The sequence below is a fragment of the Lygodium microphyllum genome, chromosome 3 (genome assembly GCF_053477565.2).
Source record: "Lygodium microphyllum isolate KBCC chromosome 3, Lygodium_microphyllum_v1.1.10, whole genome shotgun sequence".
Classification (NCBI taxonomy): domain Eukaryota; kingdom Viridiplantae; phylum Streptophyta; class Polypodiopsida; order Schizaeales; family Lygodiaceae; genus Lygodium; species Lygodium microphyllum.
The window spans coordinates 50,202,812-50,274,900 of NC_141137.1; the positions used below are offsets into that span (position 1 = coordinate 50,202,812).

A 72,089-nucleotide genomic window follows, 5' to 3' on the forward strand; every position below is an offset into this window, starting at 1 on the left:
TGGGTGGGGAAGGGACCCCATTAGGAAGGACCAAGACTTGCTATTCTCAAATTGTCCGATAGGAATGCTTCCAAAAGGGTATGCACAACAAATGTGTAGGGACGCATCCCCACACTTAGGACCTTAATAAATCAGATTATCAATGCAACATGGGCCTAGAATGAGATCATAACCCATACATGTATGTCCCCACACTTAAAACATGACTAACTCTTGAAATCAAAAAGGGTAGGGTTAGAGAAACTTGGCCCGATTTGTAGATAATCGAGAGAAACCGTCAATGTCGCATGGAGTGTAGTCGTCCGATAGGAGAGGTACCAGAGCTTGCCACAACACAATCATCTAGAATGATAGGGACCATGCAGCAGCACCCAGGGAGGTAGTTTTGTTGTGGAAATATTGGTTAGATTGTCAATGGTGGCAAGGTATACAACACTCAATCTCGACAATCACTTATGTGAAAACAATAGAGCAGTCGCTCACCCCATGATACACATCACTCAAAAAATAATGATTGAAACCCATAGCTCACATCGATTTTAGAAAGTGACAAAGGGAATGGTTCAAAGGGAGTATGCCAATGTGCACAATTGATGGTGCATCAATGTGTCCCAACCCATTTGGCATAGGTGTAAAAAGGAAGGCCATGGAGCCTTATTGTGCAATGCACCAAAGAGAATGAGGTGTAAAGTGATGGCAAGGAGATGTATCCCGTGTGTGCATATGGAAACGAGAATGTACATGTCTCCAAGTGTTGGAACGTCCCTCAATCCTCACCTCTCAGTTGATGAAACAGAAATCAATCACACTCAGTCCCCTCTCTGTCTCACGATCTGTTGATGATAACAAGAGGGCAACTAATTTTCACACATCCCGTTGATTGAATCCTCATGGAAACTTGTGCACAGGTTGTATGTCTTGTGTGTACAATTGATGGTGCAAAAGTGCAACCCACCCTGTGCCAACATACGTGCAAGAAGGAAGGCCAAGGAGTCTTATAGTGCCGTGCACAAGAATAATTATGTGCTTTGTGCTTTAAGAGGCCCATCCTGTGCATGTAACACTCCTTTCACTCATCTCACCTCTCTCTTGGATATAAAGAGAAAAGACTGGCCACTCATCCCACCCATTGTCTCACACTCTGTTGATGATTACAAAGGACAGCCCATACTCACATCCCCATCCGGTTAGGATGAAAGCTCACATCACTCAAGGTTTGTTAATAAAGATCAGCTTCGTCTGGTTGATAATGTCAACATGGATTGGTTGATGAAGAGGCATACCCAGGGAAGTAGCCAACAAGTCTAGTGATTGGATTGCATAGGAGAAACCTTGTTTGTTGGAGGAGTAAGACGAACTTATGAAGTTGCAAAGATAGTACACCAAGGGAGGTAGCTTTGAATTGCTTTTGGAAAAGATCTACTGGTGATTCAGTTATCCTAAACTGTGGGGTGTTACCACCTTTTCCACAATCAGCTTCATGCCCAAGGGTGTGTGCCACCTTTTCTTGAAGCAAGCCTACTATGACAAGGAATGTCTTCCTTTTCTCCCATAGCAATTTGTTTTTTTGTTTTTTATTTCTCCTACTCTCAAGGATGTTGCCACCTTTTCTCAAAGAATAGGTTGGCATGACAAGGACCTAAGTCCTTTTCTCCCATGACCAATATATATTTATTTTCTTTTTTTTTTCATAAGGAAAGGAATGGCATAATTACCATGTATCAAAACCATTCTCACCACAACTATTGATTGAAAATAGAGGGTGAGAGAACAAGGACAGAATGTGGAGTTGAGGGGACAAAGAATTGCATCGGCCTCATCATTAGTAGCCAAAGAATAGCTATTAGAAGTAGCATCAGAAGAATTATAGTGCAACACCAAAGGGGGAGAGGGTCGGTCGCCTGTGATTGTCAGGATCCCCAAGGAGGAAAGTAATTCTTCAGGATAGCTATTGATCAGGAAGGAATCATCCGAAGCATCAAGTGTCTAGACTTGGATAGAGCTATTAGGGTTGACGGCGAGTACCTTATAGGGTTCCATCCAACATTGTTGAAGCTTGCCTGAAAACTTACCAAATCACGAATCATAGGCTAGGACTAAGTCACCTTCTTTGAACTCCTTCTACTTGATGAAGCTCTCATGATAGGCCTTTCTGTGAGCTTGCGTGGCTTCCATGCACTGTAGGGCCATCTTGTGAGTCTCATCTAGACATTTCAGGTGCAAGAGATGGCATTGTGGGGACTCGTCATCTCCCAAGTGTTCTTTGATGGCCATGCCCAGAGAGGATAGCTCTAGTTCAATAAGAAAGACAACTTCTATTCCATACACCAACTAGAAAGGGGTCTATCATGTAACAACCTTATGGGAGGTTCTATACGCCCATAGGGCCTCTCTAAGTCAATCGTCCCAATCACGACAATGTGCAGCAATCGTTCTTATCAAGATTGAGCAAAGGATGCGATTGGTAACTTCCACTTGGTCGTTGGGTCTAGGGTAATAGGGTATGGACTTACGATGGCAAATATTGTACAACTTTGTCAATTATTCCATAATCTTGTTAAGAAAGTGAGTACCTCTATCAGTGGACGAGCTCTAGGGGACTGCCAAAATGGATGATGATGTTCTCATATAGGAACAAGGCCATGCTATTGCTATCATCCCGCTTCAAAGCTTTGGCTTCACACCACTTTGTCATGTAGTCTGTACAGACCAAGATGTATCTATTTTGTTTCCTTCTAGTTGGTGAATCAATGGGACCAACAAAGTTGATTTCCCACTTCTCAAACGGCTTTAGGAAAATAATGGATTGCAATGGCATGGCGATGGATTTGGTAGGCTTTCCCATTCTCTAACAAGCATCACAACGTTTGCAATAGTCATAGGCATCCTTGTGGAGGGTCGACCACCAATATCTTGCGAGCAAGGCCTTTCTGGCTGTCGCTTCTCCTCTGAAATGCCTGCCACATGGCTTTTCATGGCATTCTTTTAGCACAATTCCAATGTCTTCTCCTATAACACATCTTCATAATACTTTGTATTTACCTTTCTTGTATAGAGCACCCCCTAACTAGGTGTAGGGGGCTGATTCTATCAGAAGCTTCTTCTTCTCACGACTTGAGATACCAGGGGATACTGTTGGGTTGCCATGAGGTTGGCTATATCTGCATACCATGGGGTAACAATTTCACCTAGAAATAGGGAAGCATCAAGAAGGTCTGGATCATCCTGCTATTCTTCATCGCTCTGAGGGATTCGTGATGGATGATCAGCCAGAACATGAGAGGGATCGGGTTTGGTAACCACTTCAAAGTCAAAATCTTGAAACAAAAGAAGCCATCTCATTATTCTTCCTTTCACATCTGCCTTGTTCATCAAGAAGGATAGGGTTTCATGGTCCACATACAATTTGAAATACATCAATAATAGGTAGTATCAGAACTTCTCTAAGGCAAACACCATTGCTAGGCACTCAAGCTCCATCACTGTGTAGTGTCGTTCTCTGTCGGTTACTTTCGAACTTGCATAACAGATAGGTTGATCTAACTCCAAGGGGCCCTTTTGGCATAAGACTGCACCTAAGCCTTTGATTGATGCATCAGTGTGCACATGGAACTCCTTCATCCAATTAGGAGGTTGCAAGATGGGTGCCTCAGTCAACACTGTTTTAGGGTTTTGAATGTCTCGTCACAATCAATGTTCCATGTGAACTCTACATCTTTTCTAAGGATTTTATGCAACTTTGTTGCAAAGTGTGCAATAAATCTTCTATAATAGTCTACATGGCCAAGGAATCCCCTCAATTGTTTAAGGTTGGTTGGCACTGTTAAGGTAGTAATCTTCTCAATCTTGGTAGGATCTGTTGCTATCCCCTATGCAGAGACAATGTGGCCTAGAAGAACTCCTGACAAGACACCAAAGATGCATTTGTCGGGAGGACTGAGAGAAACCCCATACTCTTGACATATGTCAAAACACTGCTCTAGGTATCCCCAATGCTCATGGGATAGGCTATAAACACAAAAGTCATCTAGGTACACCTCAATGAAGTCATGAAAATAGTTTTGGAATGCGACCATCATCACTCGTTGGAATGTAGCAGGGGCGTTAGATAGAGCCCAAATGGCATCATTATGTAAGCATAGGTTCCCCATTCTATTGTGAAGGTTGTTTTGGATTGATATTCTTCTGCGATTTGGACTTGGTTATATCCGATGAATCCATCCAAGAGGGAATAGAGCTCATTGCCTACCACTGTGTTCAACAGTTGGTCTATGAAAGGGATAGGGAAATGATCCTTCTTGGTCTTGGAGTTCAACTTTGAGAAGTCCACACATATTCATAGCTTTCCATTCTTCTTGGGTACTACCACAATGGGCAAAACCCATTCACTATTACCCACTGGATAGATAAACTCAGCTTCTAGGAGCTTCAACAATTCGGCCTTCACTAGAGCAGAGTAATTTGGATTAATACGCCTCTATCTTTGCCTCACATGTTTGGAATCAGGCTCTAGGTCAATGTGGTGTTGACACATCGTGGGATCAATCCCCTTTGGATCTTTGTACAACCATGCAAACACATCCAAGTTCTCCTTCAATAGGTCTCACAAAAATAGTTCTTCTTTTGGAAGATTTATACCCACCTTCAAGTGATGTTCAGTACTTTCTGCATCCACAAACCTTAATTGCTTTTCTCCTTCCACTTAGTGGATGAATGTTCCACTGATGGCTTTTGATGGGTACAAATCTAACTCCTTCAAGGGAGAAGTCTCCTCTTCTGATGATTCTTGGGAACCAAGTTTCTCTTCCATTGCAGGCTTAGCTTGCTCCTTGGGATGCTGAAAGGGTATTAGAGTGGTTTTGAATTTAGTTTGAGGATAAGTTACTTCTTGGCTTGAGGACTCGTCTTCTGAGGATGCATCCAAGAATGTCACATAACAGGAACCTTCTACATTCTGTTTGAGCTGCCGAACTGGGGGTTGTTGGCAAGGTGCATTGACATCATCTTCTCGTGAGAAGGGTGGATTAGGGCAGCAAGAACCACTGCCAAAGGAAGGATTATTCTTCTTAATTCATTTCTTTGCCTTCTATTGGGAGGATAGACTTGTTTAGCTCACTTTCATAGTCTTCTTCTACATTGTTATTTTCCTCCTCTTCAGATTCTATTTTTGCCTCGGTGGGGGCTCTGTAAGAGAAAAACAGGCTGTCTGTTATATCCTCTGCTTCTGCTTCTTAGTCTGTCTCTACTTTTGCTCATGTCTCTTCTTCTAGCTCTGCTATGGCTATGTAACAGGGAGAAAAGTACATCCATGCTTCTATCTCACTATCAAAGGTAATTTCAGAAATAAATTTAGGTTTAGGGAAGAGGTATTCACCAATTGACAAAGACTTTGCTTCCTTCGGAAGTTGGCTTACAATGCCCACTGTCATGACTATGCCTTTGTTTTCTTAAGAAAGATTTGTTTGATAGCTTCTTCATCTCTTGATATACCATCTATTACTCCATTGGAAGAGTTTGTTAAGACTTCAATGGAGGTAGATCCATTGCCTTTTTGTGATCCATACAACTTCAGCACCACCTTGTTGGGTCCTCTGCCTGTCTCTCCATTCAAGTATGGATCTTCATGCTCGAATGGCTCTACCTCCCCTCTTATTCGAACGTAGTTGTGCAAAACATAACACATAGCAACCACCTTCAAAGCGAATGGTAGTGACACATTCAACTGCCTGAGAATCCTCCAATGATTTTTCAAATTATAAAAAGTATTTTCAACCTTTGCTCTACTTCTAGCAATTTGCTTGTCAAACTTGTTTTTTCGTTTGAGGTTGTGGCCTACTTTCAACTTAAATACCTTCAACAAAAAAGTGGTGGGCTTATATGCAGAGTCTCCCACAAGGTATGGTTTGATTTCATGGTTTTGCACTTGTATGATTGATTCACTAAGGACCTCACAAGACTCCATTTTTTGTTGAAACACTTTTGAGCCCTTGAAGTTGGTGGAGTCTTATGTCATGCCAAGGGCACCACACACAACATTCCAAAACAACTTTCTAGAACATACCACTCCTTGCAATAATAATGAGTGAAACCCATGCATACAAACTTATTTTGTTTTGAAGTATTTTTGCTTAGGTGTTTTTTTGTAGGTGAATGTGGGTGCCATCAATGGCTCCACACATGTTTGGAAGACAAGTGAGCTCCTCAAACTGCTTGATTATAGTCCTCAAGCGTTCGTTGGTTGGTATGGTTATCAGGTTCCTAACAAACATAGATGGGGTGCACAATATGTTGACTATTGGCTCTACATACTTCCTAATTGTTGATTCGCCTATCATGGTTATCAGGTTCCTAACAAACATAGATGGGGTGCACAATATGTTGACTATTGGCTCTACATACTTCCTAATTGTTGATTCGCCTATCCCAAATAGTTCTGCCATGATTTTCGTGGTTGATCCATGTGCTCTTGCCATAACACACATGCTAAAGCTAGATCCACTTCTATAGGGTCTCTAACATGGGTCTTTTGGTTTGAACATGGCAAATGTGGCTAAATCCAAATTTTCAACTCATGGAATGCTTTGTACGACATGCAATAGTGTGTCACCTACTGATGTTGATTCTCTAACAGTGCATTGGACCATATTTGAGAATGGATGTTGTTCTAAAAGGAAACCTACCTTGAAAGCACCACCGTAGGTACAAGGAGTACTTTATGACACCATCCTCCACCAATGCAAACAATGACGCCCAATGATAAATAAAGCACATATCAATAAGATCTCATCATCTACTTTGTCTACACTAGCCTCCCAACTCATTCTTCTATGTAGGCCTCAATTTCATGCATAAAGCATGGAGCCTAAGAGTGACAGTGTTGTAACATTATTCATCCTATGTACAAAAAACAACACATAACTTACTAATATAATTCATTCCTCTCTCTCTCTCTCTCTCTCTCTCTCTCTCTCTCTCTCTCTCTCTCTCTCTCTCTCTCATTTTTGCGAATACAATGCATTACAATGTCACCTTTTGTTTGGCAAAAAGCTTTGTGAGTTCCAACTGCATCTTCATATACATCTCCATGGGCCTTGTCTCTTCATCAAATTGCATTCGGTGCACCCTTTCATCATGTTATTCACATCGCTCTTTCACTTTTCCTTCATGTGCCACCCAAGCCTCAGCTATGCTATGCATAGTTGCATGCATCTATTCCATTCCCTTGCCCAATGCCTTCAAGATCGAGGTGAAGAAACCCTTCTTATTTTCTTTTACTTTTTGCCCCTTCACACCCTCACTTAGTTGGAACATATCCTTCTCTTTGTCTGCATGTGTTCCTTTGTCTTTTATCTTCTTGGGTGTTGGGGGATTATCTGTGATCTCCTGTGCAACAATACTAATGTTGTCAACACCCCCTAGGAATTTGATGCAGTGAGGGGTGTGCGACCATCGGCTATCTAGTACATCAAAGTACTGCCACATGTAGAGGGAACACCATCTAATGCGGAGGACTTGTTCTTCTCCTTCCTATACTTTTTTCATAGGGTGTTCATCCTATGCTTGACCTGGTCAACCGTGAGAGTGGCACCTATCTCACCATTGACATTGTCAAGCATAGCATCCCAATCCTTTGGTCTAAAGTTTCCTTTATAAATGTGTGCCCAACGCTCCTCATAATGCTTCAATAGTACTGATGTCTCTGTATCTCCCGAAAGTTGGCATTTTTTCTTGTTAACGTCATCGTCATCAATAGATGAAGAGGAAGGCATATCGACATGTTGCAATGGAGTTGACAAGGGTAGTGGATTTGTGTCAACATCTATGGTTGGAGCTAGCAAACGTGGCCGCTTTTTGCTCTTAAAAATGCCACATGCGTGCAATGCTAAGGTAGAGAGGTCATATGTAAGCTTTATGAGGCCTGTTGTGCCCAACATGCCAATGGTTGGATATGTGCTATGGTCATAACAAGGGATGTTGTTAGACACGTGTGAAGCAGATGTGGAGGGTGGGGTGATAGGCATTTTGTCAAAAAGCCCATGGAGCATGAAGCATGGATGTGAAGGACATGTTAGGTGGCATTACATTATATTGGGTAGAGGGGACATAGTCCATTGTCAATGTCTTGGCCCACACTCCCAAATGATGGTGGTGCACTAAGAACAAAAGGGGGCAAGGTATTGTTAAACTCATCCATCTTTGCAAATACAACAAGTGCTGACAACAACTTCAATGTGAAACCCATGTTTATATTGTGGAGGGTACAATAGTTAGTAAATGTAACATAGTGGTGGCCAAAGCACATATTGCAATAGTATCACATTGGCCCATAAAGGAGCTTTATCAATTAAAGTGCACAAGGAACCCTCATCAATTACTTGTTGCAAGACTAACAAGCCACCATAATTCTCACAAACAACCACTAAGAAGATTACAACTGTATGCTTGCACATGCAAAAACAATCCTAATGCAAGGTAGTACAAGTTAACCACCCTCACATGCAACAATAACCCTAATCCACCCTAGATATAAATGAACTCATAAAGCACCAAGTATAAACAAACTCACAAAGCACCAAATAGCAAATAAATAAGACTCAAAAAAATCCATGATTAACCACAAAGAACCATAAAACTAGACTCCCAAACATGCATAAACAATTAAAGTTCATGTGCAACAAATAGCATTATTATTGACCATAAAGTACACAAGGAACCCTCTTCAATAATATAATGCTAGAGTAACAAACAATGATAAAGTCTCACAAACAACCACTAAGAAGATTACAACAATATGCATATACACACAAACAATCCAAATGCAAGGGCAGTACAAACCAATGACCCTCATGCACAATAGTAACCCTACTCCATCCTCGATATAAACGAACTCACGAAGCACCAAATACCACACGAATAATACTTTTTTAAAAATCCTCAATTAGCCACAAAGAACCTCAAAATAGGACTCCCAAACATGCACAAACAAGTGAAGTGCAAGGGCAATAAAAACAAACCCCTTCCAACAATATTCACCAATCAGCTATTAATTTCAAAATAACAAAATTTTGAACCCTAAACTATATTGGCAATTATTTTTTTCCAAGAATCATTTATTGCAATACGAAAACCCTTGTGAAACCACACATAACACAAGATCTCCCACAAATTCCAATAGTACTTCACATCCCTTATATGTTTGAGGGTATATTATCTTATGTGTATTAGGGATCCTCGATATACTTTCAATACATCCAATTTGAAATCTCCTTAGATTTTGTTAATATATAAACATGTGGTCTTTCTGTACAGTTATCCCTTCATTGGGGATCCCCCAACATCTGGAACACCCACTTTCTTACTCATTTTATTTGGTCAAATTATGAATGCTTGCATCTCTTCAATGCATAAGACATCCCCCGCAGAGAAGCCAATGAAAAAGAAAAATGAGCTTAGCATTGTAATTATGACTACTTGCACCTCTCCAACGCATAAAACAATGTCCACAATTAAAAAATAGTGCGTAAGCAAAATAAACTAATTATTCATCACTGCATTGAGCACATACATCACGCTCATTAGTCATAACAAAATTATAAACTATTATATATCATTGATCAGTGCAACAAAGCAAATAAGCACACAAAGACAAATTACCACATGGTTGTAGCATGCCAACACAATACCTCAACAAACTGCTCATTTGAACATCTACAACAACATGTCCAAGGTTGCAAGCAACACTTGCACAACAAAATAGTTGAACAAAGCGTGAAAGAGTATGTCATCTATACCAAGACTTCATAGGAAAAAAAATTAGATGATGCATGGAACAATTGAAGGTGGTGTTGATTATTAAAATCAAGAAATAACTAGAATAATCCCTTGTGGTGCAATGAACAAAAATCCGATGCTACATCACACCCACATTCCAATCACCAGCAGCATCCAAAAGCCCGTGAAGTAGGCAGAGATTAGAATATCATTTATCAATATTAACAATGCATGACTAAATGCAAATGCCAATACAAATCATGCATGCACCAAGCAAAAGGGATAAGAAAGTCCAATGACATAATGATGCATGCTACTAAAGTCAATCATTAGTCAAAAGGAAAAGCTTTTCTAGATTTCAATTGTGAGACACTTTATGAAGATCCCTCAGACATAAGCAAGGTGTCAACTTTGTAGGAAGATCGGGTGAAGAAGTGGACAAGAGCAGCAATTGCAATTGTGGCATGTTGTGGATGATATAACCTATGACTACTACTACACCAAACAAGTGCATGTTTCATGTAGGTGCAATCATGTTGTATGGTACCATGACATCCAGAGTAGGAGCTGAAGAATATCTCTTTCACAGTGGCAATGATTGCCTTTGTGGTACTTGCAAGAGGATGATTATAGTTACCTCAAGAATTTAGTATCATAGCAATTCCATACAAAGGAATGCATGCTACATGCATGGAGGGAAAATTCCAATAAGACACTAAATATATTGTGGCAACAAGAGTAATTGCATACAAACGAATGCATGCTGCTACCTTTCCCAAACTAAAAGCACACAAGCCATGGAGAAATAGGTGAGCAAACATGAAGGGAAATACTTGTAGGTCTCTAGATAGCACATGTAGGTGTTCGTAGGGTTTCAGAATAGGTTTGAGACAACATGATGCCGTGTCCACAGTGAAATAAGTGGCATCCACAGGAAAAAAGTGGAGATTTACCTACCAAGAGGTGCCTTTTTAGCCTACACAAGTCTTTGAAAGGCCGATCTAGAATTCCTCCATTGCCCCCAAATTTGGGGGAAGAAAGATCAACCCTATTGATCACCTAAACTAGAGGGCAGATTCCAAGTGAGAATCTAGGTGCAGAGTGCCTAGACTTTTCTATATATTATTTAAATGTTTGGTTTGATGATCATGAATCGAAGATCCCTACCACTAAAGCTCCATTTTAAAGCCCCTGAACCTAATTGGATGCTCATAAAATTTAGGCACTTATTTCAATGTTTTTTCAACTTTCAAAAAATAAGATGAGCGATCTTCAAAAAACTTGAGAGCATTCCAAACAAAGAAAATGTATTCTCTTCTTCTTCTTCTTCTTCTCTCTTGCACCACATAAGCAGGGTTTTGTTCACTTTCTTTCATCTTCTTCTCTCTTTGTCCCACCATAGAGGTGGGCCTTCCCATGATTTGTAAAAGGAGCTAAGGCGAAACAACACAAAAAATAAAATATATTCTTCACCCCTCCCCTCCCACCTCTCTCTAGTGTGTGTGTGCGCATGCGCATGCGCGTGCATGTGTGTGTGCGTGTGAGTGTGCGTGTGCGTGCGTGTGTGCGTGCATGCGTGCATGCATGCGTGTGTGTGTGTGTGTGTGTGTGTGTGTGTGCGCGCGCGCGCGTGCGTGTGTGTGTGTGCGTGTGCGTGTGCATGCGCGTGCATGTGCATGCGTGTGCGTGTGCGTGTGCGTGTGCGTGCATGCGTGCATGCGTGCCATGTCACAACTCCCTACCTATAGGCAACAAGCATGGAATAGGGACAAGACCATATTTGCAGACTGGACTAAGCACATGTAGGCAACATGTGGAAAGGGGTGGGGCTGCATTTGCATATCAGAATGAGCACATGGATGCACATGAAGGATATCTACTATGGTGAAGCCTTTCTCTAGGACGCTTGCACAAGAGCCCATCAACACTTTTGCATGTACGGAGTAGCCTATACATCTAGCTATGGCAAGGCACGCATGTGCTCACGCGCGCGCGCACACACACACACACACTCTCTCTCTCTCTATTAGCACATATATTTTTCTCATAAGTAAAGTGATGAGATACATGCCAATGTTTGCACATTCACATGTGTAGGGCAACAACATCATCATTGTCATCATCATCATCAAGTCTCACCTCCTTCTCCTCACAGCAAAGAGATACATGACAAGGTCCAAATGGTGGAGCTAATTGAGAGTGATAATATTGTGCTAGATAGTGCATTGTTGAGCATGTTCCTTGCAATCTCTAGAGCATAATCAAGTGTTTTATGAACTCTTAGTACCAAATGTAGTCTCTTAGATCCCTCAAATCACTCAATATATAGAGATATAATGATGTCCCTTTGAAATGCTTTTGTGGTATGCATGAAATGGACCTCTCCCATATATGTAACCACCTTAAATTATAATTTGAAAACTTGCTAGAGAATAAGAGCAATTGAGAATGCCTTAGAGAAGCATGTTAAGGCCTTGATGCTTGGGCTAATGGAAAAGAAGGACCATGTTTGACAAGTTGTACAATGGGATGTAGTCTCTTAAAATGGCACTCTAATCATTGGATATGCTAAGCACAAAAAGATACGTCATGTCCAATTTGCAAGTGGAGCTTACCTAAATATTGTGCTCATAACTGTATTGGTGAGAATGTATGCTAAAAGTGGGAGCACACGAGCAAAAGAGAACATAGGGACAAAAGTTGACGGCTATGTAGGGCTAGGACAAATGGCTCATGGGAAAGCCACAAAATTACACCTAACTAGCATGTAGCAATTGGGCCATGACATAAAGGAGAGCAAGCTAGATCAAGATATTATGAGTGTCGATTATGAAAACTATTTAGAGTACTTTGGGTTCCAAATGCTCTTGAGACTTTTTAACTTGTTTAAGTTTATTGATGACATAAACTATATACATCTCAATGTAGATGTGATCAACTTATCAAGCAGTTTGTTTATCACCTAAAATGGAAATTTCTTCTTCCCCTAGAAACCCCAATAACATTTAAAAAGGTTTTATAGATTACATTTTCCTCTTCTTGAAATGCATACTCTTTCATATTTTGGGGGGGGGGGGGGGGGGAGGGAGAGGTGTGTGCGTGGGTAAAATAATGCCCTATTAGTAAGACAAGGATGTTATTTGCAAGCTTTTAAATCAAAGGTACTTCCTAAGTTACTCTTTCATGTGATTCTAAATAAAGATTGCCACAAATAAATGTTCTCAAAATTAATAGATGTCTTGGACTTGCCAATTTAAAGCCTACCCAAATCATCAATTTTAGAGAGTGTATCAGAGAAAGTGTTTGGAAAACATTCATATATGTGTTTTGGACAATGGAAGGTTACCATTATTCTTAGAACCCTCATGTGAGTATGCTCAAAAGCACAACAACACCTAAACATACTCCATATGCACCATCCAACAAACAAATCAAGACATGATGTTGAAATGTGGACCTTAGGTGAGTATGCATACAAGCACAACAATACCTACACATACACCATATACGCATGCTTGCGCCCCCCAAACCGCCCCCCCCCCCCCCCCCCCCCAACACACACACACACACATCACATCACAAACCAAGTTTGTAAACTATCTTTGGACCTCTTTGCCATGTCCACATAGAATCAATCTTTGTGTGTGAGTGAGTGAGTGAGTGTGTGTCAAAACCAAGTTTGTAAACTATCTTTGGACCTCTTTGCCATGTCCACATGTAATCAATCTTTGTGTGTGTGTGTGTGTGTGTGCGTGTGTAGAGGAAGACAAAATGCCATGGTTTATTTATTGAGCATGTTGCAATAAATAAATCATTTAAAGCCTAAATTAATGATATTAGAATGTCAACAAGTTCAGTTTAAAGATGCGGTTATGGCTTAATAAATATGTACTTAGAAGGGTGAGACAGGGCTTACAAGTGTCCTAAAGTATCTTCTATAGCCTCATAGCATTGAAAGGAACCAATAATACTATGTACATGTAAAGAGATGTATTGTTCTTAAACTTTGAGTCTTGGAGAACTAATGCTTTATTATATAGTATATACAAAGGGTGACAAAAATGTTGTGCTTAATTGCATACATATTATTGTGAGGTATCAAAACTAGAAGAAGGAGCACTAGGGAAACAATTAAGCTTTTAAATTAAGCCATGATCTATTTAAAATGGCAATGCCAATCAAGGTGCACCACCTACATCTTTGCTATCTATTATATAAAGATATTGGGTGGATTGTACATGGCCCTAGCAAAAAACCCCATCAATTTGAGAGAGAAATAATGTAACATTCATTATATTAATATAAGCAATAGCTATTCCTAAAATTAATAACTAATATACATCTCCTTCATCTTTTATATTTTTGTCATGGAGCTTTCAAGGGTTTCCAGATCCCTTTAATGAGGTAGTAGGTCCCTCTTGGCCAATCCCCCCTACTAAGATGTGCTAGGAACTATTATGGCTTATTGCCACCCCACCATCTCTACTCCACCTACATCAACATCCTCCATCATTAACACTAGCATTCAAGATGCGCAATATCAATGGCCATCCGAAGCACAAACTATGTGTGCTTAGGCGTGTAGAGAGAGAGAGAGAGAGAGAGAGAGAGAGAGAGAGAGAGAGAGAGAGAGAGAGACTTATGAGACCATATAACTCAAAATATATGTATTAAACACACACAACACATATTGTATGTATGCATGTATGTATGGAAGAAATGGATAGGGTTTCCTTCAACTGGCAAGAGGTCTTGATTCCAAGGAAAATGGAAGCTTTGGATCCAAGTTTGATGTGCGGCCAAAAAGAAGTAAATCGGTGTTTTTAACCTTAGCATAGAGTCTTTTTGTGTTTTAAAATAATAAAACATTTAACAATGCATGCAAGAGAAATAACACCAAAGCCACTATAAGAATAGGTAGCAACAAGCAAGGCAAATCAATAGAGATGAGATCAAAGAGGTCTAGATTCTCATGGGTTTCATGTTGAGGGTAAGTTGAGGTTTTCTATTGTCGGTAGGTCTAAGTCAATTGTTTATGTTTCCAAGGGTTAGAACTTATTGGGTAGTATATCACTTTTATCTCCCTCGCCTATAGAGCTCTTGGATGGTGTTTTGCCAAGAAATGGAGTGTACCAAAAACTATATTCTTTTGTGTTAACTTGTGCTGTAGGACACCAACAAGAAGGTACAAATCTTACTACTATATCATTTTGGTTGTAGGTTTAGGAAGCCCTGAAACTCTAAAGGGCTTCCCGAACCTACCCCATTTTCCAAACCTCCATTTTTTAAAATTAAAACTCCCTCCTCTCTCTCTCATGTGTTATCACACCTTTTCTCTTCCCCCTCCCCTTTTTAATTAAATCTCCCTCGCTCTCTCACACATGTAGGGCCTCTCTCTCTCTCTCACCCACACACACACACACACACACACACACACAATTAGATTAAAATTTTAAATACAAACTGTCCTTTTAATTAAACAAATTTAATTTTTTTAATTTAAAGTTTTTTTGATAATTTTTTAGAGAGGGAGAGAGAAGAGAGAAGAGAGAGAGAGGAGAAGAAAAGGGGGGAGAGACAGAATAAGAAAAGAAAGAGAATCATAGAGAGGAATGATAAATTTTAAAAGAGAAGGAAAAAAAGAAAGAGAGAGAGAGAGAGAGAGAGAGAGAGAGAGAGAGAGAGAGAAGAAGAAAAAGATCGAGGAGAGAAGAAAAGGAGAGAGAGGGAAAAGAGAAGAAGAAGAAGAAGAAAGAGGAAAAGAGGGAGAGAGTGGAAAAAGAGGAAAGAGAACAATCTTTTTTAAATTAAACCTCTTTTGACATAGTTTTTGACTTAGAGAGAGAGTGAAATATATAATTTGAGAGAGAGAAAATAGGGAGAGAGAAAGGGAAAAAGAGGAAAGAAAAAAATAGAGAGAGAGAAAATAAAAAATATATGGGAAGAAAAGAAAGCGAGAAAAAAACTTGAACGAGAAAGAGAGGAAAAGAAAAATGAGAAGAGAGAGTGTGACAGAGAACGAGTAAAAAAGGAGAGAGAGAGAGAGAGAGAGAGAGAGAGAGAGAGAGAGAGAGAGAGAGAGAGAGAGAGAGAGAGAGAGAGAGAGAGAGGAGGAGAAGACATAATATAAACACAAAGAGAGAATTATAGAGGAAAAATAAAATTTAAGAGAGAGAGAGAAAAAAATTAAAGAGAAAATGGAGAGAGAGAGAGAGAAGAAGAAGAGAAAAAGGGGGAGAGAGAGGGGGGAAGAGGAAAGATAATAGTATTTTAAAAATTAAACCTTTTTTGAGAGAGAGAGAGAGAGAGGGGGGGGGATAGAAAAAATATATAGAGAGAAAAGAGAGCAAGAGAAAATAACTTGAAACAGAGACAAAGAAAAATGAGAGAGAGAGAGAGAGAGAGAGAGAGAGAGAGAGAGAGATTTTAAAGTCTCTAAAAGGCTAGAGTGGCCTATGAGACCATAACCAATACAACTAGTATTAGCATCTCTCATGAGAGAGAGAGAGAGAGAGAGAGAGAGAGAGAGAGAGAGAGAGAGTAAAAAACCAAGATAAAGATACAAAGGGAGGAAAAACGAAAGAAGAGGAGAGAGGGGGGAACAAAGAGAAAGAGAATTATAGAGAGAAAATAAAATATGAGAGAGAGAGAGAGAGAGAGAGAGAGAGAGAGAGAGAGAGAGAAATTAAAAAAAATGAGAGAAAATACAAAAATAAATAGAGAATGAAAAGAGAGAGAGAGAGAGAGAAGAAGAAGAAAAAAAGAGGAGAGGGAGAGATAAGGAAAAGAGAGGAGAGAGAGAAAGAGGAAAAGAGGGAGAGAGATGGGAAAAAAGAGAAAAGAGAAATATATTTTTTAGATTTAAATATTTTTTGAGAGAGGAAGAAAAGAGAGAGAAGAAAAAGAGAGAGAATATGAACATAAAGAGAGGGAATTATAGATTAAGGAAATATAAAATTTATATACTTTGAGAGAGAGAGAGAGAGAAAGAGAGGGAATATTGAGAAAATATAAAATTTAAAAGAGAGAGAAAAGAAGAAGAAAATATGAACGGAGAGAGAATAAGAATAATAGAGAGAGGAAAGATAAAATTTAAAAGAGTGATAGAGAAAATAAAAAAATTTAAAGAGAAAATAAAGCGATAGAGAGAAAAAGGAAAAAAAAGAAAAAAGAAAAGAGGGAGAGGGAAGTTAAAGAGAGGAGGGAGGGGGAGAGAAAGAGAGAGATATATAAGAAAATTTGAGAGAGAGAAAAAAAAACTAGGAGAGAAGAGAAAATAAATTAAAATAGAAAGCAGAGAGAAAATTAGATATAGGGAATTGTGAGAGAGAGAAAGAGATGATAAAAAATTAGAAAGAGAGAGAGAGAAAAGAGGAGAGAAAAAGAAAAAACATGGATTGTTGAGGGCAACTTGGCTTGTCTCCAATCAACATATGGAAGTTTTCAAGAAACTTTATTAGGTTTAATCTTAAAAAATTGTTGAAAAAGTCATATTGACTTTTACTTTGTTCGCTTGTGTTTAATCTAAAAAAAATGTTGAAAAAGTCATATTGACTTTTTAGCTTTGTTCGCTCGTCTTATAAAGTTATCCCGTATATGGTCCGATAATAGCAACAACCAAAATACATATTCCTTGTTGACAACCGTGCCTGCAACCCTGTGGCCAGTCGTCTTCTGCTTCTTCTTCATCATCGTCGTCTTCTTCTGCATGGTCACTCATAACTAGCCATGGTGACCACCAGAGAAGCAGCTCACGCTGTCCGCCTCAACGCGGACTGGCAGGCCAAGTACAGGGTCCGAGCTCAGGAGCTCCTCTCCTCCTTGCCCCCTTATACTCAGACCAGTTCCAGTAGTACCTTCTCCGTTTGCGTGGTTGGAAGATCAGGCGTTGGCAAGGCCTCTCTCATCAATCATCTTCTCCTGCAGCGTGCGGCCCCTATCTCGCATTCTGCCGGCTCAGGCGCCATCTCCGACGAGCAGCAATTCGAATTCCGAGGCCTGCAGCTCCGGGAAATCCCCAGCTATGATGGCCGGCATGCTGTTCCAACTGTGCCTAAGAAGAGGCATTTCCATCGATCCAGCCATGGCAGGTAGTCACTCAGACGTACTTGGGTTTTGTATACTCTGACAGGCAATTTCTTTTTGCTAGGGAAGTATATCTCCTTGTGTATGTAAAGCATGTGTGTGATGTGTATTCAACCAGGAAATGGTAATATGATGGTGTAAAATGACAGGAAAACAGACCTTGGCTCAAATGGAACTGATGTGGGTAGCAATTGAGAGGAGCTTACTTTTTTCTTTTTTTGTGCGCTTGATCTGCCAGTACATGCTTCTTTATTGGCTGAACAGGTTTTGAGACTTGGCTGGCTGCTGATCACATTAAGACTCTATTCCACGATTGGGCAATGCATTATTTTCATGGTAATCAAATTCTTCAGACAGCAAGGCATCACTGTAACGAGATTCTTCACTACTTGAAGACATAATTGCTGAATTTTGACAGTTCAGAATAATTTCAGCAAATTGCTTGTAATTGTGGCTTGCTCAGGTGCCTCAGGCGAACCTACTTAAGGGAGTTGAGCAGTGGAACCATGAAACCAGCATTCCTTGCAAAAACTTGATTTACAAGTAACTGCATTAAATTTCAGCATTCTACCAAACAAATGGGATAATCCAACAATGATGAATGGGCTGAAACCCTAGCACCCCTTGTGGTATTTCTTTTATTCCTAAAGTCTGTGGATTACGATTGGGAGAGGCTGAAGCTCTAAGAAACTGAGGACTGGTCCGAGAACTCGAAATCCCAACAAGTTCCTCCAACTGGAATTTCCCCAAATCCCAAAAATTAAGGCACAATCCCTGAAAATTTTGGATCCTATGCTGTCTGCAGGAATCGGCAGCATTAATCCTCAAATTGCCCCTTGATTTTGAATGCACGGGGAGCCAAATTTAGTAATCATCTGATGCATCAATCAACCCTTGCTGTAGACGAACATTTTTTTCAAATCTGTTGTTAATTCTATTATTTACAACGTCAATCCTACATGCATGTCTGAATTTCATATGCATGCATTCCAAGACAGCGATACAGATGAAGCTATCACATATTAACAAGATTACTTGCAGCTCACGCCCGTCACGTCACAAGCTGTGGCCCCACCCCCCCCCCCCCCCCCCAACAGATTGGTCCCACCATCACCAGCGCCCGCTATGACAATTTTCCCCCCATCGGCTCGTGATAGCCCGCCCCGACGGCTCGTGACAGCCCGCCCCACCTATCCATCCTTCTCCCCACACCCAACGGACTCAGCCGCCCAGTCTTCGCCCACGACCGGCCATTCCACCGCTCCAACAGACTCGGCCACCCAGTCTTCGTTTGCGACCCGCCGTTCCAAAACACTCCCCCCCCCCCCCCCCCGCCCCCCCCCCCCCCCCCGCCCCCCCCCCCCAATTGCTCTCTCTCCTGCAGCAACTCTTCCCCCTCAGGTAGCACTGCGACGCGATTGGTAGTTTTCTCAGAAGGGTTGCGCAATGGAAACCTTTGGTCAGACGCCGGCGCACTCAGAGAGTGTCCCCCAGTCAAACACCTTGCGTATTCTCTCTGAGGAGCAGCTCTTAGCCGTCCGAGCTAAGGAGCTGGAGCTAAAGGAAACAACGATTTGTGGTCAGGTAGTAGGACATTCCCAGTAAGGGCCCAGCTTCGGGACTGGCTTCACTCCACGCTGCGCATCGGCACAACGCAGATCGTGGAGGTAGTCCGAATGGGCCAAGGGATTTTCATGGTCAGGTTCAGTTCGGCAGACGCAACTTGCGAGTTGCTTGCCAGTTCACCATATGCATCCACGAAGGGGGTCATATACATGGTCCCTTGGTACAATAGCTTTACTGTGGAGGCATTTGCACTCCACAACAGGTTTCTTCGGCACCCGGTCACCCTTCTTTTCCTCGGCCTAGCGATAGAGTATCGCTAGTTGGTGGAAGACTTTGGACGGCTCTTCGGCACTATCCTTCCCGCATCCTTCGCGGATGTAGTGACAGGAGTCCCAAAGGTACGGGTGGCAGTGAAAGAGATCAAGAATATCCCATAGTTCCTAGAGATTGAGGCGGGTGGGCACTCCTTTAGGCAGCAGGTCATTGTGATGGGGTAGCCAGGGCAGTGTTTGCACTACCACGACTTTGGGCATTAGGCAGCAGTTTGCACGCGTTTTGGAGCCAAGGTGGCTCCGCCGACAGGCCCGCAGGTGGACGCTGATGGCTTCACGCGGGTCTAGAGACGGCAGAGAGAGAGACGACAGGGGGGGCACAGCCAGTGTCTCAGACCCAGCCTCGGCAGCAGGGAGTAGGTAGGCGAGTGACACCCCCTCAACAGAGCACTCCATAGTCCCCCCGTGCCCACCCCACTCGGTAGGACCGTAGCCCCCCACATCCATCACCCGCGCCACAGACTACCTCTCCTGAGTTCCCACAGCCCCCCACACCCACCTCTCACGGCCCCCCATTTCCAGGGCCACCAGTCCCCCCCACATCCGCCATTTACTTCCGTCCATCCCACCATCCCTCGATCATCCTCCCCCCACCACCCCCCCTACCGAGCACCCCCCTGATCCGCACCTGGTTCAGGAGATCCCCCCCAGACCCACCCCCCCTCCTCCCACAGGAGGTGATGAGCCACACATGCCTACATCCTCCTCGCACCAGCAGTCTTCTCCCTCCCATACAGCCACCAGCTCATTCACCCCTGTCGCCTGTTACGCTTTTTCGAGACAGGCACACCTGTTACCACAAGAGTTCTTCCGCAGTGGCCCATGGTCCTACTTAAGAGTTGCGGAGCGCCGAGAGTTCCCACTACCTCTAGAGGTGGGGATCTTCGTGGTTCTTAAGTCAAGGAGGGGCAAGGTCCATCTACTAGCGCCACCAGATGGACCAAACCACACCTTTTTTCTTCAGTCCTCTCACTCAGAGGAGTGGACGACAACATAGATAGAGGAAGAGTTGAAGAGTTAGGTGGCAGACCACACCTGCTAGTGGATGAGAGAAGGACTAGCATTGTTTGCACAGCAGTGGCCTGGTTGCATGATGGATATTAACTGGTGGGGTGGTGCCGAGGTTCCTCACTTGAGCATTATCTTTCGAGCCCCTCCATAGTGGAGAGCTTCGAGGGTAGGGCCAACATGGGGGATTGGAGTTCGCCGTCCAGACCGGCGGCAAAGCGTCCTTGCATGCCTCATAGCTTCTCCTCTTCATCAGCAGCCTCCACACCGAACAGATGCCTGTTCGGTCAGTCACAGGTTTCCCCATGAGCTTGAATAGCCTCCACTACAGTGGGGCACGTGGTTCCAAGAAGTTGATTGTTCGGCAGAAGCTGTAACCTACCCTTGTCGGACGGATCGACATCTTACTTCTACAGGAGCACAAGCTCACCCCCACCCAGGCCCAACGGGTAGGGAAGGTACTAGGCAGCTCGCACACTTATTGGGAGCATGCCATAGGTGCCCACGGCAGGAATGGAGGCGTATGCACCTCTATTGGTCCGAATCTTACGCTTGTGTACAAGACCACGTGACGATAGCGGTAGGGAGGGTTTCATGGATCGGATTGGATATTGGGGACTCGTGCCTTGGAGTCCTTAATGTCTATGCCCCTACGGAGGTTAGGGCACGTAGCAGGTTCTGGGTAGAGATCGCGGATGGACTCCTAGAGGTGGACTCCTGGATTATTGGAGGAGACTTCAACAATGTGGAGGCTTTGGAGGACCAGCAGAGGGTAGAGGGAGAAACTACCGGGTCATGGCCGGGGAGGAGCAGGAGGCATGGGAGGTCTTTCTACTGGCAGTAGGAGCACGCGATGCCTGGAGAGACCCTGCCTTTCATAGGAGGGAGAGGTCGCTGGACTTCTCTTGGGGATACAGGCGGCTAGGTGGAGTCCTACTGGAGCGGTTGGACAGGTTTTATGTGGGAGAGTGGGGAGGCTCTCGGGGAGGCCAGATTGGGTAGTTGGCGGGCACCACGTTATCCGATCATTGCGCGGTTCTCCTGACACTAGATCCCCCAGCATCTGCCTTAGATACATGATCTTGTCGGATCCCTGACTCGATCTATAGGAGGGAGGAGGTGACAAGATAGATAGAGTAGATTTGGACCAGAGAATGGGATAGGAGGGACCAGATCGCAGAGGAGGTTGCAGAGATCCTAGCTGAGTCGAGTAGAATCTGCCAAGAGGCAGCCATACAGGCCAGGCAGCAGGGCTAGGAGGAGAAGAGAGCACTTCGGCGGGACCTTGCAGCCATGCAAAGATTATTACAGGAGGCACCAGGGGATCCCACTCTCCACGCATAGGAGGTGCGTGCGCGAGTAGCCATTGCTGGCCTAGAGGACAGGCGCTTAGAGTTCTCTTTCCGCACCTCAACAGCTTTCTGGGCGCAGAAGGGGGACACGATGTGCAGGGAGTTTTTCCAGGTGCACCAGCCTCGCACCTGAGGAGAGCAGATACGCAGCCTCCGAGATCAGTATGGGAGGACCCGTTGTAGCCCAGACAAGGTGATGGAGATTGCCACCGACTACTACAGACGCCTCTTTCAGCAGGAGAGAGGCTCAGCTCGAGGACAGCGATGTAGACAGCAGGTCTGGGATAACATCCCGTCCCTCGTCACAGAGGAGATGGGACGCTCCCTCCTAGCCCTCTTCACAGAGAAGGAACTAGAGGAGGCTTTCCATACACAGGACGGGCAGAAATGCCCGGGAGAGGATGGCCTCTCTAAGGCTTTCTTCACTACCTTCTGGGAAGTGGTGAAAGACCCCCCTACTGATGGCCTTTCATGAGATTTTCACTTCAGGACAAATGCCAGGGAATCTTTCGGCAGGCCTTATCATTCTTCTCTCCAAAGGGGGAGACCGGTTGGAGCTTTTCGAGTAGAGACTGATCACCTTATCGTCAGTGGCCTATAAGGCGCTGGCAAAGATGATCGGTAGGCGACTACGCCCCATGCTTCCAGACATCATCCATGACACACAAACAGGCTTTGTCCAGGATAGGAGCATCCTAGACAATGTATTCACCTTCTTTGAGGTGACAGTGTGGGCCCAATACAGTGGGCAAAGACTGGCCGTATTACTCTTGGATTTTGAGAAAGCTTATGACAGGGTGGACAGGGATTTCCTAGAGGGCACCATGGTGAGGTTGGGTTTCTCCCAGGCTTGGATTTGCGGGGTCTCCGCACTTTACAGATCAGCCACCAGCAGGGTTCTCATAGGTGGTAGGCGAGGGGAGGAGTTTCGGCTGGAGAGATTGGTCCGACAGGGCTGCCCCCTGGCCTCGTACCTGTTCCTTCTCTTTGCAGAGGCGATGTCTCACTTCCTCAGGTCACATGTGAGCGGATTACGTGGCCTGTGACTTCTAGTGAGAGAGGAGATTGAGTTGTTAGACTCAGAGTATGTAGATGATATAACACTCTACATAGAGGACGACGAGTTGATGCTGGAGAGAGTGAGGTTGGCTCTTGAGGTGTTTTGTTTTGCAGCGAGAGTAAAAATTAATTGGCGAAAGTCGATTGGTTTCCTCACAGACCCGGACTCTAGCACGGAGTGGGGCGTCCACTTGGGATTTAGATGGGTGAGCAGAGGGCAGACCGTCCGGTACCTAGGGTTCCAGGTGGGACTCGACATCACTCCCGCCCAATAGTTTCTTCTAGTCCTCGATTCTATTCGGAGGAAGCTGACCTACTGGAGCATAGCTCGCCTCTCACTAGCTGGCCGAGCCTTGGTGGTTAACTAGGTCCTCCTAGCGACGGACTGGTACATCGCCTCGTGTTGGTGCTTCTCCTCATCCTACGTAATGCAGCTTCGTCGCCTAGTGCAGAATTTCCTTTGGTCCAGGTCAGACGGCTCCAGGGATTCCAGGGCCAAGGTGGCGTGGGTGACCATTATACGACATTGGTCAGAGGGAGGGCTTGGGATCATAGACCCAGAGTATCAGAGTATGGCCCTCTTGGGCAAGCTAGTTGTTTGCGGCCTTACATCGGGAGGGTAGACCTGGAAGGTCCTATTGCAGGAGGGCCTTAAGGACTGTAGACCGAGGCTTGGCGGTGAGTGGAGGCCGTCCTTGAGTTGGATCTTCACATCAGCCTAGATCACCCCCCCTAGATCACCCTTCCTACGCAGCTTGCTCCGCATGTGGCAGGGCCTCCGTAAGGCCCTAATCCAGAGCCCCCCAGGCTGTCAGGAGGAGATAGAGCGTCAGCCGGTGATCTGGAACCCCCAGGTCAGGGACCGGAAAGGGGCACAGATTGGCGAGCGCCCCCACATCCAGTGGGTTGGTTGGCAGGCTGGCATGGCTCCTACCATCAGGACATGGCGGGAGGTGTACAGGATGGTGGACAAGGAGATGCTGCAACAAGTATCAGGCTGCCAACGAGGAGTGGAGATGAGGAGAAGGGAGATAGACGCAGCAATACCTCAAGAATGACTTGTTCCTTCGATACGAGAGCCGATAGAGCCCGGGGAGGTATGGGCCGCAAGGTTTTCACCAGCAGGCATCACCCTACAGGTGGCAGGAAGAGTGGGTGGTGCTCCACCTGGGACCTTTTTCACCGTGCAGAAGGGGGGACGTCTAGCTCTCGACAGAGGGCAGTAGGATGAGGGGATAGCTATCCTTTCATGGAAGAGGATCCGGGTGATTGGCCTTCAGGGGAAGACATGGCGGCTGGACCCTTTGGTCTTTTGGCAGGAGCTCAGGGAGTGGCACCTTTGGATCTGGGAAGGAAGGCCACTTGATGAGTTGGAGTGGGATCCGAGAGAGTGGCTTTGGCCGGCCACTGTGGTCACCAAGAAGCCACCGAGGTTCATGGAGTACACTGCCAGGATTGGTAGACACGTATTGATGCAGGAGGATATGGATTGGGCGCCGTCATGTAGCAGGCACTGGGCGGAGCACGGCATCACGGAGCCGTTCCGATGGACCTTCTGGCGCCGCCTATGGGACAGCTGGAGGCCGAGGAGGGTATCGTATTTTTTATGGCTGGTGGCACATGGAGGCTTGGCGGTGGGAAGCTGGCTTGCCCAGATGCAGAAGGAGGGAGTTTGTAAGTGCTGCACACAACAGTCTGTGGAGACCCCAAAGCACTGCCTTTGGTCGTGTGAGGCGGCATAGCTCGTGTGGAGAGGAGTATGCCGCATCCTTCACCGCATAGCACAGCCTTGGATGTATCTCTTGGGGTGCTTTTTGTTGGCAAGCGGTCAGCCAGGCCCGTCACCTTCTGTATAAGGCCAGGATGTAGGATACGATATTCATTATTGAGGTAGGGTCGTGTGTAGTGCTCGGTTTAGAGGCTTTACCCATCCGCCAGGTACTGGAGCCCACAGCAGACCGCTGTGAGGTATGGGAGATCATAGGGAGTCTTACTGGTTGGCATATCTGGAAGGCGCGATGTCAGGTGGCTCGGCAGAGAGAGACTTTCAGTACAGGCGACCTTAGCAGAGCTCTGGACCTCCATCATCCACTCCCTTCGAGGCCGATGGGATCAGGTGCAAGGCGAGTCCAGGGCTTGTCAGGAGCTCCGATGTTATTTCATGCGCACTTGGGGCGGCCAAGACCTGTTCTTCATGATGCAGGCAGGCAGCCCCAGATGGCGACACCCCGCCTCCATGGCTTTTTCCCATAGAAACAGGGAACGGCCGTTCCGGCCTATAGGAATGGTTTAACGCGTTCCAGATCCTTGGAGGAGGTGAAACGGCCAGGGAACGTTCCCTGCCGTTCCCTGGGCCGTTCCCTACCGTTCCCTGCCGTTCCCCCTGCTTTTCCCTGTTTGGAACAGCCATTCCAGGCCTGTTGACCAAAAATTTACATTTTTCCACGTTTTTTCTTTTTGCTTATATCACACTCCTTCTACTACATGTTCACCTATCTCCATTGCCTAATGTGCACACACTAATCTCTCTCTCTCTCTCTCTCTCTCTCTCTCTCTCTCTCTCTCTCTTTTGAATATTCAAAGTGTCAAGACAACCCACAAGCCAATTAGGAGTCCATGCAAAGCTCAAATTTGATGCATTATGAACTCTTGCAAATCACAATCAAATTTCAGCCTATTCTCAATTCCAAGGTAATTATTCATTTATATTGTCTAATTTCAAGGGAAACTAGAATAATTGGGGCAATTCATGAGCAATTTGGAGCTGTGGGGGTAATCGAGTCAATTTTGGGACATTTGGGTCAATTTGGAGCATTGAGGGGTATTGGGGCAATTAGAGGGACGTTCTTTGGGGCAACTTGATCATGCAGGGCATATTTGGGGCACTTAAGATATGTGCCGTTCCCCCCCCGTTCCCGTTCCCCCACCTTAGACGTTCCCCCTGTTCCAGGGGGTCCCGCTCCCGTTCCCGTTCCCCGTTCCAGGTAACTATGCTTTTTCCCCCCATCCCTCCCAGACCGCCTTGAGAGGCTTGTATATATGATGTATTTGTGACTTTAATCAGCTCCAGCTTGTCTGTTGAGCATGCATACTCGGTTGTAATCAGTTATTTTGAGTAATATAATCAGCCACATTTTACTTGCAAAAAAAAAGACAGCCATACAGACCCTAATTCTTACTGTTTGTAAGTGCGTAATTAGCAGCTTCACTGCAGAAACACTTCAGAGCCATAGTACGTGCTTCAGCTGGCATGGAAGAGAGAGAAAAGTAATAGTAGAGAGAGAATTCAGCTACTGCAGCTGGAGAATAGAGAGTAATAGTTGTTGTCTACCCAAAAAGAGGCCAAAAGATAGGGGGCTTGCTCCATAATGTGCTCCTAATTAGATTGCCTGCTGCCTAGGCTGTCCAAACCCTCAGAACTATTGTCGCATGCAACAAACTGCCCCAGAATGTCTTCCTCTAGCCTTGCATGGCATTTGTTGTAGCTAAATCCCAAGTGGCAAATCTATTATATCATTGGACATCTAGATGGGCGCTATTAGCATCGGTCATGATTGTCATGAAGAGATTTAGTGCGAATGCACTAAGGGCACTTTGGAGTTAACGCAATTGAGTCCTATTTATGGGATTCAAAGCCCTATTGTGATTATTATTGTGCGACCTATTTGGTTGGTGCATCCAAACAATGAGAGGTGTGGGTTGGTGGTATAGAATGCTAACCCTTGGGATGTGGGTGTGACTTGAAGTGCTAGCTCCCTTGCTAGGGGGTGAGCTCGTTTGACTCTTATGGCTGGGAGGTCAATGTGATGTCTAGTCCCTTATATTTGTGGATATGGCTTGTGTCATGTCTAGTGTGCAGGTTGGATCATATGGGAGCGTTTCACGTATCAGAGTGTCAACATGCAATCTGGTGTGAGGTGCAATGACATGCACGAAACCACTTTTGTTCATGGTTCCTTAATGGTGTATGCTTGACATGTATGCTTCAATCTTGTTTAGGGTGGTGTGGGGCACTACTAGTGGGAGGGGCGTGCTCAGGGGGCCCGTATTGCCGGTGGCTTTTACGGCAATGTATGTTTCTTGGTTGATACTCATGCTTGGTTTTTTGTGTTGAGGTGATGCTTGTGCGCAAGGGTTTCGGCAGTTCTAGTGATTGGAGTTTGGGGAGTTGTTACTCCAACGCTATGCCAGACCATCATTGGTAGCCGAACTCTTGTGGCATGTGTAGGCATCAATAATTTTGTTGTCGTAGTGGCATTTAATTTTAACGTGATAATTAAATTTAATGTCAATTTCACATTTAATGTTAGTCGTTAGATTAACATTTCACATTGATGATTGTATTAAATGTTATTGTTAATTAACATTACCTTTGTTATTAATTTTTAGTTATTTGATACACAAAGCAGTAATAGAGAGAGAGACTATAATTGTGGAGGGAGATTGCAGTAAAGCAGTTGTGGAAAGAGAGAGAAGTGGGTGTTTCAGAAGATGGAAGCGTGAGAGATTGCGCATGGGCAGTGGCTGGTCTGTGGAGCCGAGCCTGTCCAGGCTGTGCATAGAGTTACCACAGCCTGGATAGGCTCAGCTCCTCAGACCAGGTTAGGGCCCTTGATTGTTTTGGCGGGGGGTATTTGTCTTTGTCCCTATTTAAACATGATGGCACAGAAAGGGTCATGGCAAGATTCAATTGATCCTTGTGTGGCACATGCAAGCAGGTAGTTGATGTGTTTGATGCTCGTATGGCACATGTGGTGCTCATGAATAGCTTGGGGGAGATGCCAAATCTTCAATGGCTGGATAATTTATCTTTGATCCACAATTTTAAAGTTTTTAGACGTCTTTGGTAAATTAATGTGAAGTTGGCCTGTCAAGCTGCCTCCTGTTTCTGGCCCAAAAAAAAAGGGAGGTGCAGTATGCAATAAATGCAGATTATCTCTGCAGTGCTTTCTTCTTCCGACACTTAATGACTATATCTCTTCTCTCTCATACTCTTTCATGTTTGAACTCTCACATCTCTCTCTCTCTCTCTAAACCTTCTCTCTCTCTATGCTCCTTTCTCCTATTGGCACCGTGAGTTTTCACGGCGTGTCTCCTTTTGATACATCCGCTGCTGTCGAACCTCAACACATGGAGGATGCTTATTGGGCATCTTTGGAACCCGAACACATGCACGAGCGGCGTTCCAAAGGTTCTTCCATGAAATCTAATGGAGATCCATTGCTAGCGGTGATTCTCCAAGCTCAAACTAAAGACATGCAATAGCAAGTCGAGATGTGCACTCCCCATTTTCCATGTGCCCGTTACCGTGAGGATGTTACCTCTTCAATTCCAACCTAATCCCTTTAAAGGGGAGAAGAAGGAATGTGATGAGACTAAAATTGATTCATGGTTGTCCAAGTGGATGGCTTATTTTGATTTGTATCAGCTCGATGACGCTCAACATATCAGATGGATACATATTATATTACAAGGGAAGGTATATGCTTGGTGGATGGGGCTGGCCCAAGCCAGAAACATGGTAGATTTTGAACCCATTTTTCTGAAGTGGTTTGTAATTGATGATTCGATTGCAAATTTTCGTAAATTGTTTGAGCTTGACATGGGAAAAAAGACCTGAGATGTGTATGCATGGGAATTTAAAGGTCTTCTTCACAAAACAAAGGCTTTGGATGATTATTAGGTGTTACTCTACATGTGTTATCCTTTTGGGATGCCACTAGACTTCGAGAATGAGGTGCTCCACAATCCAAGCAGTGCTGATTTAGGGGGCATTTTCTTGCTTAGCAATAGTGGGGAAAACGGTGGTGAGGAGAAAGCAACTATCATGGAGGGGGCCTGCAATGCTTATTAACGGTGGTAAGTCTAACTTGAAGGGATGTGACCTCTAAGCAAGATGGTGTCATATGATTTTATGCCCATGCTATGAAGGTAGATGAGAACCTGTAACTTCATGCATTCAGAGGTCTGCACATATGACGTGACAGGATAGGTTGTAGGAGATGTTGACACACTAGAGTCTTGATTCAGTGGTTTAGTCACAGTTAATGAGGTTGGACTCAAGAGGAGAAGGGAAAGTTAAGTAAATTAGTGATCAAGAGTTTGAATGCATGTGACCTTGTGTAGGGGAATAAGTGGGGACTTACGGGACTTTATGGAAAAGGAGAAAGTGGGGAGAATAGGGGCAGCAAGAAAGCGTGAACAGGTAGGTGCAAATTGTCCTAGAAGGACTGCAAAAAATGTGGAGAAGAAGAGGGACAGAGACTCATGCAAGTGGAAGCTTTTGGGGAGAGGGGGGCTGAATACTCCACGACCTTCAAGGTATTGGTTTGGGCATTCAAGAAGGGGTCTTGTGGCTCTCATGAGCTGCAAGAAACAGGGTAAAATAAGGTACTCAGACTGACTATTTCTGTCTTGAATTTTCAGCATGAATCTTTGATCTCAGGGTTCAACACTTGATGCATATGCTTGTCTACAATAAGTGGATGCTTCAAGTATATGAAGAGCCCACACTAGGGTAGTTTTCGGACAGCATAGAGGTTATTCTTTGCTGCTGTAAATAATAGTAAAACAGGCTGACCTCATGTATTAAGGCCCGTATAGGGATTTCATAGGTTTCTTCGCTTATATAGGCTTTTTTGGTTTGGATATGAGATTTAAAGCTTATGTGATTGTATAAATCCTATGTACAATAGAGATTTGTCCTATTGCAGGGTTATCTCTGAGTTTTTTTCTTAGAGGTTTTGGGAAATAGTCCCAACATGAGGTATTGTGCTTGTACATTGAGTGCATTTATTGGACTTGTGTGCAATATATGAATCAAGGGGCTTTGTGATAGCTTCAATCAGAGTTTTTTATTCTCAAATTTGTTCAAATTTCTCTTTTCTTATTCTTTTGTGATCCCACTCTTTGCATGCTTTTATCTTAAACCCTCATGGTTAAGGCCTTTGACTTAATATCCCGTGACATTTGGTGAATCCGGTGTTAAGGCTGTCGGAAGGGTACAAGATGGGTTTAACCCCCATGGTTAAGGCCTTTGACTCAATATCCCCAGACATTTGGTGAACTCGACGTTAAGGCCGTCGGAAGGGTACAAGATGGGTTTAACCCGCGCGGTTAAGGCCTTTGACTTAATATCCCTTGACATTGGGTGAACCCAATGTTAAGGTTGCCAGAAGGGTATAAGATAGGTGATGCATCAGGTTTAGGTTCTTTTGGAGGAATAGGTGGGTGAGATGAAGCAGTTGATTTAGACTTTTAATATGTACTTACAATCACAGTAGCAACAACTATAATAGCAATGATGGATGTAAGCTTTTGCAAAATTGGAATTTGTAGTGGTTAAGGCTTTGTAGATGGTGGAAAATGAGTTGAAACTATTTAATGATCGTAATGTTTCGGCTTACTTTCATCTATGTATAGTGAAAATGGAATTCTTTGGGATTACACAACTTGCATGGAGCTTACTTTGTTCGGCGCAATGTATATGAGTTAAAAGCAGGCATTACTGAATTGTATGTGAAGAATCCAGATTGGGTTTTCTTTACGAAGGCTATAAGTGAAGAGTTGAAAGAGGAATCATAGATAAGTTAGTAAAGGGGATGCGTGATCTACATTTGAAGGTTGCGAAGTTGGACGAAAAGAGGTGGGCTATAGTTTCTAAGCCTCCTTGGGAAGGATATGTTTGTCGTTGTATATTGTGTGATAACCCTTAGTATGATAGGTTTGATTGTGATATGTATCATGTATACAACTTGAGAAGAAGCTTGAGAGAGTGCAACTCAAAGTGTATTGAAAGGTTTAAATAGAGAAGATTTACACGACTAAATATGCCCTATATTTGGATAGGCACAGGTACAAGGTTGAGGAAAAAGGTGGCTGACAGATGATTCAGAAGATGACGACGAAAACAGAAGAAAGATAGTCCTAATCTGTGAGCACGAGTGATTCGTTTCTCCTCCTAACCTCGCCTAGATAAGTGCTGGCACCTCTCTCCCCGTTTCCTCTGCCAGCCGTCCACTTTAGGTGAGTCCTACTATTCTTGGACTCTCTTACTCTCTAGGCTCCCCTGAACCTTGTTCGGGCGCCCAAGAGCCCGGACGGTCATCCTCGTGCGTGTTCCCCTAGATTTACCTTAATGTCACATTAAATGTCACTTTAATGTCACATTCAATATTTGTGACCTTAACGTTACATGAAATATCACTTTTAATGTCACATTCATGTCACATTTCCTTCCCCTTAAGAATCGGTTTCGTCCTCGAAAACGATACTTGGAAGGTCTAACTGTAAATCGGGAAACCTTTTCTTTAAAGTACTTACTCGCTCCCATGTTGAGCTTTCTTCTAAACAATCTTTCCACTTAACCAAACATTCTTGATAAATAGTATTCCTCGTTCGTCTATTACGAACATTTAATATTCTTTCTGGTTCATGTGGATTAGATTGGTCATTGAATAGCTCCTCAATGTCATCATTTAAGATTAAATTATCCAAATCACCCAGCTTCTTCCTTAATTTACTTACATGAAAAACTGGATGTATTTTACTACCAGCAGGTAGTTGGAGCTTGTAAGCCAATTCTCCCACCTTTTTAAGTATTATGAAAGGACCACAATACCTTGGTGAAAGCTTTGGATATTGTCCCTTTTTCATAGCTTTAGTTTGTTCAGGCACCTTAAGATAGACCACTTCTCCTTCTTCAAAGGAGATGTTTGGATCTGCATATGCTCTAGCTCGATTTTGAGCCTTTTTAATATTTTCTTGAGCAAATTTTAACATACTATTCATATCCTCCAAAAAGTCTTTAGCTGCCTGAACCTTTTCTTTATGCAGTCCTATTGCAAAAGGAGCTCTGGGCTGAAACCCATACATTAACATAAATGGACTATATCCAGTGGAAGAATGCTTGGCACTGTTATATGCAAACTCTGCTATCGGTAAATATTCTTCCCAATTAGTTTGCCTTTTACTTACATATGCTCTAAGCATATCTTCAAGAATTTGGTTAACCCTTTCAGTTTACCCATCAGTTTGCGGATGATCCGCCGTACTCATGCTAAGTTTAGTATCCAATTTCCTAAATACCGCACGCCAAAATTGGCTATCAAATTTTCTATCCCGATTAGAAACTATATTTGCCAGAAGGCCATATAATCGGTATATGTTCTCTACGAACAATCTAGCCAATTCTGGTGTTTTAACATCAGTTAAAGTTGGAATGAACCTAGCCATTTTGGTTAACCTATCCACAATCACCCACACAGAGTCGTGCCCCCTCTGTGTTCTAGGTAAAGCAACAATAAAGTCCATGGAGATACTCTCCCATTTTCCCGAAGGAATTTCTAGTGGATGGAGAAGTCCTCCCATTTTTAATCTTTCAGCTTTATTAACCTGGCATTTATTACATTTGACCACATAGTCAAGGACGTCCTTATTCATTCCAGGCCAATAGAACTGCCTTTTAATAAGACTATAAGTCTTATTAACTCCTGGATGTCCCGCGCTAGGGGTATCATGACACTCAAAGAGTATCTGACGCCTTATTTCTGTATCTTTCGGGACACATACCCTACCCTTGTAGAGTAAATAACCATTATCAATGGTAAAATTCTTCCACTTGAATCGAGTTTGAGCAACCCCTGATGCTCCATTTCCTTGTTGAACATCCTCAGATATTCCTTCCTTAGTAGAAGCACTTTCATTTGGATCACCATTTTTTATTGCTTCCCATATATTGGAATATGCCGGATCAACCTGGCATTTCCCTTTTAAAGATTCAAGCAAGTTGGAAGTGAACTGAGTAAAACTCAATTAATTAATGATGGGCATTCTGCTGAGTGCATCAGCTACTATGTTATACTTTCTTTTTCTATATCTTATCTCATAGTCGAACTCTTGAAGGAGTTCGGCCCATCTGGCTTTACGCCCGTATAAATCCGGTTGATCATTAAGCTACTTAATGCTTTCATGATCTGATAAAATCAAAAGTTTGGCACCATATAGATAGTGCCTCCATTTCTTCATTGCATGTACTATTGCATACAGCTCCCTCTCATAAACATAATAATTCTGTTTTGCACGGTCTAATTTCTTGCTTTCAAAAGCAACTAGTCGACCTTCTTGTAATAAGACCGCGCCTATTGCCTTATCACTGGCATCAGCTTCAACCACAAATGGTTTATTGGGATCCACTATTAATAATACTGGAGCTGTAGCGATAGCTACCTTAAGTTTTTGAAAACTTTCATTTTGGTCTGTTCCCCAATTAAAACTTTTTCCTTTCCCTTTAAGTTGGTCAGTCATTGGAACAGCTATTTTGGCATAATCTCGAATGAATCTACGATAAAATCCAGATAAACCTAGGAAGATCTGCAGCTCTTCCAGGTTCCTTGGAGGTGGCCATTCAATAATTGCCCTTACTTTTTCTGGATCCATGTTGATTCCCTCTTTCGAGATAATATGCCCCAGATATTTGACCTCTTGTGCAAAGAATTCACATTTAGTTTTCTTCGCATAAAGGGAATGTGTTCTTAACAGTTGGAATACTAATTGTAAGTGTTCCAAATGTTCTTCTCTTGATTTACTAAAGGTCAAGATATCATCCAAAAAGACTACTACAAAATGTCCTAGATAGGGCCGTAAAACACTATTCATCAGCTTCATAAAGGTAGCTGGTGCATTAGTGAGGCCAAAAGGCATCACCAAAAAATCATAATGCCCGTATCTAGTACGAAATGCTGTCTTAGGAACATCTTGTGCCTTAATTCTTACTTGGTGATAACCTGATCTTAAATCTATCTTTGTGAAGAATTTTGCCCCTTGCAATTGATCAAAAAGATCTTCCATTCTGGGCATAGGAAATTTATTCTTCACCGTTATTTTATTAAGTGCTCTATAGTCAACATAAAGTTGCATAGAACCATCTTTTTTCTTTACCAATAAAATTGGTGAAGCCCAAGGTGAATTACTGGGTTGAATAAACCCTTTATCAAGGTAATCCTTAATTTGTCTTTCTACTTCTTGGTGCTGTGTTTCACTTAACCTATACGGTGGTTTAGAAATAGGGTGTGTATCCCTATTTATGTCAATTGGGTAATTTATATCACCCCTATCTGGTGGAAAGCCACTTGGTAAATCTGAAGGAAACACATCTCTAACAAACTACTTAATTCATTATTAACATTCAACTCACAAACATAAGAAAATTGTTGCTTTATATTACAGAAAGTAAAAGTGTTCTGTACAGAAAGAGACCATAACATATATACCTCACAAACTTCCTTCTTTATCAGCTTCTGAACTTCAGTAGAACACAGCAAAGGATTATCAGATATTTCATGTTCACCTTGAATGACAAAAGTCTTACCATCCCTTTCAAATTCCAGTGTATTATGGTGATAACTACGTTTTAAGGATGGTTCCAATCCCCATAGCCACTCCCTCCCTAGAGCAATATCAGCTCTTTCCATGTTCATAATTTGGAAATCAAGTTTATCTTTATATCCTTGAATCTCAATTTCCAAATTGGATACCATTGTATCCCATATTTTATTGTCTTGGCCTTGCATCATACGAACAACATATTGATGGCCACTCTTTTGTTGGGGAAGTTTCAATTTTTTGACAAGTGCATAATTTATAAAATTATGTGTGGCAGAGTCATCAATCATGACTCTAACCCTCTTTCCAGCTATCAATCCATGTACTCTAAGTAAATCATGTGGCCCAAAAGTAGGCTGCCACATAGAAGTTGACATACAACACTCATGTTGTACATCCATGTGCAAGAGCTCTAAAGATTTGTACTTTTCATGCCCCTTTAATTCTAAGATCTGCACTACATGGATTTGTTTTTCTTTTCCCTTGCCCTTGTCCTTATCCTTTCCTTTATCTTCCCCCTTTTTCTTTTGAGGGCAATTCCAAGCAGCATGGTTAGGGCATAGGCAATTGAAACACAACTTTTCTTTTTTGGCCTTATCAAAGTCATCAGGACTTAACTTTGGCCTCACATATGGTTTCTTTTCAAAAGGTTGTTTTTTACCCTTAAAGAATGGCATTTTCCTTTTAAATTTGCCCACAAATTTTGAGGTTTCCAATTCCTTAGACTTGGGCTCCGTATCAGTGAGACTAGTGAGTGTACCTGGACGCATACTATCTTCATGAATTGATGCAAATTTAATTGCCTCTTCCAGCGTCTTAGGTGAACTCATTTTTACTTCCTTTTTATAGGCTTTGTCTAGTCCCCTAATGAATCCTCTTGTTTTTTGGAATTCATCTATTCCTTCCAATTTGAGGATTATCTCATGATATTCCTCCAGATATGTCAGCAGGGGTCTTCCCTTTTGTCTGACATAATCCCAATCTTTCCAATTTCTTTCCATTTCATTTTCAGGAAGGAATTCTTTCAAAAAGACGGATTCAAATTGAGCCCAAGTTTCAGGTATTTTATTTGCCTCCTTTAAAGTTCGCCGCCACTTATATGCTTTGGGTCCCAAAGTTAAACTAGCCTCTAGTGCTTGGAGATGTGGTGGGGTATTTTTAAGTTTATGTAAATCTTCCCATTTTTGGAGGAAATTAAAGATTGTATCTTTATTCCTATCTTTTTCCTCCCCTTGAAATTCAGGTGGTTTCATATCCTTCAGAACTGGATTATCCCTCAATTTATGGTGGGGTTCCTTAGGATCTCGCATAGTCACATCTAAATCTTTCGATGAAGATGGGACATCCGAGGTTTCTATCTTATTTTTATCTCTTTCTAACAATAAAGTTAATTGAGATTTTATTTCAGTGAGTGTTTGGGTTAAAAATTCCATCTGAACCCCCTGAGCTTGCACACGAGCAGTAAGATCATCAAATTGCTCTCGTGTAGCAAAAAATTCTTCCCATTGTTCTTCTTGCATGTCTGGTTCCTGGGGATCTACCATAGGGTGGTCCCCAGAACTAGAACCTTCCATTACTCTCTCTTTCCCTTTTTCTGCCATTAATACACTGGAATTGGAAAGCAAAGATAAGAAATTTGCATACAAAATAAAGTACTTCCCTGGTTTTAATGGCAAGGCAGCTGCTGCTGGATTTATTAGTAAGCCCGAAGAGTGAGGAACAATCCTTATTTTCCCGGACTAGACCAGTCACTTGGACCACCAATATGTCTTTTATATATGTGACAAATCTGGCTGATTTCAGTTCGTCGGTGGCGATTCAAATGCTGGTACTTATCCTCACGACTACAACAGTCGTCTTTATGTTTCGCCGCACAGCTTCTTCATATTTCGCCTCACAGCTGACGCCTTGGACATTGCACCTTTCGTTGACCAGAAACGGAGTCCTTTTCGTCTCACGCTGGGTCGTTCTGCAGGCGTTGACCAGAGACGAATCCCCTTTTCGCCTCACGCTAGTCGTTTCACAAAATGTCACTTACGTGACGTGGCACACCACATGTAACTTCTTCAAAAGGGTCTTCGACGATTAAAGAATGGCGGGCGAGCCTACTGCGATTGGCATCCTGGCGGGCGACTGAAACCCGTCAACTAAAACGAACCGCGACCCGTCGACTGAAACGAACCATGAGACCCATCGTTGAAGAACTCCACAAATCCACACGACTAAACCTGTCGGCTCTGATACCAATGACAGATGATTCAGAAGATGACAACGAAAACAGAAGAAAGACAGTCCTAATCTGTGAGCACGAGTGATTTATTTCTCCTCCCAACCTCGCCTAGATAAGTGCTGGCACCTCTCTCCCCGTTTCCTCTGCCAGCCGTCCACTTTAGGTGAGTCCTACTATTCTTGGACTCTCTTACTCTCTAGGCTCCCCTTAATCCCGTTCGGGCGCCTAAGAGCCCGGACGGTCATCCTCGTGCGTGTTCCCCTAGATTTACCTTAATGTCACAGTGGCTGAGCAGACCTAAGTGTATTCACACATATCACTACCAAAATATAGTAATACTAGAATCTTGTATAGATATAGGAGCATAAGAAGAAGAGACAAAGATAGAAACTTGTGGTCCTATGGACATTGGATTGGAGTAGATGGATGAGGTTGGAAGAACAAAATATATTTGGTGTTTATTTGTCCAATTGGAGGTTCATCCCTAATGGAGACTTCAAGGATCTTGCAATGTCTTTAGATTTATGTGTAGCATCTAAAGGGGAAGAGGCATATTTAGCTTCAAAGGCTTGTTGGACTCAATGCATGAGAATCAAGTCATACTTTTCCTTTGAAGAATTAAATGGTGAGTATGAGCCATAATAGTTGAAGGGAGGTGAGCCGTGAAGTGGAAGCATGATTGGGAGCAAGAGCTATGGTGAAAGGAGCAAGAGCAAGAGAGAGAGAGAGAGAGAGAGAGAGAGAGAGAGAGAGAGAGACTCTAAATGTGGAAACTCCAACAGTCACAATGTGTGACCGGCCTTTCCTTTACTCAAATGTAACTGAAAGAATAAAGAATGAAGTGACAGTGATGGATGCCCGTCGCCTATAGTGTGCAGGCGCGGGTACTGTAAGCGTAGTAATACACGGGCGGCTAGGCAGAGGCGCCTTTACTCCCCAACAATCTCCTACTTAGAGGCGAATCTAACTCAGTGAGGAGGGGGGAAAAAAAAGTACAAGTGTACATAGGTTCAAGAGGATGAGGAAAGACATCATCTCATCCTACGCCCATCATCTTCCTAAGGAAGGCAAAACGCTCCACTGAGAGACTTTTCGTGAGCAAGTCTGCAGGATTTTGGTTAGTCGGGATCTTGACAAGATCAATAGTCCTATCCTTAACGACCTTATGAATGAAGTGATACCTCACCTCAATGTGTTTCTTCTTTGCATGAAAGACCGGATTCTTGGCTAACTGGATGGCACTTAGAGAATTCAAATGCAGTGTAGGGATAGCATTTGTCATACCAAGGTGAGCAACCAAATGCCCTAACCAGATGGCCTTCTTGCAAGGCTCTGTGGCTGCAACATACTCGGCCTCTGTAGTGGAGAGGGCTGTGCATTTCTACACCTTGGACATCCATGAAATACCTCCAGCGAAAGTGAACACACAGCTAGAAGCGGACTTCCTACAGTATGTATGTCTTGCATAATCAGAGTCAGTGTATCCCACGATTGCTGTATCTTGGTTGCCATAACAAATGCACATATCAGCAGTGCCCTTCAGATATCTCATGATATCTTTCACGGCATCCCAATGCTTGCTAGGTGTAGCTATATAATGTGTCACAACACCAACTACAAAAGCAATATCTGGACGGGTGGCTATCATGGCATACATAAGATTGCCCACTGCGGATATATAGGGAAACTTGGCCATCTCGACCTTCTGCTTATTTGTTTGTGGAGAATTGGTTTGTGATACCTTCACATGAGAAGGCAATGGACAGCCAATAGGCTTCACATCCTAGATACGGAAGCGCTCAAGGACTTTATGGATATACTTCTTTTGTGATAGAGTAGTCACTGAGACCTGCCACGCATAATGCACATACCAAGTATATGAGAGGCCTGTCCTAGATGTTTCATCTCAAAGCTTTTTTTGAGGTGAGCCTTAAGAGCATCTAGCTTATCATGAACTTTTCTTGCCAAAAGCATGTTATCCACATAGAGTACCAAAATCAATAATGAACCATCACGGGATTTCTTCTTGTACAAGTACAGATCCATAGCACTATGACTATAGCCTTGTGACTGCATAAAAGCATCGAACTTGCAGTACCATTTCCTAGGTGCTTGCTTTAGACCATAAAGACTCTTCCTTAGTTTGCACACTAGGTGTTTCTTATCAGGCTCTGCAAAACCCTTAGTTTGCTCCATGTATATCTCATCATGCAATGCCCTATGTAAGAAAGCCATCTTGACATCCAATTGATAAAGATCCAAGTCAAGCTGGGCAACCAAAGCTAGGACTAAGCGCAGGATAGTCATCTTGACCAGAGGAGAAAAGACTTCATCAAAGTCAACACCATGTTCGTGCTTAGAACCCTTGTTGAGAAACCCTTCACCCTTCACCCGCAGTTTGCGTTTTTGTGTTTTGTGTTTAGGGTTTGTAGCCTCAAAAAGGGGCGCCATCCTAGACTGACTATGCCTATTTATAGGCCACTCTCTCATTCATTCCTTACGGCTGATTCATTTAGTTTGTTACCTCTTCTCTCCAACCTCTCCACTACCCTCGCACCCCCTCAGGAGGACATTGCGGTTCGTGGTTCATGGCTGTCTTCATTATCTTCCTTGTGCTACGGCACCCTTGTTTCCTTGTATCACATTCACTCTATGATTCAGATCTTCATCATTCCATTCATCAGAGTTTCTTCTCTCTTCTCTTCTCTTCTCCATGTTTGTCGAGTTCACTCCGTGTTCCTTCCTGCAAACCTTACTGTCTCATTGGTACGCCATCTTTTGACATGGTATCAAAGCTAGATCTGCTAAAACAACGGCAAACATCCTCTACTCTAATGACGGCAAAGACCGATGGTAGGTTCAGCATCCACTTCTCTTATTCTTCCGCTGCATCAAAATCTCGTTTTTGTAGGTTTTAGGTGTTTTTCAGCTTATTGCCCACACCCCTTTTACGGAGGGCATTGCAGTCTCAGCTGTCCCTTGTTGTCTTCTACAGTCTGGCGCCTGTTTTCAGCCTTCCACCCATAGTTTGTAGCTGATTAGCGGAGCGACTGTTACTGATCACTCTCCATTCAGAAAACAATCTTGTTTTTGCAGATTTCAGGTATTTTAGCTTGCTACCCACACCCTGGACGCAGAGGACATCGTGGTCTAAGTTGGCCATTGCTGTCTATAACAGTTTGGCGCTTGTTTCCAGCCTACCACACACTGTTCAGAGCTGATTTCAACATAGTGACTGCTTCTGCTGGTTTTTCTTGCATTTTAGTCTTTCTCCCTCCTCACTTGCGTTTTTCTACTAGTTGCAACCTCTTACTGTTGGTCGCATCCTTCTCCCACTGGCAGCTTACTTCCAGCCCTTCCACTGTCCTCCTAGACCTTGAGGCAGACATTGTAGTTTATGGTTTGTGGCTTACCTCTTTCCTTTTCACACCTATTGATACCCAGGATCTCGAGGATCTATCTAGATCGGGGCCTTGGAGGTTCAGCTGCGACTTGGTGACGAGGCCTTCGTATTCCTTCTAGCATGGATGCACGGAACTAGTGGCTTCTCTCTCGAGGTTGAGTTTCGGGCTCTCAAGTTCACTTTGTCTACTGTTCTTTACTATAGGTTACCTTTCAGGTGGAAATCTTGGATCTTAGGGATCCTCTACATCTTCTTCCTCCTCTTCTCTTCTTGCCTTGGTTACTTGGTCAGCATAGAGTCACCTCCTGAGATCGAGTACGCGCATATCCTTATGGTTCTTAGTACCACACAAAGTCCAATATGCCTCCTATGCATTGCATGTTTACATCATCTTTGTACTAGGGCGCTTGGGCAAGTGAACAATTTTCCCACAAGAGACACTGTCCAAGTGGCACCTGCTGCACGAGCATTCTTCAACATGTAGAATTGCATCTCCACCTCACGCTTCTCTTGTTCTCCTTTTTGGACTTGAGAGGGGGTGTTGAGAAACCCTTTACCCTTCACCCCTCACCCGCAGTTTGCATTTTTGCGTTTCTGTGTTTGGTGTTTAGGGTATGCAACCCCAAAAAGGGGCGCCATCCTAGACTGACTATGCCTATTTATAGGCCACTCTCTCTTTAATTCCTTATAGCTGATTCATTCAGTCCATCAGCTCTTCTCTCCAACCTCTCCACTACCCTCACACCCCTTTAGGAGGACATTGCGGTTCGTGGTTAGTGGTTCGTGGTTCGTGGCTGTCTTCATCATCTTCCTTGTGCCATAGCACCCTTGTTCCCTTGTATCACATTCACTTCATGATTCAGATCTTCAACATTCCATTCATCAGAGTTTCTTCTCTCTTCTCTTCTCTTCTCTTCTCTTCTCTTCTCCATGTTTGCCGAGTTCTCTCTATGTTCCTTCCCACAAACCCTATTGTCTCACTGGTACGTCATCTTTTAACAACCCTTAGCAACCAATCTAGCCTTGTAGGCCTTGTAGGCCAGCTTGGGATAGCCAGGGGTACTTTTGAACTTGTACACCCACTTGCAAAGCAAAGCCTTCTTGCCACTTATGCAATGAGTCAATCTTGGATTGCATAGCCTTCTGTGTGACAGCCACCCCTACGCATAGCCTCATTATAGGCGAGAGACTCTCTTGCATGTGTAACCAAGTCATAATTCATGGAGAGCAGATAACGGTTAAGAGGTCGTCTATCTCTAGTAGAATACCTCAAGGCAGGCTGTGCGACTTGTCCAACATCCTGTCTAACATCCTGGCAATGAGCATCAGTTGGTGCTGATGTAGACTGTCTAGCTGGTTGTGTGGGACTAAGGGGCTTCGTCTGAAAGATAATCCTGCGTATCTCAACCACTTACTGAGGCTGCCTATGCATCTTGTCTTCATGGAAGACTACATGGTTGCGGATGACTTTTTGCGCTAGCGGATCCCAAAGACGGTAACCTATCTCACTTGCATCTCCATAGCCAAGAAAAATGCATTTCACACTTTTCAGAATCAGCTTACTGTGTTGGTCCTTGGGCACATGGCAGAAGACCTTACATTCAAAGACACACAAATGAGTATATGAGGGAGGCTTTCCTATCCATACCTCCTTTGCAACTTGGAAGTCAATAGTATTGCAAGGTGACCTGTTAATGAGATTCACGGTAGTAGAGATTGCCTCAGTCCAAAAATGTTGTGGTAAGCCTGCTTAGCTAAGCATATTGCGGATCCTCTTTTGGATAGTCCTATTCATGCGCTCAGCTATACCATTCTGGGGGGGGGTGTAAGGAGCAGTCAAATGACGCTTACTACCCCACTTGTCAGAAAACCACTCAAAGGCATGTGAGACGTACTCACCCACATTATCTATCCTTAGGCATTTTAGCCTATGCCCTGACAGATTTTCTGCGAGAGCAAGTCAACGCTGAAAGATGGGTAAGACATCATATTTCTGCTTTATGGGATAAGCCCAAACCTTACGTGAATAATCAGCAATAAATGTGACAAAGTACTTCATTCCCCCTAATGATTGAGAGAGCATGGTTCCACACACATTCGAATGCATAAGAGCCAAAGGCTCATCCATGCGTGGAATACCGGACTTTTTATGCAAATTCCTAGTCTGTCTGCCATATAAACAGTGATTATATGACTCAAAATGCAAGTAGTCAAAAGGTAGAAGATACTGCAAAGCACTAAGCATTTTCATTCCCGTAAGCGACATATGCCCAAGACAAGCATGCCAGAGAGATACATGTGGGGTAGAACCCACTGACAAAACATGGCCAATAGTACCAGATACAACCAAGGGGTAGAGGTTGCTAGACTTGGCATCTCTTGCAAGAACAAGCTTGTCACGAGTTATCTTCCATGCAGAATCACTAAAGCATATATGATAACCTGCATCATCAAGCTGCCAAGCAGACATAAGGCTTTTAGTTAGTGCGGGTACATAACGTGCATGATGCATAACAAAAGTGCTACTAGAGGAAAACTGTAGAGTGACATCACCATTGCCAACAATAGCAAGAGACCGATTATCACCTAAGCGCACAAAACCAGATACACTGCGATAGGTATGAAACCACTCATAATAGGGGGTTACATGAAAAGACATACCTGAATCCAAGAGGCAACACTATGTATGCATAGATTGAGCCTCAATCAGTTGAGAGGCATCACATGAAGAGGTTGCTAATATGTAGTCACCATCGTACTCCTTAGGTTGCATGACATTTATCACCTCAATCTTTACACTAGACTTGACAGGTATAATACTACGATCATTGGATTTCTTGTCCACTTTCCCTTTCCCCTTTTCTTTGCACTTGTCATTGCGCATCTTATGGCACTGCGACCATATGTGTCCTGCTTTTCTACAATAATGGCATGTAAGATCAGACTTACGTCCACGGGACTTGCTGCGTCCATGTGACTTAGACTGAGATTTCTGAGAGTCCTTCCCATGACGATCATTATCTTTCTTGCCACTTTTGCCACCTCTAACGGATAAAACATGTGAACTGTGGGAAGCATCATTGTTTTTCTTGTTAATTTCTTTAGTCAAAAGAGCACTCTCTACATCTTTCAATTTCAGCCCATCAAGTTTGTTGGTACAAATCGCAGTGCGAAGTACATCCCAAGACTTAGGTAAATTGCCAAGCAGAAACAAAGGATGCAGATTATACTGAAACTCAATACCTTGTTGAAGTAGATTCTTCATGATAGAATGAAACTGGCTAAAGTGAGCAGAGAATGGGGTCCCCTCCTTCATGCGGAGATCCATCAACTGCTTATTAATCCAATACATTTGCGAAGCAGGGCTCTGCTTTGTATAAAGTTCTTGAATCTTTTCCCATAGATTCCATGTACTTTGATTTTCATCTTCAACAACATTATTGTGGACCTCTTCGGAGAGTGATAAAATGATAGTAGACTTGCATAGTGCATCTAAATCAGCCCAGTCATCATCATCCTTGTTCTCAGGTTTAATACCCTTGTTTCTTAGTGGCTTAATCTGCAATTTCTGCAACAAAACCTGCCATATTTGAGACTTCTAGTAGCCATAGTTGGTGCCATCCAACCTGGCAATTAAACAAAGCTGTATCTTTGAGATGACTAGCCACAATGAGTTAATCAGAGGCAGTTGATGTAGAAAACAGGCTGCTATAATTAGCAGAAAACAGGCTAAAACCATTGTCAAAACAAGCTGAAAATATGAGAAACTGCTAAAATGACCAGCTATCCAATAAATATGACCAAAAGGGTGTCAAATAGTAATGATTACTCTCAATAAATGCTCATGGTCTGCAATTTACAGCTTGTAGTAAATCACAGCAGTAGGTAAAAGTAGCCAAAAGCAGAGCTATCATTGATACATGACCAACTGCAACTACCAGGAAGCAAATGCATCTAATAGTGAGTGAAAAAGAGCAATGGGCACCAATAACTGTCAACCAAGCAAGGTGTCAGACCAGATATATCTCATAGATATAAAAGTCATGCATGTAACAAGTCTCGGGGTAACAAAAGAGACCCAGCACAGGTACAATTGATAGAGCAGTGTAAGTAAAGCTCAATACAGAGCCATTCAAGATGCATGCATAACTGACAACACCATGACAGAGATAGGTGCCTGCCCAAGAGTAGTGTCAGATCAGCCTACTAAGCATGAACTGCATACATGGAGCAAAGAGAGAGCAGAAGCATGTCAATGTCCCATGATCTCAAGCTCAACTGCAAAGTCAAAGCTCTATGTACATCCAAATAGGCTAGAATCTCCCACTGGAAGGAAAATCAGATGTAGATAGAGCAAGCACTACTCAAATACATCAAGTATATATCATCAAACATCTCACATCCAAGTAGGATACATCTGGAGCATAAATCCCAAAGTAGCTCAAGCCCGTAAAGCATAAAGCACTGAAGCTTTCAAAGTTAAGTAACTGGCAACCAAATACAGTGTCCAAGATCTCCGAAATGCTCAAATGCAATCACAGATGAAGCCCTAAATGTCAGTCAGATATAGACATTCCAAGCAGCGTTCATTTTTGACATAAGTATCAAAGCATGAAGCCTAGATGTCAAGCATAGACAATAGGCATAAGTTATCACAAAGGATGCCAACTGTAGTCCAATGCTAGTTAGTGTAGACCAAAACAGAGCTTAATTATTGCTCAAAAGCATGCCGGAACCAAAAAAAAGCATTTTCCAACCTCCATATACATCTGTATGGTCAAATGAATCATTGGGGAAGCACCCATAAGCAATAGGTAGAGCATACACTGACCAAATAGGCTTCAGCCTTGGTTATTACAGCAGTAAATTCACTAGCAAAATTGAGTAAATCAGTCCTCAGATCAAGCTCAAAGCCACCTCAAATCATGGGCATATGATATACCAGTGTACTAACATCAATGGTACACATCAATAGTGCATATAGAACACCCAAATCATAGCCAAGAGCAATAGGATCTAAAATCCTTGTTAAAAGAGGTTCAGCCCTGCTGTATACAATAGTGAATACACTGTCAAACCAAGCTATTTCAGTACCAAAATCAGCTCCAAATCCAACCCATAACACGGTCATAGCATTCTTGTACATATAGACATCATCCTAGCATAATCGGGCATCATAAGACCAACAAAGCTGACCATAGAAGCATCAAACAGGGTGCTGCCTTGTATTTTCAGCCAGCAAACCTCAGCCAAAACAGAGTAAATGAAGTGGTTAAATCAGTTCAAAATCAACTCTAAGGAATGACGTAGCATCCCCAAATATATAAGCTTCAACCGGGCATAACTAGGCATCATCCAACCAATGGCAATGAGTGTAGACATCAAAGATAAGTGCTGCCTTGTTTTATGACAGTTTGTGGATTGTTATAACAGTCCAAAACTGAAGCTTAACGCTCAAATCGAATGCCAAGAGTGGAAGGATCAATGCCAAGCATCAAAACCAAGTGTACAAGTGCTTGTATAGCTGCCCAATGAAGAAGATACGTTGTAGGAGATGAAAAACGTGAGTTGTTGCTAAAAAAGGGCCTGTTCCACGCAACTTGATGTTGCACCAGCAGGGTGAGGGCTATGGGGGGCTGCTCCAACTTGTTCGAGAAGGTTCAAAGAATGCCCAAGAAGAATGCAACCAATAGGAAGCTCGAATGGAGCGGCTATGGCTGCCAACAAAGAGATGACTGTTGTAGGTATTCGAATGGAAGCTGAGAGTGTGCTGGACCAAGCGTGAGCTCGTGAAGAAGAAGGCTCTAATACTAGTTGAAGGGAGGTGAGCCGTATGGTGGAAGCAAGAGCGGGAGCAAGAGCTATGGTGAAAGGAGCAGGAGCAAGAGAGAGAGACTCCAAATGTGGGAACTCCAACAGTCACAATGTGTGTCCGGCCTTCCCTTTATTCAAATGTCACTGAAAGAATAAAAATTAAGTGACAGTGATGGGCGCCCACCGCTGCAGTGTGCAGGCACGGGTACTGTCAATGTAGTAATACACGAGTGGCTAGGTAGAGGCGCCTTTACCCCCAACAATGGTTAGAGGTTTCTCTGCAAATGTTAGAGTTTCACAAAGCAAGTTGTGAAGCCCACTTTTGTTCAATTCTTGACATAGGCTGCTCTACTAGAGACTAAAGTTGTAAGAAAGTGTGTGAAGTGATCTTCTCTTCGGGATTTTCTATTTCTAATGTCGAGCTTTCATATCCAGGCCCAAGTTTCTTTAGAGGGTACTAGCTTTGAGACCATGTAAAGAAATACTCGAACACAAAAGATGAATACAAATGTATAACATAGTATAGAGTGATAATAATAGAACCTAGAGATGAAGTGTAACTCAAAGACAATGAAGATAAAAAACGAATGAATAAAGAATACTACAATACTCAATAATATGAGCAGTGTCAAGAAATGATTGAGCAACTTGAGAGATAGCAGGGTTTGTAGGGAGAAACACAGAATGTATATGAAAAACACTGAGAAGAGAAGAGAAACTCAAATAAACAAGATGATAAGGGAATGAAATAATGAAGCGAATCTGACACAAGGGTGCCATAGCACAAAAGATGCCATGGAGTAGAAAGATTGCTAAAGAAGCCTTCGAGTCTACAAATGCAGGGATGATGAGGTGTCGCATGAAGTAGGGAGACTACCATTGAAGGATCAGGAGCCACTGAATTTGCCATGAGGCCTAATGATGGATGGCTAATGAAGGTGACCTCCCAAACAGTCCAAACACAAATGCTGATTGCCGCCTAGGATTGGTGCATTGTCACTTGAAGCGAGGGATACCAGAAATTGCCAAACGCAAGGATGAATAGCCTTTGAGGATGAAAATGCTAGTTGGAGAAGTGATGCCTAATGGAGGATGAAGCAGCCAAGAAGCAAATGCAAGCATCAGTTGCCTTAGAAGATTGACACCAAGCTGATAGTGAAGACGCTAGGCGAAGGAGGACCTTCAAGGGAGCCAAACGCAAGGATAAAATAATGCTTGAAGGGTGATAGCCATCACCAGATGTTGAGGACTGACAACAGGTGATGGAGATGTTGTTGCCAACAATGGAGGAAGGTTGCTAGGTGAGGGGGACTAAGAAAGCTTTTTTGGGGTTAGAAACAGAAACAAAAAATGGGAATGAAGAAGGGAGATTGTACGGAATGATGTAGTTTCTCAAAACCCCCTCTTAGGCCCAAAAAGGAGCGCAAAAAGAGGAGTGAGGTGAAGAGAAGAAAATCCACCCTACAATTTGAGAATGCCACTTGAAAGACCTATGAAGATAGTCAGGAGACCGGATGAGTAGTAGAACTTGAAATACCATCTTGTGAGAAGCCACTAGCTCTGTTACACCATGTTGGAAGGAATATGAAGGCCTAGTCATAAAGTCGTTGCTGAAAATCCAAGGGCCTTGATCAAAGATAGATCCTTTAGATTTGTTGTAGTGGAGGTAAAATTGCTTGAAAGAGAGCCAAACCTCGAAAGTAAAAGATGGTGGGTGAAGAACTTTGAGAGTAGTAGGGTCCCCTTCTAAAACTGAAGGAATAGGAGCCCCTTCTGAGGCTAAAGAAAAAGGAGATGCCCCCTCTAAGGGTGAAGGAAAAAGATCATCCTGTTTATCTCCCTTTGAGAGAGATAGAGACTCCAACTCATGGATCATGGAACCCGAGGTGTCTGTTGACGAAAGAAGTACCATTGGTCGAGCTGAAAGGCTAGCTCTAGAACCTTAGAAAGGGCAACCACATCCAGTGAATGGTTGGTCCCAAATAGCTAGGATAAGGGAAAGAGTACTGATCAGAACCAGGAGCTAGCGAAGATGAAGATGGAGATAGCAAGGCTACAAGAAATGGTCAGGAGACCAATGCATCCACACATCCAGTGCGTGTATTGTGGTGGAAACCACCTGCCATCCGAGTGTCAGGACCCTAGGTTGTGACCTTGCACCAATTGCGGTAGGTTCGGTCACGATGCCATGCATTGCAGACTACCGAGACGACTCCCATACTTGCAACCTTACAATCAGCTTTACCTAGGGAATAGGCCGCCAAACATTTTTAGGAGGGGAGCCCCATTGGCTCTCTCGGCACCTAATGATGCTTGAAAATTCCATTTGTAGGCAACTCATTTTGTTTCCACACATTTCCAAAACTCTTGGCTACAATGCTCAGGCCATGTGAGTCACAGTTTCCAAAAATGGTGTTTTGGACTCGCCGAAATGGGATGGTCGTTTCTGGCCGTTTCGTGGGAATAGTGTTTTGGGCAGGTTAGCAATCTTTCTAGCTGTGTGTTTTTGTCGCTTGCTTATTTCACCCATTCCTTGCAAGTTTTGAACTACTACACCTACCTGCCCCAACTGCTGCACACCAGCCCATGGTCACCTCGGCAATGCTGAAAGCTTTCTTCTCGAAAGGTAAGCTTTAGTTGTGAACATTCAGCCTGTTTATGTGTAGATTTCAGACCTGAATTTCTGCAATTTTCAGCCAAGTTTTTTTGCCTTGCCAGTTGTGTGTGCACTATTTTAGCCTTATGTGTCACTTCTTTGTAAACATTAAGCATGTTTTCCTGCAGATTTCAGACCTGAATTTTTGCAATTTTCAGCCAAGTTATAAGAAATTTGTAGTCTTGCCAGCCATGAGCACAATATTTCAGCTTTATGTGTCGTTTGTTTGATGTTTGGGCAGCTTGCAGCCAACAAATTACGATGGCCCCCTATCCTCCGTGTCATGTTACTTTTATGAACTTGAATTTTAAGTTTTGAGTCATGATTCTTGAATGACAGATGTTATGATGTTACACTTTTGATTTATGTTTTATGTGACATGTTAAATGTGGGTTGTTTTGTTTTAAATATTGTAAGTTATTTTGGGGGATTTAAGATTACTTAATTCTAAAGACTCTTGTAAGTTCGAGCTTACAAAACTGACAAACTATGTGAAGTTGCACAATGGAAATCAATGATCTTGGATTTTTGCGTTAAAAGTTAAGATCGTTCAGTGACTCTAGTCTCTAGTACGCTTTTGTGTGTGTGTGTGTGTGTGTGTAAACACATATTATTATTTATATGATAATTTATTGATATATTTTGAAATGCCGTTTCTACAAAAATTTCAAATGGCTGCGCAAACTCTAAAACTCTGTTTTTTCTAGTTTCCGAAACACAAAACTATGTATGTGCTATCCTCTTTCAGAGAGAGTTTCACATTTGTGTATCGTTTAAGCTATAGCATGTTCACTCTTCACATCTTAAAGCCTTTACTGTGGCCACCTTAGGACAAAAATGAGCTCACCCTCTTGAGAGATTTCTAAATAGTTAAGACAATAAAGTTGTCCTAAAGCTGAGAGAATAAGAGCACTTCAAACAGTCTAAGAATCTTGAATCTTAAGATGATGAGAAATGTACACATGTGTGCAATCTCTCTTTATCAGGAAATCCAATTGTGGGCGCCTAAACACACAACATAATGCTTAAATTTCCAGCCGTAAAACTTAGCCAAAAACAGTCAAACTCGTGGAAAGGCTTCTCTATACCACTCTCGAATTGCCAACTCATTTCTGTTTCTCTCTCTCTCTCTCTCTCTCTCTCTCTCTCTCTCGCGCGCGCTCGGAGATTATAGGTTGATTTGGTCGATTTTGGCAGACTAGTTTAGGCAGCTTTCCCCTTCACCTACTTTTTAGCCTTCATCCTTGTGGTTGCATTGGGCTTTTGTGAAATTAGAGAATTCTCTAAAATGGTAAACTAATTGAATTTACTGTAAAATGGTGGAGGATAAGAGATGGATCATTCAAAAAGTAATGTTTGGTCTATTTATGATAGTAGAGCTAAGTGGTGTGTCAGATATTTCAATTGTGGAAGTCCAAGCGTTTGTATTTATGGAAAGATTTTTATATGGAGGCTTTCTATTAGTGGTTTTCCCACAAGGGGTGTGTCGCATAGTTGCAAGATTTCTTGTGGTAGATGTCTTTTGTACTGTGTGACAAAATGTTTGCTCATCTTTTTATTTCTTGCTTGGTTGTGAGATAGATTTGGGACTTCATTTCTTGAGTATGAACTTGGAGTACATATCAACAAACGATCATTTGTTCTTGGTTTTTGGGCAAGATGCCGTTTCCACAGCTATGTTGCAGCCCCATTATCCTTTGTTCTTTCATTTTGTGCGATGGGCTGTTTTTAACACATTTGGTGGACTCATAATGCATTCATTTTTGACACGGCCTCAGGTATCCACAATCATGTTGGTTGTATGGGAGGATTGCCATTATGGCAAATTGCTTCCATGGTTTCGGCTGGCCTAGTACTTAGAGAGGTGGGTTTTTGATATTGTTTGCACCACCCCTATTGCACCCACTACACGATTCCCTCACCTACCCTCAATAGCATTGTACTTTGTTGCCTTTTAGTGTCATCAATATTTGCTGAATGTTTTTTATTTTGCTCAGGTGGCTAGAATGCTCACTGTAAGTAGTCCACTTCATTAATTGAAACATTTGTGAGAGAGAGAGAGAGAGAAGCTCAATTGTTTGGTTAAGTTGAATGTGTGGTGACTAGAAGGTCTTGGGTTCAACTCCTACATTCCACATGATCAATTAGTTTAGATGTAGGAGAGATTTGAACTAGGGTTAGTGAGTTGATAAAATAAGTGGCTTACCATTAGGTAGCCACTTGAGAGAGAGAGAGAGAGAGAGAGCGAGAGAGAGGACCAAATGGATGTAGATTAGTTGGTTTAAGTTGAATGTGTGGTGACCAAAAGGTCTTGGGTTTAACTCTTACATTGTGGAGGGCCATTTAGTAGCGGTATAGAAAAAGGGAGATTTGACCTTAGGTCAATAGGTAAATAAAATAACTGGCTGACCAATAGGGTGGCCACTTCATTATGAGAAAAGAGATGGAGTGAGCATCTCAAATCCCAAGCAATGGATGCACGAGAGATCCCCAACTTTGTCTCTATCAACCATGCCAGTGGCAATCATGCTAGATAGGTGGCCATAGGCACCGAATGGGAGTGGACACTCTCCGAATGCCTTTTGGTCAAGCTCATGCCAAATTTGGCAAAAATCAAACTATTTTCTGCAAAAATGATTGATAAAAATCAAATTTCATCTTCGTACCCTGAAGTCCTTAAGAATTGTATAAACATAAATCATTCAAGACGTAAAGGAAAAGTTAACACATGGCTGCCAGGGTCTACCTTTTGTGGAAAAATGTGAATAGTAGTTGCAGCTTGATGGTATTTATCTCTAACACACCTCAAAATGTACAGGAAAGGACATAGAGCAGTGCAATAAACAAACCTTGTTTATAGCTAGGCCAATCTAATATCTGGTTTGTATAAAGCTTTCTAATACAAGCAACGAATATCGCAGCTGCCAATTTTTCACATTTAGTATCATTGATGATGCCTGCAGCAGCAATAGTAACAGCACTGGTAGACGGCTTGAATTGGAGGAGTTTATTCAAGTGTATCGCCTTTTTGAAGAAGAGACAAAAGCAATCATCTTTGTGGTGAACAATAGAATTACAAGCGAGGACCAAAAGCTGATGGAGCTGGCCATTGATCATCGAAAGTTCTTCTGTGTGGTTCGCACACATGCAGATAGCCTGCTGCGGATCACAGATAGTGCTACAATGAATGAGCGTCTAGAAACATTGGAGGAGCAAGTGAGGTGAAACAATTTTCCTCTGAAATTTTTATCGTGGGTATACAGAGTAAAGTAACATTTTGAGGCTGATTTCAAAGTCACAAATTTTGTAAAATGTCATCACTTATTTGCCTCTGTCAAGAAACCTGACTTAAAACTGTCATGATTGAACAGGGGAGATCTGGGTTTGCTTGATTGTCTTGATGTTAGACTCTTTATTGTGTGTATTCCATGGCCAGAAAGCAATTCAAGTGATATAAAACTTCAAGGCCCAGATTTGGAGGAGGTTTGCAAGAATGTGCAGAGTTTGCAGTTCCCAATTCTACAGGCCTATCTTTCTGAGCCCAAAGGACTATATGATGAGATTCAAATCCATAGTTTTGTAAAGGAAGAAGTCTGGAAAGCATTGGAACCTTTTCACACTGTCAAAAAGCGCCACCAGTTCTTGGACTTTTCACAGCACCTAGTGGCAGGCACACTTCTGCCCATTGCTGGCCCTGTCATGGTGAGCTTCTCCAAGACGTTATACTTCACTCTGAAAGCTTGCTCTGATGTAGGACTGATTGAAGATGCTGATGATGCGATGCAAAAGGTGAATGATGATGCCAACAAACATGCTCTTGTTACAAAGATTGCTTCAAAGGAAGGGTTGCTGACAGCAGTACACGACTCACTGGTGCACATTTTTGGTAAAGTTGTCTTTGAGATAGCTATAGCAGAAGTAGTGTCCACTGGAGCTGAGGCAACTCTTTCTGAGGCTATCCCTGTTGTTGGTCCACTCATTTCGGCAACCCATTTACCTAGTCGTTTCAAGAAGATTGCAGAGAACTTGGCTGTCAAGGCTTGCATGTTGCATGAACTCTGGATTATGCAGAATGTCACTGGGTTGCTGACTGAAACTTGATGAAAGATTTCAAAGCTGTGAAATTTATGTAATTCAGTCATGTAGCTTACTTCTGCTGCTTTGGCAGTGAGTGGAATGTAGATGAAGATTCATAAGTTTTGCTTCATTAACAATTCACATTGCCAATTTGGTGGGAAGAAACCTCATTTTTCTGAGAGCTAATCCTCAGCAGGTGCATTCGGGAGCCATTGCTTAGTAGCCATATCAAAACCTGAACTTTCTATACTGAATCTCCTCCATTTGCTGAACTAGACATGTCAGGTTTATTAAGATACATTTGCCAAGTCTTTTGGGCTGCTGTTGTGCCACTCATCAAGCTTTGATGGGTGCCATGAGTCTGTAAAGCACAAAACATCCCATCAAAATCCAAGGGAGATCAAATCGAGTAAAAGCCAAAAAGGTTAAAAAGCACATGCATTAAAGCCCGAATATTGATAAGAGAAGGCAAAAGCCAGCTGCTGGTCCTGCACAGTGTTCACAAAAAACCGAGGTTTAATTGAATTGCAAAAATTTCTAAAAGGTCTTTAAAATTCAAGAAGGTTCAGAACTTGCACATGCATTATAGCCCGAATATTGATGAGAGAAGGCAAAAGCCAGCTGCTGGTCCTGCGCAGTGTTCACAAAAAACCGAGGTTTAATTGAATTGCAAAAATTTCTAAAAGGTCTTTAAAATTCAAGAAGGTTCAGAACTTGCACTTACAAAAAATGCAGTTCTAAAAAATGGCGAATACATGTAATTTGATTCAAAATTACTTTTAAACATTTGAGTTAGGTTGTCGTATTTGCTACCAAAAATGTTTTTTGTGAACATTGGTTTTGTGCCTTACATGTGCATCCTCTCAACTTCCAAACCTTGATTGCAAGTCCTAAAGTCTACCAATGTCAAGAGATTGTGATTTGCTCCTCAAGTGTTTGGTGAAAGTATGCTTGCTTCTCTTCAACAACTATAGCATTGTCTTATTGGCCTTGCTAGTCTATGGGTGACATCAAAGCTACCACATGGTTCCAAGTTCAAGAGCCACCGTGTCTTAATAGGGTGAGGACGAATGCCATTGCTTGAAGGACTTGGCTAGCTTTGGGTTGAGGGCAAGCCTTGAATTCAAAAGGTTGCCCAACTTTACAAACTTTCAAAATCTAGATTTAGTTGAGGAGGCACTGAATATTGGGATTCCCACACCTTTTGTAAGCAAGCCAATGCACATTCCATTGTTTTGTATTAGTCACACACTACATTCATTGTTGTAACACATAGACTCCATGACCTTAGATTTCTTGTTGAAACATTTGCATCACCTTCCCTTGGCACATTTTTGACACCCCTACATTATAGAAAAGGTTTTCCCATCATTGTCTTCATTTATTGAGTGAATTCCATTTAGTTTTCACTTATTTTAACACATGCTTTATACACCCCTTAAGATAAGCATCGCCATACTATTTTTAAAATCATGCTAATTGCTTAGATTTTGCTCAACTCATATGCTACCAGACTTAAGTTACACATGATGTCACATGTAATATGTTACATTCTTTGCAATTATACACATTTAGATATGTATATACATGGTTATATAGTATATAGAGAAACTCATTTTTACAAATAGGGTCTAATAATTATGTGTGTTAAATATCTTCTTATAGATTATGCACGTGCACACACAACACATTGGTTTTACCCTATGTCATATATAGTAGAGAACTTGCATGTAAGTTGTGTAATGCAAGGAATGATATGAATTATTAATGTACTGTTGTGGGGTGTAAATAATACATATATACACATTGTGTTGCATCTACTGAGTAAAAGTCTAGTGCAATGTATGTATGATGGTTATCTTCCCCTCCATTGCTCTTTCTCCAAGCAGGCTCTCCACCAAGTGCTTGGTGCACTAAGGGGTTTCAAGTTGTCTAACTTAAAATTGAGGGATCTACCTTTGCTCCCAAACACAAATCTAAAGGTTGGAAGTTTATAGCATGTCTTTTCCTTTTCGTTCATATGCTTCGAAGGACTCAGAAAATATATATCCGTCATATATGTGTGTCGTGTGTGTGTGTGGAAGTCGAAAAATATATATCCTTCACATGTGTGTGCTGTGTCAATGTGTGTGTGTGTGTGTGGAAGTCGGAAAATATATATCCTTCACATATGTGTTGTGTTAATGTGTGTGTGTGTGTGTGTAATCCCTTCTTATAAATGGTCTTTGTGCCACCATTTTGCTAGGAAAGCTTGGCCTACTTGTGCCTTGCATGTAGGTGGAATTGAGGTGGCAATAAATATTCTTTTACCTTCTCTTAGAACTCATCCCAAGAAGTGTATGACAGAAGATTGGGTAGATTACATGCTCAATAATATCAAATGAGAGCTTGTCGCAAATAACGAAAAAGCATTTGTGGTCATTTTATGTTGTGGAAATTAAAAAAAAAAGATAATGCACTTGTTCACAATGACCTAATAAGACAAATGTGTCACATAGATCATTCCATCTTTTCTTAGAGTTTATCTCTAAGAATTGAGAGGGTCCTTACCAAACAGTTGTCCCCTATTCTTCTAATATCACTATACATCAGTATACATTGAATATGATCATGGTGAAGCTATAATAAGCTACTAAAAGAACACTTTGTAAGTTGTTAAAATACTCCATCTTATCTAGTACAATGTTCGGATCCATGGCTTGCCATCGACTTTCTTGCTAAAACTTTGCCATGAATCCATAGTCAATTGTGGAGAGCATTTTGTCAATGCACTCAACTTGAGAATATCACCAATGTGACCACACCACGCTATAGATTTTGTACTCTACATTGAAACACTTAGGTTAATTGTCACATACAATTGCTAAATACAACAACAAAGATAGCACGTAGTTAGCTTCGGGCTGCATCCCATCGACAACTCCCACTTCTCCCTAGAGATTTCTACCCCTTAGCGTGAAGCTACGAGGTTGAGTCAAACGCACCAACAGTTGGGGCTTTGGATGGACTTCTATAGTTTTAGAAGTTGCAACTCACTTTGGCGACAATCTCTCACCTTGTCTCTCAACACTCCACTCTAACTAACCAAGCATCCTTTTCCCAACCTAAAAAAGCAAGAACACAAGACTAGCACAAGTTGTAGTGAACTCACCTAACTTACCTTCTTGCTTCTGATGACTTGAAGGTTCAAAGATGGTTCCACGACCAACATCAACATGATCCAATGCCATCACTCCTTCGCATCCACCACCAAGCATACCAATGAGTCGAAGAGCTAGTAGAGACAATGAGAAAAGGGAGAAGACGAAGACCTTCACCTTCCCTCAGCCCCTCGCTCAACACGCCTCTCACTCTCTCCTTCTCAATCACTCTCAACACAATGGAAGCAAGATGATGGAATGTAAAGATAGAATAGAAAGCTTGAGTAGTCACACTGATAGAGCTTCCGCAACATGCTACAATTTACTCTTCGACAACAATCTCTCACCTTATCTCTCAACACTCCACTCTAACTAATCGAGCATCATCATCTCCAACCCAAGTAAGCAAGAATACAATACTAGCTCGAGTTGTAGTAAACTCACCTAACTTACCTTTCAAAGGCTTGAAGATGGTTTTACGACCACAATCAACACGATCCAATGCTATCACTCCTTTGCATCATCACCTAGCACACCAATGAGTCAAAGAGCTAGTAGAGATGAGGAGAAAAGTAAAATGATGACAAAGAGCTTCACCTTCCCTCAGTCCCTCACTCAACACACCTCTTACTCTCTCCCTCTCAGTCACTCTCAATACAATGGAAGCAAGATGATAGAATGGAAAGATAAAATAGAAAGCTTGAGTAGTCACATTGATAGAGCTTCTATAGCATAGATGTGCAAAAAGGGTGAATACAACTGAGACCTTCCACCCTAAGATAAACCAAGAATTAGGGTTAGGCTTTGCACCCTCTCTCTTGGGCATTCTATCCACTTAGTGGGCTCTAGGCCAGTCAATCCTTGAAGCGTGCTTCAACCTTAGCCTAAATAGACCAAGCCTATGCTAATCTAATCATAAATCCATGTGAGCAACCCACACAACACTTGTGGGCGTGATAAATACACTACGGGAGATAAATATAATGTGTACGGGAGTGAGCCTGGCTCTCACAAAATCATACATCCATGATAATACGATGATGTCCATGAGTATAAAATAATACACAAGTGTCCAAAATAATACATTGAAGCTCAAAATAAATATCCACAAAAAAAATAGTATTCGACACTTGCGCATTTGCTGTCATCTCAAAATACTGTTAACATTACTTCCTCCCTAGATGATTGTCAGTCCCATGGCACTCACGTCGTAGGTAGCATGCTGTAGCTTGTACCAAAAAGATATAAAATGCTAGGGTTGATCAATTAGTAGTCGTGATGGCGAAGGAAGGGATGTTGCTGTTGAAGTAGTTGCTACTGAAGATGATGATTTTTTTCTTACTGTGGTAGGTACAGATGATGTTGCTCAGAAGAGGATGGGTGATGTGGTGTTGATATAGTAATGATGACGCATGATCCTCCACGAACTTTTGTACTTGCAAAGTAAAACCTCACGTGTAATTACTTCCTAGGGAAAAGTGCTAGTACTTTTTTTGTGCATGGATATATGATGTTGTTAGTTTGGGAGATAGGTCAAGCCTAAAGTGTTGTCCCACACTTGAGGACTAGTTATGGTGCAAATATACTATGAGTGCACGTACATACATAGGCTAATACTTAGGTAGAAGGCTACTCCATGGGTTCTTCTATTGTTGATGAGAGCAGATGAAGCAATGAATCTTAAGATGACGAGGACGGCAAGAACTATTGTCGGTGAGGGAAAAGGGATTGTTGATGAAGAGTATGGAAAAACATCGATGAGAGAGGGATAGGAGCTAGAGAGTCCAATCCAATATGCTCTTGAAGCGCATGGTTCTTTGTTGGACCAACCACTCATGGTAGTTGATGCAATTGTGATCTCTAGACTGAAGGACCTTTTCCACCTTGCATTGGAGTTGAGTTGCGGGTACTATGATGAAATGGAGTGGAAAGGGAAAAAGTGCAAGTGACTCAAGGAGATATGTCTAACCAAGACGAGTTGAGACTCCCTAGGTATGTCGTGACCTTGATGTGGCCTAAGTAAATATGCAAGAAAATGGACAAAGGGCTAGGGGGCTAGAGACGAAGCTAGCCGATCGAAGCCATTAGACGCATCCAAGTTGAGGACCCCTAGGTGCAGTGCAGTGCACGTGCGTGCATATTTCTTTTTCTCTTTTGGTTTTTTTGTGTTCTATCTCTTTTTTTCTTTTTTTTTTTTCCCTTTTGGAAAGTCAAGTAGCAATAATGATATACAATAAGGCATGCTGCCTTGCAAGGAGAAATGAAAGTATGAGATCAAAAGGCTAACTGCAAATAATAAAACTTGATGCATAAGATGATTGGTGCACTGAGGTGCATACAATGAAGATTTGAACATTGAGCTTGGACATGGAAGCACACTACCACACATGCTGCCTTTTGCAAGGAGAAATGAAAGTACGAGATCAAAAGGCTGATTGCAAATAATAAAACTTGATGCATACGATGATTGGTGCATTGAGGTGTGTACAATGAAGATTTGAACATGGAAGCACATTACCACATTGTTGATGAAGTTTTTGTTGAAGAAGAACTTGAACTTGTTGATGAAGACTTTTATGCTCATTGATGAAGTGATTGGCAACTACTCCTAAGGAAGTAGATGACCATTAGATGCTGTAGTCAATATATGTTGTCATTGAAAAAAGTGGAACCTCATTGTTGATGGTTCTTTAAGTTCGGTGTTTCTTTAGTGAGGCTCCAAGATAAAATTTTTGTCTTGAGTAGCCTTTGATGTGTTGATGTGATGCCTCTTGAGCTTAAGATCTTCAGGAAGTTTTGATGCTAGTGTTAGCTTCAAGTCTTTAATGTTGTTGCAGCATATGATATTCATGGAAAGCTTCTATTGCTAATGATATTGTCTTCAAACCATGAGGTTCAGTGTATTGCTTTGTCACCTATTATTTTACTGCATTCACTTGGTAAAACTTTGAGACTATCATACAGTTTCAAGGGAAAAAGATAGAAAGAATTACGAATAACTTTCTTCTTTGAATTTCACCTTCACATAAGGAGTGAAAGGGTTGTACCTCTTGTTTTTATTTTTTTGCCCTTACATAAGATGTAGCATTGTTTCTAAAGTCGGAGGGATTTTTTCTCTTGTTAGTGCAACAAATTGAGCTAAATAAAAATATGGACAAAGAAACTAAGGCTAAAAAATAAAAAGAGTTAGTGTCCTATAGTTTTCGGGATCCACCAGCCATAGAAATTCGGATTGTACTCCAATTCGGCAAAAGCATTCAAGTTAGGTGGATTGGTGACCGGTCCACAAATGTAAGTAATCAGATTGCCAAGCAAAGAGGATCCTGCAGAGCGACTGATAATGTATAGTTCCTCTTCGATCATAATCTTGTCAAGCAATGGGTGATATATCAACTTTCGTGGCAAGGTAAGATTTTTGAGCTAGGTTGATAGAACACAATGAAGTGGTCTCACAGCAAGTTGGGTCAGCTTGAAGTATACTAGCTGTATGGCATTGCTCAATTGTTGGTTATAAGATGACTGCCATTGCAAGCAATCTCAAGTCGATGAGAAAACCACTTTTGCAAGAACAGATTTGACGAATGTCAATTTTGCTCAAGCTCATCAAGTACTGATTGGTCTTGGATTTTAGTCACAGAAGCATAAGAAGGAATAAATCGGCATGATAGCAAGTGCTCTTGAGGGAGAGTCTTAACATATTCCTACTGAATCAAGAGGCTTTTATATCAAAAAGATGTTCATTGTCCTCCTAGGTGGAATGCCATTTAGAAGTAACCTAAATTGCCTCGTCATCATCAGCAAGGCCTAAATCAATCATTGCAAACAACTTGGCATAAGTAGTGTATATGGAATCAAACTGGAGTAAGTATTTTGTTTCAGAGGAATTGAAATTCTTTGGCAAATGAGTAGCCATGGCACTCAATGGTTGACATACTAGCAAAGGATTGATACCAAAAGGAGGGTCAGGTTTAGTAGGGTTGATCTGGAGATGTGTCTTAGCAACCTTCTTTGGAGCATCCTGGGGTTCAATTGACTCAATTGGGATTAACTGGTAGGGTGAGTTAGACGAGACATCAGTGGCATTGGGCCTAGGATCTAGAGTCACAAGCATACCTCTTCCAGCCATTGTCTAAGGTTAGTAGAAGGTTTATGTACATTACTCTGCTTCACATCATGTGATGAAGATTCAATCATTGTAGTACTATAAGCATAGGTAAGATTTGGTGTTGTGTCATGCAGCCTTGGAATAAACAATTCATAGAAATTAGGATTGTACTCTAATGAAGCATGGTCATTAAGAAGTTGTGGGTCATGGATGAGGCAAAAGATATATCTAGTGACATCAATCATCATGTCTCATTGTCCTAATTGACTTGCAATGTGTAGCTTTTCCTCTGAAAGTAGTTTGTCACACAAGGGATCAAGTTTAGCTAATTGAGAAATGTTAACACCATGGACAAGTGCAGCACTCGGAGAGATGTAGGAGCAACATATGTAGGATCATGCATTGAAGTCCAAAGTGCATTTCTTTGCTTAGCAATAGTCATTAGGTGGCTACCATGTTGTGCAGCTAAACCTCGACTAGAATACCATTTCCGTTCAAACTCACTTTGTCCTTTTGATTTCTTGGCCAATGCTACACCATATTCCCAACTTGTTGTGTGCTTTCCAGTGTAGAACACAATAATTAAGCGATGCTTCTCCTGCTCTTCCTTGGTCATTTACTTTATAGCTTCTCCCATAATTGCTGGTTAAATCCAACAAATTCGTGATTGCTCTGATCATGTCAAAGGATTTTCTAAGAGTTCATGATGTTCAACAATCTAAATTCCAAGGTCAGCATGAATATATGCACGAGTCTAAATGAACATATGTGAAGGGATAAGGCAATTTGTAGGGAATAGGGAAAAGCCAGGTTAGGATCGTGTCATATTGACCTCGAAGGGTGAGAGGGGGGATCCATCCAACACCATCTTCAATTTCAAGGATAGATCTTCCCACCCACCATTCTCCAAGAGGGATCCATCGTCCAAAACCATCTTCAATTTCAAGGGCAAATCCATCCAAAACCATCCCCAATAAGGGCTTGTATACAAACTCAAAAAGTCATCTAGCTATACGAAGTCAAGAGTGTTTCATCTAGTTCTTGAGAACTCATAGCTTTTGATTGATCTTTGTGTTACCCCCTCTTTTCTAACATCTCCATGATCGATCGTTTAGTTGGTTTCAAGTGTATTGGAGCTTTTGGTCGAGAAAATCATGACGTGAATCAATGGGTTCATTATGCTCTCTGCACTAGATTCTATATCCTTGTGTGAGACTGAAGTACTAGAGACTGGTTCTTCAACTGAAGTGATAGTCTTGGTCACAACCAAGGGTTGTGATTGTATGGGTTCCATCTTAGAATTGAAAGCAATAACTTCCCATTCAGTGGAGTGGATAATCGTGATAGTCAAAGATGACTGTGCACTTGGATCCTCAGACTGAAAGGAAGTATTCATGGTCTTGGTATTTCAAAATTTGTTTGTGACAACACTTGTAGAGGGAGGTTGTTGCTCTTTTTATGTTTTTGTAGTTGTCCCTTGTGGATTCTTTTCCTTAAATTGAGCAGCTACACTAGGTTGCTATTGCCAAATTTTTTGTTTTGGTTTGGGTGACAAAGGTTCTTGGTTTTGAGGAGACTTTGGTTGTTTGAAGAACTAGCAACAACTTGGGGTTATTGCTTATCAACACTTGAGGGCTTTATCTCATCTATCCGTAGACTTTTCGTTTCAGCTTGAGCAACCTCACATGGAAGTGGCTGCTTTGGCTTCAACTTTTCCTCCTTACTCGATGACTTTTTAGACACTACCAATTCCTCGTGTGGATTAGCAGCAACTTCAAGTGGTTGCCCTTTTGGAGTTGTGGGATCAAGTGTCATAGGAACTAGCTCATCAGTCACTAACTTATCTGGTGTTGTCTCCTTAAGTACCTTTGTCCATGACCTAGATTTGTGTGTAGGTCTCTTTTGCTTTCTCTTGGATTTGGATGAGACTTGGTATGTGGTCATTGGAGGTGGCTTTGTGGGTGGTTTTGGTAACCAAACCTAACAATTTCTCGCATAAAACCCTTGAGCACGAAGCATTGTGATATCTCTCCATCGATGCTTCTGATTACTTGCCCTAAATCTCTTTCCCCTTTTAGATGCAGTTGAAGGGGATGCAATGGCAGTGGAGAAGGAGAAGAGGAAGATGCGGGAGAGAAGAGCACACACAATGTAGGTGCTATCCAACTGAATCGACAGCCTTATTGCACTATCATATTATATATGAATAAAGAATGGGCGGTCACAGTGTACACGGGCAGGCCCAGAGGCCTTTTCCCCCAACAACCTCCCATTAAAAGGCCAATGTGGTTGGGGAGTGAAAACAAAGAAAAGAAAAGAAAAGACAAGGTGAGGAATCATGACATCTCACCCAACGCCCAATCGGAAAGCGAGCTGTGCAAGAAGTGTCAGGAATCTTTACAGAAGAAGAGTCAAGCATCCCTGAGTCCATGACATCTAGGAGATAAGCGATCCTGCAGCTCCATACAATGGAGCAATCCAAGAATGCTTCTCATGAAGCAAGCACAACTCATCAGTGCAAGGATGTAAAGCATCAGAGTCGTGCATATTTTCACCGTAGCGCATACAAGCCATCGAAGAGCAATCAAACTCTCCAGAGTCAATCACTGAAAGAGAGCCAACATCCTGGACACTCGTCCTACGGGGTCTCAAGACTACATGTGGCCTCAGCGAAACGGAAGACTGACATATGGCTGGCTGTCCAGCCTGCAAAACTATAAGAAAATGACTCTCATTGAGCCTGCAAGGGGTCTAGCAATTGACCACCAACATCTTGACCTTGATTGCTATGCATAGCTACATAATTTGGGCCAATAAGTGCCTCATTTTCAGCATAAACAACTTGTTGTAATGGCACTGTAGTTGCTATAAAATCAGCCATAATAAAGCGTACTGAACACTCATCAAGAGTCCTGAGAGGTCTTTGCGTCTCATACAAGACAGCATGACGGCTGTGTATGACTTGTTGGGCATCCAAATCCCATAATCTGTAGGTCTTAAAGTCACCATCTCCATAACCAAGGAGGATACATCTACGCGACATAGGCTCATGTGGCATACGTACAGATGCTTTTCAGCCAAACATCCTCAAGTAATCATAGGAGGGCTGCATGCCACTCCATGCCTCATGGGGTGTAATACGATCCAAGGTCAAGCACGATGTCTTGTTAACCAAATAGACTGCTGTCATAAGGGCCTCAGTCCAAAAGCCATAAAACAACCCAGTTGTGGTAGCATAGAAGCAACCTTTTCCTGTAAGGTCAGGAACATGCCATAAGCAATCCCATAATACCGTGGGCACAAGAAATCAATGTCATACTGCTGACAAGAGGTATGAAAGCTGGGAGACAAAGCATGACTCTCATAATCCATCTGCAAGCACCTAGGTCTACTACTAGCAGAATCCATAAACCTATCAAGCATAAATGCAACATCCTCAATCTGCACCAAGGGAAAATCCCAAACACAGTGGGTAGTATGATCAACAAAGGTCACAAAGTACGACACTCCACCAAGTGACTGGGAAGGTATAGGCCCATATATTGCACAATGGACAAGATCTAGAGGAGCATGTCTTGTACGATCACCATAAGCCAAGGGGGCTTTGCAAAGACCAAGAGTACAATCAAGGCAAGCATCAAGATCTATTAGTGACATAGGAGGCAATAATGAGTCTGAATGAGACAAGATCTCCATCTCTCTATGGTGCATATGACCTAGGCGATAATGCCATAACAATGCATGTGGTATCCTAATAACTGCAACCATAGAATCTCCCACATGAGAGACATGCACTGGGTAATGAGAACCAACTCTAGAACCTCTGGCCAAAACAAAGCAACCACAACAGATCTTCCATGACCTATCCTGAAGAGAAATAGAGTAACCTGCATCATGCAACTGACAGACAAAAATCAAGCTCTTATTGAGCATGGGAACATGTAGAACATCCCTAAGCATAAGAGAAGTCCCATTAGGCAAAGCTAGGTGTATGTCCCTTGTACCAACAATAGCATAAGTTTTCTCAAGGCCTAGATCAATACATCCATCAACCTCCGTGTAAGAAGAGAACCATGCTCTATGAGGGGTAACATGACAAGATGCCATAGAGTCAAAAAGCCAATCAATGGCATGGGCCTGATCATTGAGCAAGTAAATTATAGGGAAACTAGATGACAGGAGGACATGCTCAACTGCATCATCGTGGGTAACTGCATGTACCTCACCACTAGAAAGAGTGGTAATACCTACTGCATCGCTGACTCTCTGCTCATGTTGAGTCCGTCTCTGTCTCTGCTGCTCTCTAATCCGTCTAAAATTTTTTCTTTTAACATGCCCAAGCTTTCCACAATGGAAGCATATAACTGAAGAACCTGTAGAAGATGACGAGGAATCCAATCCATCGTGAATAGGGCTATCCATAGCATCCGCGGAGCTCAAGCAGTCAAGGGCTATCCCAATGGAGGGAACCTGCTCATAAAAACAATCATCTACAAGTACATTAGTGGTAGAAGCATGCTGCAAAGGCTCATGAAACCTCAACAGACGGGAGGACATAAAGGCATCAACCAAGGATGCAAAAGCTCTCACATGAAGAAGAGTCGTAGCCAACTGCATGACATAACCAACCACAGTATGGTAAAGCATAAGACATTTGTCATAAGAGCATATGGTATTCAGCCATGAAATCAACCAATAACCATAATGGCAAACATGACTCTGTAGTACATCAGACCACATAGTAGTATCTAAGTCAATGCAAGATCGATAAGTGGCATAAGATCTTGCAATGGTCAAGCTCCAAGAGAAGCCCAAGTATTTGTACAACAACATCCAAATAAGTGGCTCTGTAAAGTACATGATAGTAGATAAAGTGCATAGCCGGGTAAGTATCAAGAGCAACTGATCTCTGACTTGTATGGGCAGATCTAACATCGCCATTGCGTGTGGAGCATGCCAAAACCCCAAGTTAGACTCTTATCTTACCTAAATCGGGTTCGGATGCCCGAGATATGAGAAAAAATGGGAATTTTGAGCCGAATTTTGAAACAAGCACAAAAAAACGTGAGCTGCTACTGTGGGGCTTGCTGGTTATGTTGAGGATAAGGGGGAAAATGGGGGCATACAAGGTGCCCAATGAAGCCAAGGAACACTTGCAAAGAGTCTATGAGCGTCGGGGAGAGGCGGGAGATGAAATCTTACCCCTGGGGGAAGAAGCCATGGCTGGCATTGAAGCTCCAAGCTCTAGGCCTTCAATAATGCTGGGCCAAGCTCCACGATCAAGCTCTGATACCAGTTGAAGGGGATGCAATGGCAGTGGAGAAGGAGAAGAAGAAGACGCGGGAGAGAAGAGTACACACAATGTAGGTGCTATCCAACTGAATTGACAGCCTTATTGCACTATCATATTATATATGAATAAAGAATGGGTGGTCACAGTGTACACGGGCAGGCCCAGAGGCCTTTTACCCCAACAACAATCCTATTCCCAACAACTTGAGAAGTTGTGGTAGTGTTTCTAGTAGCTCTTTCCTTTGGTTCTAGGAGGGTTCCTACAGAGCGATTTTCTCTTGTTCTTGTGTGGCGTGAGTAGTTCATTAAGAACTCTTTGGCTCTCCTCTCTAGGCATTTGATTTGACTCTGAGACAAGATTCTTATCCTTCTCTAGAGAAGAGACAAGGTTCCCTTTGCTAAAAGCAGTGACTATCTCCATGTCTTGTAAGCTTAGGTGTATATGGTGTGCTTCGTAGTCCACAATGCATGTGGCTCCAAGCTGGAAAGGTCTTCCAAGCAAGACTTCCTTTCCTAGATCTTCTCGATTCGGAAGCATATAAAACAATGTGGGTATGCTTTTAGTCTCAATAGGCAAGAGAATTTTGCATCATCCTAAGAGGGAATAGACCGATTCTCCATATGGCTTGATAGTTGTATTGGTTGGGATGAGTTTAGGTTGTCCCGATCTCAGTTCATACCTCATAGGTCAAGATGTTGTAATCTAAACCCTCATTTATGAGAGCGTGAATGATGAGCTCTTGCTCGACAGCTAGTTTGATCCTAAGATATGTAGGAGGCATTAGCTCTTCATCTTCTCGCTTAGTATTTGTGGCTTGGATCTTTCGGATATTAGGCATGGTAGACCTAATTAGGGTACTACAGGAAACCTTGCATGTTGGATAGTCGTGATACATATGAGTGATGCTACACTCAATGCATCTAGGGTCACAACCCTTGGAAATTTATCTATCACTATTCGGTCTACTAGCTTTGGTATAGGCTCTTGTATTGCTAGCTCTAGCAACATGTGAATGGATAGATGGATGGGAATGTTCACTCATTTGTGTTGACTCATCAGGGTTTAGGACTTCAAGAACTAAGGTCGAGTCCACTATGAGGCATGTCAACAGAGTATAAGGCTCTTAATAGCCAGATGACAAACTCTTCAACTCTTCTTGCAATGGTCTTGTGTGGTTCTTGGTGTAGGTGTTCTCATTCAACTCTCTAGGCTTGTCAATTCTTCTTGGACAAACTCTTCAACTCTTCTTGCAATGGTCTTGTATGGTTCTTGGTGTGGGTGTTCTCATTCAACTCTCTAGGCTTGTCAGTTCTTCTTGGATTTTGCAACTTTGTTGCTTGGAGTTTCTATCCTTCAAATTTGTCTCTGGTTGGTCAATTGGTATTGTGATCTTGCACTAAGTGCAAGTGGTGAAATTATGGGCTCAATGGTTGGCTTCTCCTCTCAATTGCTACAGTCTTGGTACTTTCTTTGAATGTGGTTCAAAATGATTTAAAGGAGCTTAGGACTTATGGCAGCTTGGTTGACAATATTTTACTCATCGGATCCTTGTAATGTTTGGAATGGAGCACATGATGATGGCGTCTTGGTTGGACAATTTTCCCCCTAATGACTTGCAGTGTGTCCTATATATAGATGTGAAAGTGATTGTTGTGGTTGTGTACTATGACCCTAAGTGACCTAAGGTAATGTCAGCCCAACGTGTGTTGCCAAGCTTGCCTAGGTGCTAAGTGTAATGTGTGCCAGGTCCTTGCAATATGATGAGGTACTAAATTAGGTTAACAAGCTCCTTGTTGAGTTCTTAAGTCGTTAATACATTTTCTTCAAAACCCACAAGTTATCATGGCACTTTGCAACACTTTGATTCGAAAACTCACAAGAGTGAGGTGCACAAAATTAGGCTTTCTTCCTTTCCAATGCAACGTGCATGGGTCCATGCAATTCCTTAAAGTATCACAACCATGTCATGCTAATAATATGGCAAGTAACATTGATGCAAATACGTAAAGCAATAGGTTCAAATTTAGAATGTGAGTTAGGCAAGTATAAGTGAGCCTTGAGGCATAGTGTGTGCGTAAGTGGAAGTGTGAGTGAGTGTGGGAGTGATTGGTTAGTGTGAGTGGGTGATAAGTGAGAGTTGAGGGAGGATGAGTGAGTAGGGATGAGCAAGAGATGAGTGTGGATGAGTAAGTGGGGGATTAGTGAGAGAGGAGTACGAGTGAAGGATAAGTGAGGTGTGAGCGGGCTTGCATATTAGTGTGTGTAAATGTTCCTTATATGTGAGTGAGGTGTGGTGGTTCAAGTGATGGTTAGGGTTTATGGGTGTGAGGGTGAGGGATTAGGTTGGGGTGGTGCGAGTGAGAGGTTCGAATGAGTGAGGTGGTGTGAATAAGGTGGGTTGAGTGGGTGGTGTGAAGGAAGTGGTGGGAGTGAGAGAGGTGGTTTGAGTGAGAGTGGTAGTGCGAGTGAGGGGTGGTTCGAGTGAGTGTCTGAATGAGTGGTGCAAGTGAGTGATAGTGTGAGTGAGGGGGGGTGCGAAGGAGGGGGTGGTTCGAGTGAGTGTGTGAATGAGTGGTGCAAGTGAGTGATAGTGTGAGTGAGGGGTGGTGCGAAGGAGTTGGTGTGAGTGAGTGATCTAGGGTCAACGTGGTTCAAGTGAGTGTGGTGGTTCAAGGGAGTGAGGTGGTGTGAGTGAGGGGTGGTTCGGGTGAGTGTGTGAATGAGTGGTGCGAGTGAGAGGTTGTGCAAAGCAGAGAAGTGGTTCAAGCGAGCGAGGTGCAAGTGAATGAGGTGGTGCGAGTGAATGAGCTAGGGTTGAGGTGGTGGGAGTGAGTGTGGTGGTAGTGTGTGAGTGCTAAGGTCCAAGAGTGCTTTAGTGTGGGAGTGAAGAGAGGTGTGGGAGTGAGGTTTTAGGGTTTGATGTCTGAGAGTTAAGTTCTTGTGTGTGGGAGTGAGAGTTTTATGTGTGGGAGTGAGTTTAGATGGGTGGGAGTAGGTTTGATGTGTGGGTTAGATGTGGAGAGTTGGGTGTGTTAGAGAGAGAGCATGTGTGTATAGGTGTGAGTGTGTTTTGAGTGAGGGAATGGGGTTCTTTAGTGTAAGTATGTGTGTGAAAAGAAGGTGTGTGTGTGAGTAGTGAGTATGTGGGTAGATATAGGGTGTGGGGGGTGCGTAAATAGATGTGTGTGAATGCAAGTGAGTGAATGTGTGTGTGAATATGGTGGTGTAGTTGTGTTTGTGTGAATGTGTGTGTCTTTGTGCATGTGCATTAGTGTGTGTTAAGGTGTGTGAATGGGGTTTTTGTGGGTATGTGTGCATGTTTGTGTATGTGTATGTTTGTGAGTGTGTGTGCGTGAAGGGGGTTTTGTGATGAGTGAAGTGCACTAGTGTGTGTGTTTGTGTTTGTTTGTGTGTGTGTGTGTGTGTGTGTGTGTGTGTGTGTGTGTGCATTTGACTATGTGTTAGGGAAGTTTTATGTGCATGTGTATTAATGAGGGTGTGTGTGCGCGTGTAAGTGTGTAGGGCGAATGAAGGTTAGGGAGGTGTGAGAGGGTGGAGTTTTTTTAATTATAAAAAAGAGAAAAAAAAGGAATTAAAATTAAAGAAAAAGAAAACACATGACTTCCTTGCAACCGCCATGTCGCCACACCTGCCGTCGATGCTGCTAGCCTGGAGGGAGAGAGAACGCCGCTGCCAAAAACGCCAACCCAACACCACCCAAATCCTCACCAACGCAGCTGCGGTTGCTACACAGCCGTGATGATGATGCCACTAGTAGCTACGCCGCCTCCCACAGCACAACGCAAAATGAGCTGATAAACGTAATCCTCATCCTGGTGGTTGTCAACACTTGCAGCCCACAGCCTCTTCTTATTCTTCCAAGTTCCCATGTCTTCTTTTTCTTACTCCGCCTCTTCTTCTTCTTTTTCTTCTTGCTATGCTTCTTCTTCCACTTCTTCTTCTTCTATCTCCTTCTTGCCCTTCTACCTTATGCTTCTTTTCTTCTTCTCTTTAACTTCTATTTTCTTCTTCTTCTTCTCCTTCAGTACCCTATCTTCTATCTCCATCCCTTCTTCCTACTCTTCTTCCTTCTAAGCTTTTTTTTTCTTCTCTACCCCCTTCTTCTCACTTCTTCTCTTCCTACTTCCTCCTACTGTTGAACGCTTCTCTTCTTCTATCCCCTTCAACTTCTACTTACACCTCTTTTTCCCTTGCCTCTTCACTCCCTACCATTTTCTCTCTTCTTCTTCATGACCTTCTTTGCTTTCTTCTTCCTCAATCTCAACAAGCAAAGAACTTCACAAGGTGAGTACGATGGCATGGATATATTTGGTTAAAATGCAACCATGAACATGTAACCATTGACAAAAGCAAGAAAAACGAACCTTCATCACTCCACATTGCCACAAAAGATGTCCAATAAGAAGAGTTTTGAGTTTGAGTTTTTGTTTTTCTTTTGTGTTTTCCTTTTGTGTTTTTGTGTTTTTGAGTTTGTCTTTTGTGTTTTTTTTCTATTCTAACAATCCTATTTCTTCAATATCAATCCAATGAATTGGTCCCTTTTGATTCAATCGTGCTAACCTAGCCGCATGGGTTTCGGAATGCTAACCACAAATGTGGACGATCGGTACCCCATCGATCCCATCCATGCCCATGCACAAGTCTTCTATTCTGCCACATGGTAGGAGTATGAGAACTTGTTGATTGCATCATCCTTTGTTCTGGCAATGGAATCAAAATGTTGAGTCAAATGCAGCAATAGCCAAGACTTTGGACATACTTCTATTGTTTTAGAAGCTGCAACTTACTTCAGTGTGACAGTCTCTCACCTTGTCTCTTAACACTCTGCTCTAACTAACCAAGCATCCTTCTCTCCAACCCAAGAAAGCAAGAACACAAGACTAGCTCAAGTTATAGTGATCTCATCTAACTTACATTCTTGTGGGTTTGATGACTCGAAGGTTCGAAGATTGTTCCATGACTACGATCAACACGATCCAATGCCATTGCTCCTCGCATCCACCACCAAGCACACCAACGAGTCGAAGAGCTAGTAGAAACGACAAAAAAAGCAAGAAATTGAAGAGCTTCACCTTCTCTTAGTCCCTTGCTCACAACACACCTCTTGCTCTTTTCTTCTCAATCACTCTCAACACAATGGAAGCAAGATGATACAATGGAAAGATAAAATAGAAAGCTTGAGTAGTCACATTGATAGAGCTTTCACAGCATGGATGTGCCAAAAGGGTGAATACAACTGAGACCTCTCACCCTTATATAAACCAAGAATTAGGGTTAGGGTTAGGGTTTGCATTTTGCATTTAGGGATTGCACCCTCTCTTGGGCGTTCTATCCACTTAGTGGACTCTAGGCTGGTCAATCCTTAAAGCATGCTTCAACCTTAGCCTAAATAGACCAAGCCTATACTAATCTAATGAAAAATCCATGTGTGTAACCTATGCAACACTTGTGAGGGTGTGGCAAATACACTATAGAAGATAATTACAATGTGCATGGAGTGAGCCGGCTTGGCTCTCACAAAATAATATATCCATGATAATATGATGATGTCCATGAGTATAAAACAATACACAAGTGCCCAAAATAATACATTGAAGCTTCTCAAATTAAATATCCAGAAAAAAATAGTGTCTGACACTTACGCTTTTGCTACCATCTCAAAATACCGTTAACATATGGTTAAGGCATCATGCAACCATCTTGTAGGCAGCATGAACCATGACATCTCCTTCATGCCCTCGGGATATTGAATTGGTTCCTGGCGTATATGATCCCAATATTCTAATGGTACTATCTTGAGTTTTCTTTTGGCCTAATATCTACCGAGACACTTCTCTATGGATGCATGGTGCAATATATAAAAATGATACATTTTCTTTTTTATGGCACAATTCATCCTCTTCTTTATTCCATTTTTGACCACCACATCTCTTGTTAGTTGATCGTTGATCTTCAACGTCCATATTGTTATATTATATGAATCCAAAATTTGTCAAAATATACACTAATGCCTCCTACACAATAGACAACCTTCAACCATGTCACCCTCTGGATGAGCCCATTGTCATACAAAGCCTTTCAGGGATTTCATGAAGCACTCTAAGAAAAATATCCATTTGGTATGGACCGGTCCTGTAATCTCCCCTTCGTCCACGAGATGTACTAACAACTGAGTCTATATAGTGAGCATACTCATGGGTAAATACTTCTTAAAGAGATAAACTGTCTCCATTGGCCCTTGCCTTGTAAATTCAATGGATGATGTCTTGATCTCCTTCTGCGAGATCCATTGTACTACATTTGATAACTTATAAATAATTGATCGTATCTCTAGAGTGAGATATATTGTGATTACCATCAATAGTATGAACGGTAAGAAATTCAATGCATTAATTGATAGATTGACACAAAATAATAAAGTATTAGATGTGCTTACTACCAAGGTTGGAACAAACCCAACATATATTGTGCCAATCATGGGATTTTAGTCCTATTAGTTTGTCATCTTTAGAAAATGTGGATGTGAGACAATGCAAAATACCCATTGGCATGTAGATAGATTTAAGAATTTGCTTCACCATATGCTCCTCTTTATTGGATAGGATCCAAAGAGCATGAGGTACTTATACATGACCATCAAAGCTTATTTGTAGCCAAAAGCACCTCCATCTTCCCTATCTTCTTCAAATCCATTTGTACCCTTCTCTTTTTCCTATGATATGGTTTCATAGCAAGCTGCCAACATTCTTGAAAATATGTATGCGATCCATCAAATGGTTGATTTGTAAATGGGTC

The 72,089-nt window shown here is 42.4% G+C and overlaps 1 protein-coding gene across 2 annotated transcripts; it reads left to right on the top strand.

Moving 5' to 3' along the window:
* Positions 1 to 17,383: 17,383 nt before the first annotated feature.
* Positions 17,384 to 52,872, top strand: LOC148038315 (uncharacterized). 2 transcript variants are annotated; one of them, XM_087670520.1, is made up of 3 exons: positions 17,384 to 17,861; positions 51,622 to 51,879; positions 52,030 to 52,872. In XM_087670520.1, the coding sequence occupies exons 1-3, from the start codon at positions 17,500 to 17,502 to the stop codon at positions 52,757 to 52,759; spliced, it is 1,350 nt and encodes a 449-aa protein (XP_087526646.1). In that variant the 5' UTR covers positions 17,384 to 17,499; the 3' UTR covers positions 52,760 to 52,872. The 2 variants fall into 2 exon arrangements, with proteins under 2 accessions (XP_087526646.1, XP_087526656.1); XM_087670530.1 differs by having other exon boundaries at positions 51,625 to 51,879.
* The last annotated feature ends 19,217 nt before the right edge of the window (positions 52,873 to 72,089 follow it).

Excerpts from the sequence above, each read along its gene's own strand:
- LOC148038315 (XM_087670520.1), top strand. The coding sequence starts at position 17,500 with ATGGTGACCACCAGAGAAGCAGCTCACGCTGTCCGCCTCAACGCGGAC. Across the intron at positions 17,862-51,621 it reads CATCGATCCAGCCATGGCAG|CAGCAATAGTAACAGCACTG; the intron begins GTAGTCACTCAG and ends TGATGCCTGCAG. Across the intron at positions 51,880-52,029 it reads ACATTGGAGGAGCAAGTGAG|GGGAGATCTGGGTTTGCTTG; the intron begins GTGAAACAATTT and ends ATGATTGAACAG.